This window comes from Andrographis paniculata, unplaced genomic scaffold, assembly GCF_009805555.1.
Source record: "Andrographis paniculata isolate CXL003 unplaced genomic scaffold, ASM980555v1 Contig60END, whole genome shotgun sequence".
NCBI lineage: Eukaryota > Viridiplantae > Streptophyta > Magnoliopsida > Lamiales > Acanthaceae > Andrographis > Andrographis paniculata.
Window position 1 is genome coordinate 3,890,045 of NW_026137596.1, and position 63,650 is coordinate 3,953,694.

The window sequence follows — 63,650 nt, forward strand, 5'->3', positions numbered from 1 at the left end:
CATATATATTATACCATACCCGATCCGTCATTAGTTATTTCAAGCACGAATCGAAAATTAATTTCCTAAAACCTTGAAGTTAATGAATTTTTTAGACTAACAAAATTGATCAGTAAGGCACTTATGTATATCAATCATCTCATTGTTAACTTAGATAGCAATTCCGTATTTCAGCGTCATAGAGAATCTCATATCGACTAGAATACAATATCCGGCCTCAATGGAAAAATAAAATGGAGCACCTAACAACGCATCTTCACAAACCAAAAACTACGAGATCACCCCCTTCATTCTGGGGTGACGGATTTATTTCAAAAGTACTCTAAGTTCAACTTATTGGACAATATGGATAAGTTTTTAGAACTGCTACTAAATTAAACCTTGTACCTAATAGTCTTCAAATTCTAACAAAGAAAAGTTCCTACCAAAACATCAAAGAATACATTTGTCGAAGCAAAACTACAATTAGATATGTTTATTTGTATTTGGTTTTGTTTTTGGTGATTTAATTCTTATTATTTTTGTACGGAAAGATTGATATCAGATATCATGTTTTAAATATTTTTATTGAAGATATTATGTTTTAAATATTTTTATTGAATAAATATTTTTTTTTATTCGCTATGCGATTCTTATGACTTTTGTAATATATATGGTGTTTTACAATGCAAAATATCACATCCATTCTATTATAAAACACACAAAAAAAAAAATTAAAGTAAAATCCAAAAATCTGTAACCAAGTAAGCAAACACTTAGATACATTATGTTTTTTTTTTTTTTTTTGAAGAAGAAGAAGAAGAAGAAGAAATTTGAAAATATCCAATACAAAAATATTGTTAAAATAATTTTGTGCTCGATCATTTGTGCATGTCCTACATGTCGAAAATAGCATCGCATTAAATGACAATAGCTATGATCATCATAAAATAAAAAGAAGAATTTATTTTCCTTTATGAAATATATTTTTCCTTTCTGAAAAAGTAACATCTGCAAAATAAAGCTCTTTAATTGTTTGCGTCCAAATAAATTCAAATCGAAAATAAACCAATTCTAATTGTTTAGAACTTCTTTGAGATTCTTTCCCACAAAAATAAGAAAATAATAATAATATTAAGTTCATCATCAAAGGATAGATGCAAATAAAAAATAAAACCCTAATTAGGTTAGATTAATAGCATCATCATTTAAATTTTCAGTTAGAGTGAATCCATCCATTCATTTCATATTGCATTAATTAATGGAGTCAAAAGAGGGTTTAATTTGGTGTACCCAGTTTGTTAAGAAATAGTAAATATAGTAGTTTTGTTAAATAAAATCTAAAAATTAATCACACATTAAATAATGAAAACCTGTTTAAAATATATATTATGTTAAATTTTTATTTTTCTATTTAAAATATCATATAAAAAAACCAATGGGTTTGTTCGATAGCTGTTTGAAATTTATTTGAAATTGAATGTTGAATTTGAATTTTTGTTTAAATAGTATTTTGATGTGATTTTTACGAAAATAAATTATATATTTTTATTGAAATTGTTTGAGATAAATAGTATTGATTTGAATTTAAAATTGTTAAAGAACAAATCTATTATTTTACTAAACTAAAAAAATTAAATTCAATGACTATCTAAGTTGTAGCTATGTTCTCTTGAAATTTGGGTTATATATTTTTACTATCCAGTTTCTTACTTTACCCAATAAAAATTTATTACTTTTCTTTATAAAATATTTTATTGAAATTACTATTCTGATCAAATTAAACTTTAAATTCGAATAGAGTACAATTTTTTCAGTTTGAAGTGTGTTTTTAAGTGAAACGATGGTTGATATCATATTCAATATAAAAATCTAAGTATGTCTTTGTAAGAAACGATGAATTGTACAGTAAAAAAAATTAAAAACAAATCAGAAATCTCTCAATTTTTTCAAATTATAAAAACACACGCACACACAACATCGAACAACTTGTTAGAATATAAAATTTAAATTCTCTATTTCAATTATAAGAATACGTATATATTTATAGTGATATACAAATCGTCTAAATAAGACGAATCCTACGAATATCTTAAATAAGATAACTACCATAAATATAATATATTATTTCTAAACATATTTTAACACTCCTCTTCAAACTCAAGGTATGATGGAACAAACTTGAGTTTGTCAGAAGTGACCGAAAAAATATATAGCCGAGATCTTCCACGTACAAATTTGAATTCGCCAAGATTGACTGAAAGTGGAGTAGCCGTCCCACTGGATCAGAGTCAGAAGCAGAACTCTCAATACCGTTAGAGTTGGAAACAGGACTCGCTCGCTTACAACGGAACTAGAGGCGAAAACATGACTCGCTCACTCTATAGAGCTAGAGTCGGAAACAGGACTCGCTCGCTCACAACAGAGCTAGAGTCAGAAACAGGACTCCCTCGCTCTCAATAGAGTTGGAGTCGAGAACAAGACTCTCAAAGGCGTTAGAGTTGAAAGTAGACTCTGTTAGTGAAGTAGTAGAGACGAAGACGACATGAAAATGATATCATGATTGTTGATAGAAGCAAATATATTAATAAAATATGAAAAATATATACAAGATATAACGGGTTATGGAGGGACTCGGAAAGAATTTGGCTCTGATACTATGTCAGAATATGAAACTGAAATTCTTTATTTCAATCATAAGAATATGTACATATTTATAGCGATATACAAATCTTCTAGATAAGAATCCTACAAATCTCTTGAATAAGATAACTATCATAAATATAATATATTGATTCTAAATATATTTTGACACAACTATTTCACTTTAAAAAAAATTAAAATTCCAACTTCCAAACCTATAAAAGAAAAGAAAACACCAAAAGAACATAGTGTTTGTTTTTTTATTTTGAACCGAAGGGACATTTGGTATAAATAATGAAATTGCAGATAATTAATAGTAGAAGATTTTTCTAAAGAATTATAATTAATTTTTTTGTTTGGTAAAACAAATAATTCAATTGAAGAAAAAAAGATAAAAAAATACAGTTATCCGGATGGATAGATCCAGAATAAATGATTAATCGAGTAAGAGAAAATTTTAACAAGTGAAAATTTATGAAGAAATATTTTAGTGACTTTTTTATTTATTTAATCAATTAAATACAATGTTTTGTAAAATCAGATTTTAGTGATATTTTAAAAATTATAAAAATTAAATACTTAATAATAGATTAAATATTGTAATATTGAAATAGTGTATTTTTCAAAAAACAATTAAAAATAAAATAAATACACTACATCAATATTTTTCTCAATTTCTCTTGATATAAGGAAAAATAATAGTAATAGAAAACATTTATTTCTCAACTTTCATTTATCTAATTCAAACAAATAAGGAAAGTGAAAATATTTTTATTTCTCTACTCTTAATTATTTTTAACAAATACACCTTAAATCTACACAATTCAGCACTCACTATTTCCAATAAAAAAATACTGTCTCTGTTCCGCAAATAAAATAAGAGTAAATTTTTTGGGCTGGGGAGTATAATATTTTTTTTTTTCAAAATGAAATATTGTATCAAAATATCTAACTCAAAATTAAACACAACTATTGCTTATAGACCCAAATATTGCTAAAAGAAACAAAGGGGGAAAAAGAAGAAGAAGCACCACTCAAACACGGATGAAACAGCAACAAATTAAGAACTTGGAGAGCCATTAATGATCGAAATCCAACACTATAAATAAAGCCCCAAGGACACCCATTTTCCATACAAATACAATAAACTCATCGATCCAAACATAATATATATATCATTTAATTCGTACAATATAATAAAAATGGAGCTATCCATGTTTACCAAAATTGCTATCCTTTGTACAATTTTGGTATTTTCTTACACCTCCACACAGCCTCCAATGGTGGCTACTGCCCAGAACATCCCGAGACTGCCACAAGTAGTTACCTGTGTCGTTCAAGATTGCATTGTAGGAGGAGGAAGCAGCGGAGGAGGAAATGGTGGAGGAAATGGCAGCAACAATGGCGCAATGCTTCATCTTGTCGAAAACAGTTGTCTCTACAATGCCACAGGGCGTTTGTTGGAAGCCTACTACAACAACTCCTGTTAATGATGGACTCGTCGCGCTTAATTATTTTATTATATACACAAATCTAGTAGATATATATATTTTAAAAAAATATATTTTGTGTTTGAATAAGAGTTTGATCAATTATATGATATATATATGTATTTGTGTGATTTTATGTTTGTGTGTGCGTGCGCGTATTAATAATAAGGTAGCGGTGCATGGTTGAGGGTAGCTGCGGCTGTCGCTGCTGTTTGTATTACGGCCTTCTCCGAGCTCGCCCTTGTGGTGATTAATAATAATTATGATGAGTTGTGTGTACTGCGAGAGTTTTAGTACTATTTATTGAAATAATGTTTTAGGTTTTTGAACTCGTGACTATTCATTTGTTGTGTTATTTGCATTTTTAAACTTTTAACACAAATATATATATTGTGTTAATTCTATGTAAAATTTATCGAAATTTTCGGGCATGAGTTTATCCCACAAGGGAGTTCAAGGATATGTGGATAATCAGGATGTAAAAAATCAAATAGAAATTTGTTTCCGTTTGTTAAGTTGATAAAAAGTGTCAGACAAACTCAAACACTGTTCGTGATTTCATCTATATGTCTATCAAGACATGATGATAGAATTGTTATACGAATCGAATTAATTTAAATAGCTCAGTCATTTTTATTTTTTTTTCCGGAGAATAACAAGTAGGAAGCCTATGCACAAATGTAACACAAAAATATAGACATATTAGAATAACAATGAATAATATACAAATTGATTTTCAAAGAATATTCACCTAAATTATCAACATGATATGAAAATCACTTATAGGACCAAAATTATATTCTTCTATAAATCATATTTTCAAGAACTCTTAGCATATATATATATATATATAACATACGATTCTTAGCCGGAGTAGAGTGAGCAATCGTTCAGAATCTTTGACTGAGAGAGACCCATATTTTCAAATGTTACCATATTAATAAATTTTAAGTTTTAGTTTATATTTTTTTTCTTTATAATTATTCAATTTAATTTTAATTTTATATTATATTTTAAACTTTAATTATATATTTTTGCTATCTCTTCTTCATAAACACACTGCACCTCATCTTTCCAAATTCAGTCTTTGCCTACACCTTTCTCTTTCACACCATGTCGCGTCCACCCACCGAGACAAACTTGTCTCCCCCTCTTTCTTCTCTCTCTTTTTCCCTCCGTGAGTCCTTATTTTTCAAACTTTGAGATATTGTTGGAACTATTAAACTAGAAGTTCAGGATCTGTCGTATTGAAATAATTGAGATAAAAATAAAGAAAATTATATATAATCTTATTCTTCAGCATAGTCGGATTCAAATCTATAATTCAAATGAGGGTTTTGTGTTCTTTAAGTCTATGATGACGCAACCCCTCCTGAAAAAAACCGCTAGGGTTTCTGCGGTTACTCTCATGATGACATATAAAAAATAATGATTGTTGCGTCATTATAATCCTACTTATATCTCTTATTATTAATAAAGAAAAATAATGATTGTTGCGTCATTATAATCTTACTTATATCTCTTATTATTAATTGGCTTCATCACCCAATTAATAAATTATCGAGTTTCTGAACATAGAAGACCCGCACTTACTAAATATATTTAAGCCCAATAAATTAATAAATTAATCTGACTGATAGCTTAAATAATTACATTTAACCCATAATTGGATTTTTAATCCTAACAGATACTACTGTGTTTGCTCAAATCCCAAAAAGATACAAGACAACCCTTTTATATATATATATATATGTATATATAAGCTCAGAAATTGAACTACATATTAATTATTATATTTAAATTCTACTTTAATATTTCAATATTGAATTTCAAAATTTTCAAGACCTTTAGAACAATGATATTAGAATAATGTTTCGATATCAACTGAACAAATATTAAATACAAAGGAGATGTACTTTAACTCTCTCTCTCTCTCTCGATATATATAATAGGGTAAACTATTTTTTTTTAGTCCCGTAATTGGACCCCCTTATCATTTTAGTCCCGTAAGTGGAGCCTGTCGCAAACTAGTCCCATAAGTGAAAAATTTTCGCTGTTTTAGTCTTTCGGTGCCGGAGACACCCGCGTGGCTCGCCGGAGATGACGTGTCCGCCAGGTCAGCGACACCTGGCGCTGACTTGGCGGATGTGGATTTTTTTTTTTTTTTAAATTTTTTTAAAACTTATTTTTAATTTTATTTATATATTTTTAATTTTTTAAATTTGATTTAATTTAAAAAAATAAAAAAAATTGAAAAAAATAAATAAATCCACGTGTCCGCCAGGTGTCGCTGACCTGGCGGGGCACCTGGCGGACACGTCACCTCCGGCGAGCCACGCGGGCGTCTCCGGCGCCGGAGGACTAAAACAGCGAAAATTTTTCACTTATGGGACTAGTTTGCGATATGCTCCACTCACGAGACTAAAATGATAAGGGGTCCAGTTACGGGACTAAAAAATAGTTTACCCTATATAATATTACCATGAACATTCTCTCTTATATATTTTAAGGGTGTCCGTGTATGTAATGAAGACAAGAAAGTAGTTAATTTAACAATATATTTTTTATATTAGTCAATAAATTTTGTATATATCCTAATATTATATATTAAAGTAGGATGGCTAATTAAATTTAGTTCTTATCTTTGGATGTTATGTAAACTTTGGCTTCCCAATTATACCATAGATCTATATATATATATATATATATATATCTGCCCTTTAAGAAAGGGTTAGGACAATCCTTCAAAAATACCAATCTTATATCATAAATTAAGCCTACGTGAACACCCCCTCGGATCAGGTGCTGAAAATAATATTTGAGCACTTGCTTAATAGGTATAAATTAATTATATATAATTATTTTAATTTTATTAATTATGTGTATTAATTAAGTTTAATTAGTTTTTAAGCATTCAACACTTGATTCATATTGATGTGAACATACACAATTTTTTGAATTTTGACATTATCATCAACAATAATTTTTTTTAAAAAAAAAACTTTAGGCGACTACAATTCGTACTTTTTAAATAATAATAACAATAATAAAATTTAAAGATATTCAATTTAAATTTTAAAAGATTGAGATATTCGATTTAAAATTTTAAAAAAAATTTAAAATTTTAGATATTGAATCATCCATAAACTCTAAAGATCCATTAATTTTATTGTATTTTTACATAAAATTACAGAAGTCTATATACATTGTCGGTTGAAATAATATATTTCTGTAATTTCCAAATAAACACAACATTTACATATTGAATTCGAATGGCCTTTGGCAGAAGGTAAAGGACGATGATATGATGATGTTGTAATAGTGAAGACAAGCAACATGGTACGGTAAGAGGAAGCCTCCAACAAAAAATGACCACCATCATATCCCACTAACTTTCCAAAATTAAATTAAATTACCAAATATCTCAGTGCATTTTTTTGTTTGTTATATATATATATAATCAAAATTTAAGTATTATTTATTTCATATAGTTTTTAACTAATAATAATAATAATAATAATAATAATAATAATAATAATAATAATAATAATAATACATTTGGATTTTCTTTTTTAAATATTTTGAAACATGTCATATAATAATTAGCTAAGACTAAAAAAAAAATTTTCTTAAACTAAAGATAAAATGAATTGAAATAATCTTTAATAATGTATTTTGAGTTTGAATTGTTTTTTATACCATGACGGTGATATAAAAAATACTCCCTTTCGTCCCGCGAGAGATGAACTCTTTTGATTAGAGACACCGTATTTTAGATAATATATAAAAGAATTAATATTTTATTTATGTTGAAATTTTCAATTTGTTGAAATTTAATATAGCACAGTCCCTCTGTCCATTAGTATGATTTTTATTTGATTTTTTATGCGAATTATGATAAATTAGTATTTTATAGATATATAGTGTAACAAAGTAGTGTAATGTTTATTTTATAATTAAGATTAAAATAAAAATAATATGAAAAATATAATGTAAAAGCATTTTGATATTCAATTGAAAGTTACTTTTTACTTAAAAAAACAAAAAAAAAATGATTTAAACATAAATAAATAAAAAGTCTAGTAATGAGGACGCTATATATTATATTATTAATAATATTAATTAGAAAGTTAAAAAAAATAATAATAATAATAATTGGTGAACACACCTTTAGATTGGTTTTTGAATAATTTTATTGTATTAAATCTTCAATAAAGTTGGCACGCATATTCTATTAATAAAATATTTTCTATACATTTCATGGTTAATACTATAAAAAAATAATATATACATATATATCCGCACAATATATGATATATATTTTATTTATTAGCAAAATTAATAATTTAATATAAAATATTACTTTTATAAAATACACTTCTCCCAATTTGATATTAAAAAAAAAAAAAAACATATCCAATTAAAAATACAAAACAAACATACTCATAATATACACCCTACTAGAAAAATAATGATAACAGCATAAATTTGTGGAATTTTTTAATTCTGGATAATTAAAAGTCACAAACAATAATTTTTTTTGACAAATTTATATCACAATTTTTTGTTATAATTTCTATATGTAATATTTACAGAAAAAATAATAAATAACATTTCCTAACTATTTGAAGAAGTGGTTTACGCAACGAAAATATCCAAGATACTAGTATTTCGTATTTTTTTGTTATTTTGTTACAAATATTATCATGTAATTTTTTCGTGACTAATTTAAGTTGCAATACAAATAATAAAAATATTTGTAACATTTCAAAATATCACAAATATTGTCATATTATAAAATTTTTGTGACATTTTAAAGTTATGACATACAAAACAGAAACATTCACAATTTTTTTATTACAATTCCCAATTATTTAAAGTAACAATAACATTTTCAATATTTTTATTTTTTTACTTATATTGCAATTGAATAATTTGTGTAAAAATTTATGATTATTTAAAATTATGACATAAATATTAAAATATTCGCAACATCGTAGTTATGCATGTATTTACAGAAGAAGAAAAAACAATTTTGTGCCTATTTAGTTCAACTTTCCTAGTATTAAAATCTCACTTAGTAAAGTGACAATAATTTATTATAGAATCACTTAAATGTAATTATAAATTCTAAAAAGTACAATATACAATGTGTACATAATAATATCAATAACAATGAAATTTGAAAGAGTCATTAAAAAAAATAAAAAAATTCAATTTGTAAAGTTTGCAATAATTTATTATAGGATCGCTTAAATGTAATTAGAAATTCTAAAAATTACAATAAACAATGTGCAACATATATACATAATAATAATAATAATAATAAAAATAAAATCTCAATTAGTCATAAAAAAAAAAGTCTAAAGTTGCAATAATTTATTATAGGATTGCTTAAATGTAATTAGAAATTCTAAAATTTACAATATACAATGTACAACATATATACATAATAATAATAATAATAATAATAATAATAATAATAATAATAATAATAATCCGAAAAACTTAGCTATAAATAAAGGGTTAGAGAAACCATTTAGATGTCAATATTCAATAAGCTATAGTTCCATATCAACATGGCTAAACATTTCGTCGTAATTTTTCTCGTGCTCTTGGTTTGTTGTAAGTCCTCGATCGATCGGATATGTATATATTTATGACGTAATTTTAAATACTTGTATTTATAATTTTTTATTTTTATTTATATTTATTTCAGGGGAGACAACGGCGGTATTTGGCAAGACTTGTGATGTATTGAATAACGATATAAAAGGACCTTGTGAGGAGCTTCCGTGCATCCGTTCTTGCCACGGTAAAAATGCAATAACTGGATATTGTAAGATTAGGGACTCCCAATGCTTTTGCATTATAGACTGCAACAACACTGCCCAGCTTGTTTAATTATTATTTACATATTTATGCATTTTCAATTGTATTACAAATAATTCAATTATCTGAAATTAGTACATTGTCTTCGTTGTTGTTGCTCTTTTCTTTTAATTGCAATCACTTTATAATATATATATAATAGTAAAAATAAATGGAAAATTTATAGTAATGTATAATAACTAGAGAGAAAATTAAAATAAAATATATGTAAATATAAATATAAAATAAACAAATCAAATATCTAAAATCAAATGTAGCTTGATTTAAAAAAATAATAATAATACTCATAAATTATCTTGCTCTTTCGGTTTGGAACTTATAAATTTTAAATTTAATGAATAAATATAATGATGTTAAAAAAAAAATTAATGCAAAAACAATTAAAAGAAATACAAATTAATAATTCAAATCAAAATCACCACTCCCGCAAACAAAAAACGGATCTAAACACAGTTTGGGGCAACAGCCTATCAAAGATAAGTAAATTGTTTTTTTAGTTCCAGAATCCCTTTGTCATTTTAGTCTCGTAAGTGAACCTTTCACAAACTAGTCACATAAGTGAAAATTTTTCACTATTTTAGTCCTCCGGCGCCGGAGACGCCCGCGTGGCTCGCCGGAGGTTACGTATCCGCCAGGTCAGCGACACCTGGCGGACACGTAGATTTTGTTTTTTTTTTCTTTTTTTATTAAAATTTATTTAAAATTTAATTTAATTTTATTTGTCTTTTTTTTTATTTTTTTATTTGGTCCAATTGAAAAAAAATTAAAAAAGAAATAAAAATCCACGTGTCCGTCAAATGTCGCTAACTTGGTGGGACACATGGTTTCCGGCGAGCCATGCGGGCGTCTCCGAAGCCGGAGGACTAAAACAACGAAAAATTTTCATTTATGGGACTAGTTTGCGACAGACCTCATTTATGGGATTAAAATGATAAAGAAGTCTAGTTACGAGATTAAAAAAATATTTTACCCTTATTTATTTACAATTAACTCGAAACTAATTTTATAAAAAATGAGAAGTTTTAAATATAAATATAAATATTTGTTTATTAAAATCAAAATAATAATTAATAGATTTATATTAATAATAATAATAATTAAGAGATATAAATAAATAGATTTTGAATGAGTTTTAATATAATAAATTAAAATTGTAATTAATTGATTTATATTTGTTAAGTATGTTTATGATAATAAATTACAAAAAATAAAAGATGATCAGCAAAAATAATAATTTTCATTATTTTATTTAAATTCATTTCAAAATAAAATTATTTTATTATTTTAATATTATAAATACAATATATTATACAAATATTATTATTTTTATATTATATAATAATAAAAAATGTTTTTGTTTTTTTTGTGTTGATTTATATTTACATACAATATAATACTAATAACATTAAAAAATTTATGTATAAAAAACAAATAGCTTGTCTTTTTCACAGAAAAAATATTTTAATTCAAAATTTAAAATTCAATTATAATACACCCAACAAACACACTTAAATTAATTAATTTAGTGCCATCAAATCGGTTATATTTGTCTTTTGTTTTATTATATTTAATTAAAAAATATTTTTATATTTATATAATATACTCCGCAAGTGCTATTATATTTGTATTATAAAAAATTAATAGAGATATTTTTATTATTTTTTTTAATTTGTATAACGTATTAATATAATAATTAATATTAAAAGATTAATATGCGGGAAAGGATTAAACACTCCTATTCGATATATATTATTTTTATTTAAAAAGTGAAAACACAACCGAGCATTGAGCACGTGTTACTGCAACAAGAGTCCGATGATAGCAAACACTTGGGCACTAAAACGACGTCGAATCAGCTAACGAGAATCTCCCAACCCTCATTTGATTGGTCATCTTCTCGGGTACATGCAAACTAACATACACTACATCACACCCCATAACTCAATCCCAGCCGTAGATCTCAAACCATCCAGAAAAAGAACCTACACGTTAGCAAGCACGTGACGTTAGTCTCCAAACGACGTCGTCTCAGATAGCGAGCACGAGACCGGGTACGGACTTCCCGACCCGGTTCGGGAGGCTGCTCTCCCAAACCGAGGGGAAATGGACCGGCGGAACCGCGCAATCTGATTGGTCTGTCACACCGATCCGGGTCACCGTCAGGGAAGTGTTGAAGTACTCCCGGACCTCGGTAATCACGCCGCCGGCGGTGACGGTCCAGGCGTGGACCCAGGCGATGTCGCCGGACTGGTTGAAGCCCTCGGCGAGGACGGTGGCGCCGAAGGCGGAGATGCGGTGGGGGACGAATCGGAAATCTGATTCATGCTCGCCGCCGGTGAGGAGTCGCATCAGAAACTGGTGCGACGGCGGGCCGTGGAACCGCCACTCGAGGTCGGCGGCGAGAAGCTTCTGGATGGTCTCGGCGTCGCGGCGGTTGAGGGCGTCGTAGAGGGCGGTTACCACCGCCATGCTTCTAGAATTTTCTAGAATTTGCTGAGTTAGCGCCAGCGGAAGGATTGATATGGAAGCTTTGCTTGCAGTTGCAGTTTAGAGACGTACAGTAAGGAAGAAAAACGCTTCGCCGCTATATATAGGAAAATTGGTTAAGGGTATTATGGGAATTTCAGTAATGAATAAAGGGCAAAATGGAGAATGTGTTGGTAGTGAAGAGCCAATTGGAAATTAACCCCAACTTTTAGTTCTATGTTGACCCCTTTATTTTTTTATTATACTTGCTTAGTTATATTTCAACAATTTATTAATTTATTAGAAATGAGAACGTAACCTATATATATATATATATATATATATATATGGACATGCAATGATAATTGCGCTTGACATTTTACAATAAAATAATATGATTTTTTTTTTCTTTTTTTACTTTTGAACAAAAATACAAAAAAAATAATATATTTGTAACAGAATTCCGTCTCTAAAGTTCACGTAGCTAACGTAATTCCGTTCCTAATTCCGTCTCTAATGTCATTAGTAACGAAAAAAGTAAATTTAGAGACAAAAAAGTTTTGTTACAAAAATAATTTTTTCTTATAGTGTATGAATATACACTATTTAACTTAATTTTGACATATGGACCATTGTGCTTTATTTTTTTCAACAGGAAGTCTTTTATTTAAATATTCTGAAGTTACAGAAAGTTTGTCACTGTAATCCTGGTGCAGTTTGCAATATAGGTTTGACATTATTCAACCGTAGTCAAAATCGTGCAGATTCATTGAAGATCACTCTAAACCCTAAACCCTAAATCAGTCCATCCCATTTCATGCATAGGAAAATTAATGAGGAAATTGTTATATCCAAAATGCATATGGATTATACATCCAAAAAGAAAGAAAGTGGATGGTTCTGAGTGAATTTGTGTATTTGTTTTAGAGAAAAGATTATTGAGTGAAGCTTTCACCACCTATTCATTTCTATTTTTCATATTCTAAAAGAGTATTTTACACTAAATTCTACCGGTGAGGTCGACGGTGATCGGAGTTAATAGAGTTCCAACCGGAGATAATGATCAGACTCTAAGCTACTCTGATGTATGGTGTTTGTGAGGTTGCGGCAATGTGAACCTTGTTGAAGTTTTGTCCTATGTTATCCATAATAGGAGTGTGGGTAGAAGGAGTTGTGATTGTTAGAATCTCTCATGGATTGGTATCTCTAAATGTGTATTAGTTGATAATTGAACCTGGTCAACAAATATCTTATCTCATGTGTTGTTTTGAGTTCTGCATAGTTATTTGTTGTTAAGACGTCGTTTAAATTGTAAACCAACTACGTTTTGGAAGTTGGCCATTTGAAGTGTTCGAAGGTGTTTTGTTCGATAAATCACTTTCCAACAAATATTATTTTCTTTTTGTTATTTAAATTTATACCCATTAAAAAAAAATTATTATTTTTTAAGTAAAATTTAATACTCTATAAGTGGAATGAGTCCAGTCCAATTCCAACCCTGCCACATGCAATATTTGTCCAAATTAAAATAAATTCACGATTGCACTTAATTGATGATATTATTAATCAATTACAATCATTTAAAATTTAATTAATATACACATATTTATATTATTATACATAAAGTATAAGTATATAAATCATTAACAAATATTCAATGTTCTATGAAAATGAATAAAGTATGTGTAAAAATAATTGTTAAATATTTTACATGGTGGAACAATTTTCAATCATACGATATTCTTAAATTGCAATAAGAATTGAAGAAACTATTATTATTATTTCAACTCATTATATATTAAGTTTCCAAATGAATTCCTCTAACAGTAAAAACCAACCAACCAACCATGCTTAATTATATTAACAGTAAATAATTAATCAATCAATCAATCAATTACTATATAAATCAACAAGAACGTAAACAAAAGCAAATAATATTATTAGGGTTAAATTTTCAGTTAGGTTTAATTTCATCATGCATCTTCACATTCTCATAATACCCTTCTTGTGTAAATAATATATATATATCCCAATAATACCCTCTTCAAAATATTAATCATACACTTTACGCGAAGTTTTACTTTATCGGGCTTAGTTTACCGGATATTAAATGAAAGTTTACACAGTCCGCACATTCGAGCAGTGACTGTAAATTCCTACGTCATTAGAAAGAATAGAAGAAGAAAAGAAAATGGATCTACTACTTTTGATCAAGAAGTCTCCGGAAGAACGTAATAACCGCCGCTTCGACCAAGAAAATGGATCTACTACTTTAGAGTTTGAATATTCATCCCCAAAATATGTCTACTTTCGGCGCTAGCCTGGACTGTGAGGGCTGATGGAGTGATCACCAAGGTCCGAATAATCTGCCAATTTGCATTACTGTCAAGGAAGTATTTACATAGTCTCGGACCTCCGTCATAACCTGAATCAAATTTTTATTTTAAATTTGTTTCTCAAAACATATCCCTTTTGGCATCAATGCCCATAGCCATTGATAGCTCAACAAGTCCTGTAATGAATAAGAACTTTATATATACAGATCCATTTTCACTTTTGATGAATGGACTGAGGTCGAAATATCAAATTTGTGTGAGATCTAGGGTCGAGATTTATTTATTTTTACATAAACCAAACGTTTATTCTTTTATCTTTTAAATATATATATATATATATATATTAATACTTATATAACAATGGTAAACATGTTGAATAGGTTTATAATCCTAATTTATCGAATTATTTTTTAATCAAACAGTAAATATCGAAAACAATGACAAATTATAATATAAATTAATTATTACGACATTGACACATTTTATCCTAAGTAATTGTTTGCCCAATTTTTCTGTTTTCTTTTCTATTTTATTCTGATGTAATTAACAAAATATTTACAAAGAAACAAAAATAAAAATTGATACATATGAAAACTTAATTTTTAGAAGAATTCTCTTTAATTCATAACTTTGAAATAAAAATATATAAAAGATACTTATATATTTTATAAATTTTAAATTTATAAATTTATAATATATATCTATTACTTAAAAGTAATTAAGATTTTTAAAATATATATATTATAATTAAGTATTTGAATTTTATATCAATTTATTAGCACACTTTATAGAAAAAATTGATGGATAATTAGATTTGATATTAACCATTTAAGTTTATTTTAAAGAAATATTTATAATATTTTAAAAATGTGTAGAATATATATATTTATTCACATTAGAACTTTGATTACTTCTCTCTAATCTTCTATATATTTATATTTATTTAGTATTTAATTATTGAGATTTGTTTAAAATATATTATTTTTTAATATATATATATTTAAATAATAATACTAATAGTTTGGCTTTCTTATTACGAGGAAAATAACTTGTAAGTTTAAGTTATAGTTCACTAATTTTTTTAAATAGAGAATATAATATTTTAATATAAAAATTGAATAGAAAAAAGAAAACTAGGGTTTTGTAATGAATTAGATTTTTTTTAAAAAAAAAAAGAAAAAAGTAAGAGGCAATTAAGTTTAAAAAAGCGTAACACATTGATTATAAATTGTTAAAGTAGAAAGAATAAAATTATAAGTTATTAAATAATATAAAAAGCCTAACATAACTTTAGGTGATAATTATAATTAAAAAAAAAATGCAAACTAACATAAGTATTCCAAAAGGAGGAAATAAGTAGATTATTAGTGTCAATGTATTTTTTCAACAAACAAAAGTAAAATTCAGAAATAGGAAATTATTTTCGAATTTGATATATTTAGTGTCTGAGATTAGAAATCTCTAAACATATGATACAGAAAATAAACTGGAAAGTAAAATACTGGAAATTTAAATGATGATCCCCGAATCTCTTGACTTTGATGTCACTTGACGATAATTGAAGATACCCTGTCAGTTGCAAATACCAATCCTTAAATACCCTTCAGAAACGGTACTTGGAACCGTCGCCCGAACGGTTACAATATTTCTCTTAACCGTTCGCTACCTCCTCTTCAGCTGACACGTGTTTTCAGCCGACCAAGCTAGTGTTCTCACTTGCTTTCCGCAGTGCATCCGACTTCCACAACAACCGACCTGTTGGTCCGATCACAGACCTCCCGACTTGTTAGTCCAGCCGCAAACCTCCCGACTGGCGGACTATCCGACTTGCCTATCCGACCACCAACCAATCGACCTGTTGGTCCGACCGCATACCTCCCGACTTGTTGGTCCAGCCGCAAACCTCCCGACTTGCGGACTATCCGACTTACAGACCGTCCGACTTGCACACCATCCAACCTGCAGACCGTCTGACCTGTGGACTTTTCGACCTGTGGACTCTCCGACCTGCGGACCTTCCGATCTGCGAACCATCCGACCTTCGGACCTTCCGACCTGCGGACCATCCGACTTGCTGACTTTCCGACCCGCGGACCTTCCGACCTGCGGACCTTTCGAGCCGCTATTTCCTCAGAAATACGTCTATCTCACCCGATTTTCTCGAAACACTACCTGATCGATCTAACATACCCAATCATAGGCACATCTCCCTTTCTAGCTTGGGCTTTTTTAAGCTAATTATAATTTTCATACGTAACAATTGGTGTTTTTAAAATATATATACATCAATACCATATCTAATATTTTTTATTCAAGAGATTATGATTAAAATAAAATTTTAATAATCATTAATAAAAAGATTAAACAAAAATATATAATGATATAATCATAATTTTATTAAACGCTCACAGAGATCCCGACCGACACTAAATATTGGCTAATAAGTTCATCGCACTCAAAACTTCGTCGATTACACTTAGATGTAATATTTGGGAACTCATGATATATATGCAACGAATTAATTATACATATAAAACAACATAGTCGTAGGTTCCTGAACGCTCACCAAAACCTCCACCATAAACAAATACTCTTTCTATCCGGCTCTAGGGGTCTCATTCATCTTGCGTCATTGTAATTAATATTAAAAATATCTTTATATTTGTATATTATTTGGTACAAATATTCCTCTATTAGTATTATAAGGCACTAATGGAAGTATTTTTGTTTCTTAATTTATACTACGTTAAGATATAATAATTAATATTCAAATATCAACACGCAAAAAGTAAATATAAAAGAAAATGGCAACAATGCAATATTGGATCCTAATTAATTGCAATTATGTACATAATCACTTAATTACCTTAGGCCTGTGGCACTTAGATTCCGCCCTAAATCCTAATTATTTTTGTAATCAATTAATTGCAAATATTTATTATTTTGAAATACTTATCTCCTATATTTATTGATTCACTCAATTTTTATTTTTTTTTCATAATTTTATTAATATTCTTTAGATATTCATACGCATTTGATAATTAGTTGATAATTAGCTAATTTGATTAGTTGTTAACTGATTGAGTAGTCATTAGTAATTAGCTTATTTGGTCAGATGATTTGACTAGCAGGTTCTATCAGTTATTTGTGTTAAAGTATTTAGTAAACCAACTGATATTAGTTGTTTATATATAAAATAACAAATAAAAATATTTGAATATTTTATTTGTAGAATAAATATTATGCTAAATATTATTTAAATAATTATTTTACTATAATTATATATTGAAATATATATATATATATAATGAGATGTTTAAAATAACTTTTTTCCTATATAATGTCACGTTTTTGTAAAAATATGCTAATTTATTTCAATGAATTTGTTTAATTGTATTTTTAATGCTTGTTTACCTTATCCTATTTGTTTTATAATAGTAATTAATTTTTCTCTCCAAAAATACAAAAACAACCGGTGTATTTATGACCTGTCGCGCAGTCAATCAAATATTTCATCTAATCCGTGATCACAATTTAATGTAATACAGGGGAAGTGATCGTCTCCACAGGGATTGTGTGATTCACTATTCTAATGCAGTAAATAAAGGAGATTTTTCTTTTATTATCTAATTAAAATAAAATAACAAAGCAATTAAATTAAAGGGGAACTGACTATCAATGAGATGTCTGGCTTAAGGGATGATGCAGTTATGACACTTGTGTTTTATCATAAATTCAATAAAGTTAATTCTTATTAAAGTATCAATAAATTGGTTATAGTTATCAACAAGCTTTAACAACCAATTTTTTCTTAGAGTGTAGGTAATTAAGGTACGACCGTTAACTACCTTTAATTAAGCAAATAAACCTAGGTGCGCCCCTAAGAATATTGCCTAACCGCATTCCAATCTAGAAAAACCCAATTCAAAACAATTACTACCTAAGATGAGCAATTAGATTTGATTGTCTAACCCCCGGGAATGAACTATTCAACCCGGTTGTCACCTATTCAAGTGCGAATACAATTACGGATATCCTACCTGAATTGACTTTAGATTATCAGACTAATTTAAATGTCGATACCAAAATATTCAATCAATCTAACAATCACAAACGTTATTCTCAGAATTAGACAAATATTGATAATAAAAAAGAACTTTTACAAAGAAAATAAAAAATCTCCAAAACAAAAGAACCAAAACATTATCGCCCCTCAAACCAGAAAAGTATCTAACAAAGAATAAAAGAGAAAGATGAAGTCATAGTGGGAGGGGGAAATCTTCTCTGTGGATTTGCTCATGTGCGTTTCTGCCATAGCCGTTCTCTCTTCCGTGTGTTCCCCCCTTTTATTTAATTTTTTTGCCCTAATTATTTTGTAGATGGGCTTTTAGGCCTTTAATTAATTTATCATACGAAGAGGGTGTAGTTAGTCATGGTCATGACTAACTAGGTTGTGCAGATCTGAATTTTTCTTCCCTTTTTCTGCCAATTATGCCAAATTTGATATTTGCCCTCTACACACAGCAAATAAACAATTCGCATATAAATTAGATAGAATCCAATCAAAATCACTCAAAGCATATGATATGAATATAAAACGCATGCAATTTCTAACTATCAATTTATCCGTAAGTTTTTGATTTTGAGTTTGAGTTTTGGTTTTAAGCAGTAAAATTTTGAATTGAAATAGTTGTTTGATGTGATATAAATATGTACTGATATGATATTTTGAATGTAAAATTTAATTTAATATAATATAATAAATAAAAATTAGATATTTGATTTGATATTTTTGAAAGAAAAAAAAATTAATAGTAAAATCGAAAATCAAATCCCGTAAATAGGACAAGACAATCTTAGATAAATTCTATTGCGAAATCTCCGTGATACCCTTCCCTCTCAATATAAAGAAATGTTTCTTCCCACATGTAACTGTTCCATTATCCTCGATCAAAGCTCAAAGAACAAAAAGATCACACCTTCCTCAAAAGAGCTGGCGCCAATTCTTGAAGATTCTAGAACCAAGGGGGCGGTTGCCGCCCTCTACGATGCCCTCAACCGCCGCGACGCCGACGCCATCCAGAAGCTTCTCGCCGCCGACCTCGAGTGGTGGTTCCACGGTCCGCCGGCGCACCAGTTTCTGATGCGAATCCTCACCGGCGGCGAGCAGGAATCAGATTTCCGATTCGTCCCCCACAGCATCTCCGCCTTCGGCACCACCGTCGTCGCCGAGGGCTTTAACCAGTCCGGCGACATCGCCTGGGTCCACGCCTGGACTTTGACAGCCGACGGTGTGATCATCGAGGTCCGGGAGTACTTCAACAGTTCCCTGACTGTCACGCGGATCGGCGTGACAGACCAATCAGATAGCTCGGCTGCGGCGCCGGCGCCGGTACATTTCTCCTCCGTTTGGGAGAGCAGCCTTTCTAATCGGGTCGGGAAGTCCGTACCCGGCCACGTGCTCGCTATCTGAAACGATGCCGTTTGGACGCTACGGTCACGTGCCTCTAACGGTAACGGCAAATTGAATTGCTAAACTGACGGTGTGCGTTTGTTCTTCTGTGAGATATCACGTTGTTGTTATATCTACGGTTGAGATTGATTTTGGAGGGTGTAATCAGGTGCGTGTGAGTTTCGGTGTGGGCGAGAGGATCCCCAATGAGATGATAAAGAATAAAAAGAAAAAGGCAATTCCACCGGATTTTACGAAATTGAACAAAATTCTTCGTACTTTAAAAATTGTGTCAAATTTACTTTTGATTTCATAAATTCCGCGTGTAACCCTCTCGAGCGTTTTTATTTAATGTTATTTGACTTGTATGCCACCAAAATACAAATAATTTTTATAATCTTTATTTCTAAATCTTTAAAATTACCGATATACTCATTATTATTATTATTTAATCTTAAGATATAGTAAATATAGTTAAAAAATAGTTATTTTTAGAGAAAAAATCATTATTGATCACAATCAAATCAATTTTTTTATTTCATTTTTGGTCTATTTAAAAATAATTATCAAAATTAGTCCCACACAAAAAATAAATTATCGTTTTTAATCCCGCAGTATGGGATGAACTTGTGACCATTAGTTCATGAGTTCAAACTCTAACGATAAGTTTTGTTTACCACACATAATTCGCTTAGTAGATTATTGATTGCTAATTCAGTTATGATTTAAAAATAAATTTAGATTTTATTTTAATAATTTTACAAAACATACGATAATAAAATCAATATAGACATAATTTCAATGAAAACAAAATTTTACATAATACAAACAAATAACTAACTATTTATACATATTTAACAAAATTAGTCTATAAAATTTAAATATATATATATATGAGAGTTTAGAAAATAGAGAAATAGAAAATTATATATTTAAAAAATTAAAAAAAAAATTGTGTTGAAAAAAATAAAAGTATAAAATCAATTGATATTCCATGAGATAACTAAATAGACCCAAAGTATACAAATATTTAATAATATAAAATTAAAAATTAAAAAAAGAAAAAGCAAAACAAAAAACAAAAATAGGAGAAAATATATTCTATTGTTATTTTAAATTGAAATCAATATTATTCATGTACGATTTTTATTAAAATACAATATTTTTTTTATAAAATATTATTTTTTAAAAATATATATTATTAAATGAACTAAACCAATATGCAATAATTTGTTTATGAAATACGGCTCTTCCCTATATATAAATTTAAGTATTTTTTTTCTTTTTTCATCTTTAATCATAGGTTATTAAAGAATGAAATAAAATCGAAATTTGGTATATGCGGCCTAATTATGACACTAAATTAGAAAGGTGTTAGGCTTGATTATATATATATATATATATGCGCGCATTATTCATATGACCAACTTAACGGAAATTGCAAAAAATATCTTATATATATATACACCTTATTGTCACTTTTATTTTATATTTATCATTTCGTCGCGCTTAGCCTCGCGTGACCATGCGCGGTGTGAATATATTTTGCAAACATGTAGAATAAATTGTCAGAAAATAAATATAAGATAAAAGTGATAATGAAAAAATATATTTTTTGCAATTTTCTCGACAAACTTATTTAAGAGAGATGGTGTTTTTGTTAGGCTTAATTTTAATGTAGTTCGATGTATGTATATATATTAATTTTTTAATTAAATAAATGATTTGGCAGGCATCACCCTAATTATACATCATATTTTGGGAACTTAATTAATTTAATGATGTAATAATATATACATATATATTTGTGAGTTCAGGATTAGCTCTATTTAAAATGTAACTATATATATAAATATTTTAAAGTGTGTAATAATAAGGTTTTTTTTTTTTACAATAAAAAAATATACAAACTGGTATACTTTTTTATTGGAAAAAAAACAAAAATATTTTTATTTTATGATAATAAAAAAAAATTGTATAAATTTGGATGACATAAATAATAATACTTTTTCTCTAATCATTAATTCAAAAACCACAAGTGTTAGCTGAGTTTATTTAGATATTTTTTAAACTTTTGATACTATTTACCAATACTAGAGGTGTCTCTTTATTTTAAATAAGAAATTATATTATTTATTCTGCACAATTTTTAATAATATATATTATTTTCTTTCACAAAAATTCCATAAAAAATACTATTGAAAAAAAAAAACCAAAACAAACAAACTCTACTTTTTCATTAAATAGAAAAATAACGTGAAATATCGTATTTATTTAACAAAATATCACATCAAATATTAATTTTTTTATTATTCTAAAAAAAAAAATAAACTCTAAAAATTCCAAAACTTATATCTAAATGAAGCCTTTGTTTTTAAGTTCTTTAACAAAATAGAATTGAAACTTGGGACCCAACCCTCAAGCGAAAGATGTCTCACTGCTTGACTGAGATATTAAAGTTAACTGCAAAGGGTTAAGTGTAGAATAGGTGAAAAAATTAGAGCAATTGTGTGTGTGCGCGCCAAATAAATTGACAAGCCAATAGTTATAAGAAATCCTAGACTATAAATTTAAATTTTTAATCAAGAACTTGAATTAAATTTTCTTTGTTGTAGCCAACACTACTTAATTAATACCATTCAAAATACTAATAAAATCAAAGGATATTTGAAGAGGCAATTAGTCGACCCGTAAATATAATTATCATGGCTAAAATAGTCGGAAATCGTAGCACTGTCTAATGTTCAAAATAATTACTTTGAGTGGTAGGGAGGCTTTATAACTAACTAATTACATCAACAACTTCAATGAAGTTGGGAGAGCTAATTTCAATATTCAAATAACCCTTTTTTTCACTAAATAATGGTAATAGTTACAGTGTTGATTATTTCCTAATTAATACAGTATTTATTAATTTTAAAAAAAATAATATTAATTGTAAAAAATAGAAAATGGTTTTAAAAAAGAAATATATAGAATATTTGAAGAATATTTTTTTTGGAGTAAAAAATAGAGTTACGGATTAAAATAAAAATATTATAACAACTGTATTTTTTGAATTAAAACAACATAAATAGAATTTCTAGTTAAAGATGGCCTAAATAAATAAATAATATGTTCAATGACTTAAGGTCTAAAAGTTTTAGTACATTATTTTTAATTTAGAAAATATTTGTAATTTTCTTTATTTTTACACACTATTTCTATAAATTTATCATTCCAAATACTATTTATAAAGATATTCTAAACTAAAGAAAAAAACAGCCAAAATAGTTTTTAAAATAATTAAAATTATATTAACCCAGTATGCACTTTCGGTAACGATTGCAGGTTTCCATATTAATCAAAAAAATAATAATAATAATAAAATTATATTACTAAAAAAAATAATGTCAAAACAAAAACTAACAATTAATAGGGATGGCATCCATAGAGAGAGCTTTTTATTCAGCCTACATTTGTTGGGCTGATGTGCTTTTTGTGTTGATCAATTTGTTTTGCTATACAAGGCCTTTGATTTTTCCATTATTGGACTTTGGGCTCAAATATATTATGTTTGAATTGATTTCTTTTACTTTTTGTTCTTTTTTATTTTTTGTCCACGTATTTTTCTAAAAATATTAATACATTATACACATTTATTATTTTTATATTCTCTATACAATTTTTTATATCTCACGTAAAAAAAAATTATTTTCCAACAATCTCACAAAACAAACACACCTGTCACTTTAATACTCCATGTGTCTGTTTCTAAAGTCACATTTATCTTTTGCACCATTGTACTTAATATTAAAAATATATTTATATTTATATATATATATATTTTTTTAAAAAAAATGTCATTCTCTTAATATTATAAGACACTAATAAAAGTATTTTTATAATTTTTTTTAATTTTTACTACGTTTTTTATACAATAATTAATATTCAAATATTAACACGCAAAAAGTAAATTGGACCCTTAGAATCGGACGGACGGAGATAGTATTTTTTTTTTTTTTTGTCCTGATTATTTATGCCACAATATTCGAAGTTAAAAAAAATAGTTTAATATAAAAATAAGACATATAAAGAAGTAAAGTAGATTATAGGAAATCTATTAAAATTTTAATAATAAAATAGTGAAATAAATAGAAAAAATAATAACAAATTAATTATTATTTGTTAAAAATAAAATTTAAAATTATGAATTAAAAAAATTATTTAATATAAATAAATTATATATAAATTTAAATCTAATAGACAATAAAAAAAATTATTCCGAACACAAGAAGAATTTCTTATATCTTATATTGGATTTTTAGAAGATTTTTTATACATTACGAATATATTACTTGCAAGGTAGTAGTTATTCACAAATCAACAAAAATATAGTTTAATTTAGCTAAAAGATTTTGAAAATTTTAAAATTTAAAATAGTTTTGATATAATAATAAATATTTAATGTAATATATATCTTTTATAAAAAATTAGAAGGGTATTTGTAATATTACATATAAATAGTATTATGACTAAAAAAGAAAATAAATATTCCATCCGTTCCAACTCAAAGTACTATTTTTTATTATTTTCGTCCGTTTCACTCTAAAGTATTCATTTGTTATTTTTATTTTAGTAAAAGTGATTAATCATACACCAATACTAAAATACTCTTAACTTTTACATAAATTACAAACATACCATTGCTAAATATAATTACTTTTTTCATCCAATCAAAAAAACAAAAATATCAAAACATTTTACATACTTCCACTAATTAATAAAATATTATTATTATTTTAAAATCTACTACAAACAAACACCAAAAACGTTAATATCCCTAGCTAAACGACAAAATTGGAAATATTTTCCCACTAGCCCTTTTAAAACCCTAATCTCTACCCAAAAGAACCCCAATTTTGTCAATCCCTCCTCCTCAAGAAATCCCAATCCCCTTTAAAGATTTATAAATCCCATTTCTTTATGGGCAAATCCATATCGTCTCCTCCCAAGCTCCATCAATTCGCACGCTTCGTAGCCTCCGCCGACACTCGCCGCCGCCGCCCCCTCCAATTGAACTCCCTACCCACCGCCGTTTCTTCCCCTGACTCGACTCTGTCCAAATTCGACTCTCACGAGCTAAGGATACGGATGGAGACCGGGGAGAACTCGGAGCGCCGGCAAAGGATGCCGCTGGCGGAGGTCGTCGAGGATTGCGTCAAGCGGTGGTTCCAGGACACCCTGAAGGAGGCTAAGAATGGCGATACTTCTATGCAGGTCCTCGTCGCCCAGATGTATTACAGCGGTTATGGCGTCGCCAGAGACGCGCAGAAGGTGAGTCTGGCTTGATTGTTTTGGCTTTGGTGATATTTTTTACTCAATATTTTTTAGGATGATAGATTTGGTGTGTAGATTGTTGGTTAAATTTGTTTGTTTATGTTTAAGTGTAATTTGTTGAGATTTGAAATTGTTACTTTCTTCAAATTGGGGTTATGTAAAGTAATAAGTTCTAGAGATTTCTTTGGTACAAACTGAATCTCCTTATCATAATTATTATTTGTTGATTTTATTGTTGTGTCTTTGTGGGGCTATTAGGTTTGCAATTGTGGTTACATAGAGTTGAAAGTTGCGTGTTTGTGTGATGAATGGCTAGTTTGATTCAATTAGCTTCATATTTATTTATATATTTTTTATTTTTTGATAACTTGGGAACTCCTTGTATTGGCTCTTTGGGTAAAGCTCCGGGTTAAACTAAACTTAATAGTTTGCAAACTAGATACAATAAGCCAAGTCACATTATGCGCCATTTGGGTAAAGCTCCGGTCGAACGTAATAGTTTGTAAACTAGATACAATAAGTCAAGTCTTATTAGGTATAAGGTTTGATTTCATGATCCCACTGTCACGTCTATCCCATTAGCTTCATATATATTTTTTCTTAATAACGTAGAAACCCGCAGCTCCGTGTAAACTCAATCTAATAGTTTCATATCTTTTATTTCTTCTATGCACAACACAAGAAACTTTGTGGGGTTGTAATTTGTAAGTTTAAGTGGAAGACAAAGCAAAGGCAAATTTCGGACTCGGGCAGCCGTGAAATCTCAGTTTCTTGCTATCTTGTTTTGCTTCTTGTGTTATTCTACAAATGAAGAAAAACCCAATTGGCATTCCGGGATCGTGCTAGAGATTGGAAATCAATGGGTTTTGGTTTGGAGCCATAGTTTGGTGTATTTAAACTCACAAGGTTTGTTCTTGTAGGGAAGAGCTTGGATTAGCCGAGCCTCAAGGCATCGGTCATCAGCATGGAAAGTCGGCGATAAACATCCCGGTATATACCTGCCTATGTTCTACCTGCAATGTATCGATCAATATGTTTTTATTTTTCGCTCGATTTCACAATTTTCAATATGTTTTTATGTTTTGCTCGATTTCACAATTTTCTGCTTTAGGTTATAATGCCAGTGATTCCGATTCCGAGGATGCGAAGGAAGATGCTGGATAGACCTTTATAAAGGTAACATAAGCCATTCCAATATCTTTGTATTTGAAATGCTTACTATACCCCGAAAAGATTTGATCTTTGAGTTCCCGGTTGGTTAATCGACGAAATCGTTTATTTGCTTGCAGGATTAATGAAATTATGTTAAAATTGATGGTAAGGATGCAATCCATGGGGGTTTATGTTATAGCCCATTTTCTTCGAGTATTCGCTCAAGATATTTTGTTTGTTGTTTGTATTTGTCTATGTACTATTAACATTTTGAATTTTCTTTCCTGTATACAGTTTATTTGACATTTTGATGTACAATAAACCATAAATTTCTCAGATTTAATTTAGATAATTCATTGAATTCTCGAGTTGACCTGAGCTTTGTTTAGACAAAGGTTTTTTGGAATTTTTGAAAAATAAAATAAGTAAAAAATTAGTAATTAATGTGTGTGCTCGCTCATTCCAAATATTCTAATTGGTATTTGATTGGATATTTTTTCGAAGAATGAATAATACCATTATAATTGAAAGCGCGACTTTATATCTAAAGTTTAATTGAATGCACAGAAATCGTGAAAACATCACTGTAGGAAGTCGACAATGCTAAAGTCGCTATTTACAGAGCGGAAACGGTACCAAAAGCGTGTTAAGCTCCGTGCGATTCCTGACCCGGTCTAGCGCGGCTGCTGGATCGGCCTCGGACTCGGTCGAGTCTTCACGTTCACGAATTTGGGCGGTTTCTCGGAGTACTTTGGCAGATCCGCCGCTCGCGGCGGCCTTCTCCACCTTAACGACGCCAGCGCCACCAGATCCATGCGCGGTTCCTTTCCTGCGGAGTGAATTGACTATGCGAGTTATAACAGTAATTGGATCGGAGGTGTATTTGAAGGATTCGCTTACTTTTGGAAACTGCGATTTCGCTGAGAACCTCGTCGTCGTCTACGTGAGCATCGAGAAATTGGTCGGTTTGGGGATCGGAGAAGCACTCCTGCAGCCAGTAGTCGCGGAACCACGGTGAGGACTGGACGAGGTCCCACCACTGGTCGGAGAAGTCTTCCACCGCGCGGTAAAACAACGGCACGAACATCGGCGCGTTAGGGTTCAGTACGGACGTCACCATTTTCAATTGCAAATCCACCTTCACAGATTCATAGATCAACAACAGCTACACATATACATACATACATATACATATATATATATATATAGAGAGAGAGAGAGAGAGAGAGAAGTGTGATTTACCTTGATGAAGGAATCTCGAAGGAAAGAAAGGGGCCGAAGTGAGAGTGAGGACTGAGGAAGAAGAAGGAGGCTATTTATCATTCATTCATTGAGTCTAATTTAAATAATACTCCGTATATAAATAAATAAAGGTCGGTTTGGACTGAACTGCTGCACGTGATGGGGCACGTGCTTTATTCAAGATAATAGGGGGGCGTGAGAGACAGACAGGGGGCGGGCGTGTACTGCTTCCAAAATAGCCTTATCCAATGCTGTCACGTGACACACGTCATCGTTCTCATCCTCTTTATATCAATTGACCGTGGGCAATAATTAATTATTATGTTTAATTATATTAATTAAAATGCACAATTATTTATATTTAACGACTCTTTAATTGGGGACTGGGCTGGCCCAAAATACTGCACGCACCGATGATGGGTTACATTTTATATTTAGTTATAAATAAAAACTAAAATAAAATAAGGATGTGTTTGATTGGGATCCGGCCCAATCTATAAATTTTATTTTATATTGCACGAATAAATTATTTTTACATTTTTTCGAAAATTATATTAATACATATTTAGATTTTATAAAACTAGTTAAATTAAAATTTTTAGTATTCAAACTCAAAATTCTAACCAAACGCCCCAACATCTTTTATTCTTAATAATAAACTGGCTCACTTACCCTACCCTGTACAAGATATAATACATTGAAGATAGGGTAACTGAACCCTTGATAAACCTATTATATTTATATATTCCATCGGCCTAAACTCAATGTATCTGTTTATTATTTATTTATTTTTTTATTTTAGTAGATTAAAGATGATTTTGACATATTTGTCATTGAAAATACAAAAAAAATTATATTTTTATAAAAATTAAAAATATTTTAGTATTTTAGTATTGGTGTCTCGAACTATACATAGATTTTTGTAAAATCTTATAAAAGATTGTAGAAGTCCTACAATATTTTAAAGGTCCATTATTTATATATATATATATATATTTGTAATATTTATGGTTAATTTTATTTTATATAATGATAATTTAATTTATTTTCTGAAATCATAATTTTTTTAAAGATTAAATCTAATTTAATTATTTAAATAATTAAAGCTTGTTTTTATTTTTTTGTTAAAAAATGCTTAGCTGTCCTTTCTTTTTTTTTTTTTTTTTGAATTAGTTTTTATTTAGTTGTTTTTCTATTTACTACTCCTTCCATCTTTCTTTTTCCATATGTCCTATTAATTTTGTCATTTTGTTTTTTTTTAAAGAATTTATACATTTTAAACTCATTTTAATTATTTAAATTTTAATTTGACTAATTAATTATTTTAATTATAATCTAAAATTATTTTTATTGTATAATAATTATTTTCACTATTAAATTTTTAATTATTTATTAATTATACTTCTTCTAAATTATGGTGTGTAATGTAAAAAGGACATATGAGGTTTTGTTAGCTTTTCTATTTAAGTTGGTTTTTTGTTATTTTTTAATTAGTTTTTTATTGCCTTTTTAACAAGTGCGAGGTGTGTTTTGAGAAAATTTGTTTGAATTTAGTATTCAAATAATAATTGGTGACATATTTTTGTAAAAAATATTTTTTTAAAAAAAATATAAAATTCAAATAATAAAGTGGGGATAAATTTGACAGAAAAATACACACCTAGAATAAGTTAGGTTGTGTTATTTTGTGGTTTTAACACATGTTTTATTATTCAATTTTTTTTTTAAAAAAAATATCACATCAAACAATTACCATTATTATTATTTTTCTATAAATTTATTTTACATTCAAAACATCACCTCAACTTCTATTTATATCAAGTAAAATAACTATTCAAATTAAACTTTACTAAAACCCACTAACAAATTGTTTTAAAATATGGACTTTTTAACCTATTCAGCTTCATAAAAGTTAGTCATTCATATTAATCATGTGATATAAATACACATGGTATAATAGAATATAGATAAAAATTGATACTATAATATTTTGAATTAAAATTGAATATTAATATAAAAAAATATATATATATAAAATCTCCAAACAAACATAAGCTGTGAATAAAAGACATGTCTCATACATCAACACACTCACCAAAAATAGCTGTCCCAATAATAATAATAATAATAATAATAATTTCTTCAGCACGTAGGAAAAATTATATGTACATAAATGTCAATATAGATATCACAAAATATAAATATGATAAAACCAAGTCCCAAAAAAACAGCTTTTGGCATCGCAAATGGCTGCCCACATTTGTCGGCGGGAATCCCATCGCTCCATCCGTTGCCGGAGAATCAACTTTCACCCTACATTACAGATGAGGACACCGATCCTCAAACTTTTCCCCTTCTCCATCCGTTCATCGGGGAGGATTCCAATTCGTCGATTCCATGGACGACAGCTCGGAATCTTACAGAAATATACGCCGGGAGATCCCCGGGAATGTCACCAACGATTTCTGCTACGTCGACATCGCACTGCACTCCACCGGAATTTGGGGACAGACCGGCGCCAGAAACATCCTCCACTTCGCCTTGCCGCGCCTGCAGCTTCAAATCGCCATCATTTTCATTCTCACCCAATCGATTCATTTTATGCTCCGCCGCTTTCACTTGCCCCGCCTTGTTTCCGAGATCCTGGTGCGTTTCTATCATCTTTGTTCTTTCTTTCGATGCATATAATTGGGGATGGAAATTTGTTCTTGTTCCTTTGCCTGTTAGGTGTTCGATAAAATGCTTGAATGAACCATCCAAGTAAGATTCTTCAAGTTTATTGAAATAATTCTATTTTCGTCTCCAATTAGGGTTTCATGGATTTATTAACCTTTTTCGTTGATATGAAAGTCTATGATCGATGCCTAAAGCAGTCCAAATTAATATCACATGATTTTGAAGCTCTTGATGCTTTTTGTTGTTCGACATTTTGATTTATACTTGAAAAGCAATCTTATTGATCTCAAACCTTTTTCTATACATGAATTGTTTAGACATTGTTGTTGCTGGTGTTTATAATTCAACTGGACTTATTGAAATCTTTAGATTATCGAAAATTAACCTCGGCGAATTCCCCTGTACTCTGCCTCTGAATGTTGTGAATGTTAAGGATGCTATCAGGCGTCGTTGCTGTATATAATCGACTATGTATATGTGTGAAATTTGAGGAACTTACTCGGCATTTGTTTCGACCAGGCTGGAATAATCCTCGGACCGACTATCCTAGGACAGATCGACGGTATTCAAGATGCATTGTTTCCTAAAGAAGGGGATGTCTACTTAGACTTGCTGTCGAAAATCGGGTACATCTTCTTCATATTTCTTTGTGGCGTCAAGATGGATCCGAGAACAGTTCTGCGAACCGGCGTCAAGGCCTGGACGATAGGCGTTCTTGGGGTAACGCTTCCAATCACCGGCGGCATGATTATGAGTGTTGTGAATCAGAAACACATTCACAGGTACCGGTGGCCGGCGTTTAAAAGTATTGTCGGGATTGAGAATTTGTTCCCGTTTCCCGTGATCGCTTCCATGCTCGTCGACTTGAAAATTATGAACTCGGAGCTGGGAAGGCTGGCGCTGGCGTGCGCCCTGATCAGCGACTTCGTCAGCAACCTTACCTTCAGCGTCATTACGTTAGGGAGAGTCGGGCAGATGGGATTCGCGAGCGTTATCATGATTCACTCGACATTCTTAACGATCTGTCTAATCTTGTTTATCCTTTTCGTGGGGCGGCCGATTTGCTTGTGGATCGTTCAGAAGACCCCCGAAGGAAAGCCCGTCAGCAGAATACACGTCATTCTTGTCGCTACTTTGGTCCTAGTCGTCGTCTTGTTTACGGACAATGTGGGACTTAATTATCAGTACGGTCCGTTTCTATTCGGCTTAGCTGTTCCGGATGGGCCGCCTTTGGGGTCGACTCTTGTCGACAGGCTGGAGACTCTCGTGTCGGGACTGCTGGCACCGCTCTTGGTAACCTACTGCGGGATGAACGTGAATTTAATCGAGCTTTATGATCTTAGATTTATCGGCGTTGTGTGGCTCGTCATTTCCCTTTGCTTGTTGATGAAATTGGCGGCATTTTTTGTGCCGGCGTTGTTCTGTGGCGTGCCCGTGAAAGATGCTGGAGCGCTCGCGTTCATCATGACCGCTCAAGGCGTCGTTCAGATGTCGTTTTATTACTACAACGCCGTAAATCAGGTGTCGTACGATTTCTTCGATCGGATTTTTCTACTTAGTGCAGCATTTGATATGATGTTTTGCAGACGTTCGACACCGAAACTTTCTCGATGCTGACGATGTCCGTCCTGACCCAAGCCGCCGCGTCGAATCTCATCGTGAAGCGTCTCTACGACAGCTCGAGAATGTACACCGGCTACCAGAAGCGCGACATTCAGCACACCTCCCTCAACTCGGAGCTGCGCGTGCTCGTCTCCTCCCATCGCGTCGACGACGTTCTCGCCGCGAAGAAGCTTCTAGAAGTTTCCTTCCCGAGTAAAGAAAGCCCCCTCGCCGTCTATGCCATCCATCTCGTCGAGCTCGCTGGCCGCGCTCACCCCCAGTTGATCGACCACCAGCTCGGCCAGAAATCGTCCGGCGGGACACGGACCCAGAAAATGATCGAGATCTTCGCCGCGTTCGAGCAGCAGTTCGCGGGGTTCGTCGCCGTCCAGCAGTTCACGGCGATGTCTCTGACAAAGTTCATGCACCATGACATCTGCACGCTCGCGTTCAACAAGCTCGCATCGCTGATAATCCTCCCGTTCCACCGGAAATGGAACCACCAGGGGAAGATGATCCTCGACTGCAGCAGCCTCCGCGCGATCAACTGTGACGCCCTGGAGATGGCTCCATGCTCCGTTGCCATCCTCGTCGACCGCCACAAGGTGCGTCGCAACCCGTCCCCGACGTACAATGTCGGGGTCGCATTCTTCGGCGGGAACGACGACCGCGAGGCGCTGGCCTACGCAAAGCGGATGGCACAGTCGCCGGACGTGCATCTGACCGTTGTCCGGTTCGTGCCTTGGGATATCTACGCTGGGGACAACCAGTGGGACGCAGTACTCGACGCCGAGATACTTAAGGACATGCGGATGCAGGGGGCGCATCAGGACAACATGGTGTACAAGGAGGAGCGGGTTAAGGACGGGGCCGAGACTGCGCTGTTGATACACGCCATGGAGGAGGCGTTCGACCTCATAATGGTCGGGCGGCGGCACCGGGAGGATACGCCGCAGCTGTTGGGGCTGAGCGAGTGGAACGACCTGCGGGAGATGGGTCCCGTCGGCGACATGCTGGCGGCGCCGGACCTTGCCATGCCGGTGTCGGTTTTGGTGGTGCAACACCAGAATGTGAAGGGGATTTGAAGTTTAGATTAGGGTAGGTTTGGTGTATAGAAATTGAGAGAGAGAAATAAAATTTTTTTGGCTTTATTTGTTTCATTTTTTTTTCTATTCATTTAGAAATGGAGAAAAATACAAATTTTTATTTACTATTTATATTTTATAAGTTTCAAAGTAAGGTCCAAAAGCTCGATGCTTGCACAAAAAAAAATTTGTGTTTGGACCTTCAAATATAGATTCGAAAATTTTTGGGTTGTGTTTAACCCAGGATGCTACTGAACCGGGCTGTACCTGGTCTAACTCAATTTTTAAATTAATATTTAAATTTTAATAAATTTGTATATATATAATATATATATATAAAAAAAAAGGACCGACATAGCATATCATGATTTCAAACCGGATTGTATTCGGGCCTACCTTTGTAGTCCCAATTTGCAATCAGACGGCCCGAATTGCCACGACCTGTAAATTTCTATGAAAATAAATATAAGAATCATATTCAAATTAAAAAAACTAAAGTTAAAACTAAAATAAAAAAATATTCACCAACTAAACAAATCATTTGTGTGTGTATATATTTCCATCGTATTATTATATATATATATATTTCAAATAAATGTTTTGAATCATACAAGGAATTTGATTGAATTTAGAATACGACAATCGAATTTGAATCTCCATTCAAGGCAAATTGAGGAGAAGAATCTCTCTAAATTCCAACTTCCGGGTCTCAGTATAAAAAGTGCGGTGTTTATTAGGCCAATAGGTGAGCCAAATGCAGCCCTTGATCTCCCACTCCATCGCCCGCCCGACGGCGCGTCGGTCCACGCGCCAGGTGACGCGCTCGCCGTACTCGTCTCCGGCGAAGATGACGCCGCCCTGGCGGGTGAAGGGGCGGGCGGCGCTGGAGTAGCGGTTCTTGAACCAGGCCTTGGGGTGGAGGAGGGCGAGCTTGGACGGCTTGGAGGAGAACACCTCGCGGCCGTCGCCGGAGTCGTGGAGGAACCAGTGGAGATTGGCGGTGTTGGCGTGGACCGACTGCTCGAACTTCCATGGCTTCAGAGTCGTCGTCACCGACTCGCCGGCGGAGATGTGGAGCCCGATCGCCGTCGGCGGCTCGAACGACGCCTCGATGCCCTTCTCGACGCCGAGGTCCCGGCGGGGGTTCTGCGTGGACTTGCTGACCGACACGCTCAGCACGCTCGTCTGCACCGACGGGCTTATCTGGAGGGAGATCCGCGACGGGAAGTGCTTTTCCGACGCCCCGGCGCCGCGCTCCCGGAGCTGCCGGTCCGTCAGCAGCTTGAACACGTCGCACCTGTGTATAATCATTTTCTTTCATTTTATCTTTATTTGTCATATTACTCCTTCGGCTTTCGATAGTTTGGGCTTATTATGTAAATGATCAAAATTAGGTAAAAGTATAATTAATAGATAATTAAGAAATATTAGTGAAAATAATTATAAATTAAAATTAAAATAAATAAATAATTTAATTAAAATTAAGAAAATTATAAAATTTAAAATAATCTTATTAGTATTATGTGATATAAACATAACGACATTTGTGTAATATATTGTAAGTTGTAAGGATATTTTTAATGTTAGTATAAAATCCAGTTACCGAAAAAAGAAATGAATACTGTATTATTGGACGGATCAAAATAGAAAAATAGATAGATTGTTAAGGGAGAGATGAAGTATATTTTGATGTGAAATTTAAGGAATAATAGTAGTATTTTAGTAGCAGTATATGATTAAAATGATGTAAGAATAATTTTGCTTTTATTTATTTTTTTTTTTGTGTAAAAATAATAATGTAATTATAAAATATGGATATTTGTAAAAATAAAAATAAAATACCCTCTCTATCGGCACCGATATATCAATTTACTTTTTGCAAGTAGATTTTAGTATATTAATATTAATATGTAGTATAATTTACATATATAAAAACTATTATACCATTATATTTTAATATATTATTATTTAATGATATTTGTGTGATATTATATGAAAAATGATGGTATTTTTATACTTAAGTGGAAGTACATTTACTAAAATAAAAACGGGTACATTTGTGACCAACTAACTAAAATTGCCAAATGAATAGATTGGTGAAGAATGAAGAGAGTATCACTTTTATAATTGAATAATCCAAAATAGAAATATGTATTATGCGTGAAAGTATTTTAAAACAATCATTCACTTCTTTCTTTTTTCAATTCATTTTTTAGTGTATATTGTGATTAATATTTTGAAATTTTATACTACCTCCGTCCCGCAAAAAGAGTAACATTTATTTTTTGCACGTAAATATTTGAAAATTAGTATTATATTGATTTATAGTAGAAAAGACAAAAATGCCCTTATTAGATTGTGTGATAAAAAAGTAATGATATTTGTGTAATATATTAGAAATCCTAAGGGTATTAATTATGTTAAGTAGATAGTAAATTACTAAATTAGGAAATGATATATATTTTTTTTGGATGAACAAAAATGAAAAATAGTATCCTTCCAATGGGACATGAGGAGTATTATTATTTGTCTAAAAATCTTATGTTTTAATTAATCATACTAGAAGAATTTTAAACTTTAATATTCTTTTCGTTCGAATCTAATTTATCAATTTTATTATTTTTATATATTCTCTCAAAAGTATTAATTTTTTATTATAATAAAAGTAATTAATATATAAAAATAAAAGTAATTGTAACTTTGGTAAAAATATTTATTTTTCTTTATATTTATAAAGACAAAAATATTAATATTATTATACATACTTTCACTAATTAATAAAATTTTATCCTCCGTATTTTGTGTGACGGAATGATTATAAATTATAAAGTCTAAATTAAGTATGCATATACTATGGGTGTGTTTGTTTGAAGGATTTTGGTGGATTTCCACTATTCATTCAATTTTTTTTCCCCAAAAAATCAAATCAAACACCTATTTTTTATTTTTTATATTATATTAAAAATCAATTTTACATTCAAAACATCACATCAAACCCTATTTATATCACATCATACAACTATTCAAATTCAAAATTTTTACTATTCAAATCCCAACTCAAAATCCAAACCCCCAGACAAACACACCCTATAAATATTACTTTCTCCCTTGACAATTTTTGCACTCACTCTTTTTGTATTTTACAAAAAAAATTAAGCAAGACTGAGCAATTACATTATTTAAATTCATTTTTCTTCAATAGAGTGCTTATAAACTTATTTGTCAATTTTCAACATTAAGTATATTAATGAATAGACAATTATACTTTTAAAATTCGATTTTTTTTTTCCTATAGCAGTATAATAGATAACTAAATGAACAATTACATTTTTGATATTTTATTGGACCGCCAAAGTATATAAGAGATTTTGATATTTTTGTCTATTAATTTTATGTGTAAATTAATTATATATGTAATACTTGTTCGGTCCCACTTATCATGTCTATCTTTCTATTTTCGTCAGTTTCACTTATTTGTTACTTTCATTTTTTGAAAAAAATTTATACATTTTAATCTTATTTTAACTTATTTTAATTTTAATTATATTAATTAATTATTTAATATTAAATTATAATTATTTTTATTCTGTATAGTAAAGCAGACATAATATCAAAGGAGGAAATAATATATTTATAATTTAAGTAAAATTTAATAGTATTTTAATATTAGTGTTAATTAGGTTTATTATAATAATAAAAATAATAATACTTATGAGTGAGACCGATAAAAATGGTAAAAAAAAAATAAAATACTTTGAATTCAAACCGAAAGAATATTATCTTATGTATAAACTATCGAAATTATTATAATAACATGTAAAATATAGTTTTGTTTACGCAACATACTTTCACTTATTTGACAATAATTTATTTTTTAAAAAACATCACATCAAATACATTTTTTTTCTCACAATACATTAAATCAAATACTAACTTTTTATTTTTTTTTCAAAATATCCAAAAACCTCAATCTAAACAAAGCAGATTTTATTTTGAAATAATTTTGAAAAGTATAACAAAAAAACAAAAAAAAATTGATTTAAAACATATGAAAATGACAAAATAGATAAAATTAATTTCTTACAAGTGAAAAACATACCTTATGTTATCAGTATTGACCAAAACTTCGATCCACTTGTCCTGAACATCCACAACATAGTTGAGCTGTATCACCCCTTCCACCTGATGATACCTCAGCGAGAACAGCAGCCGCTCGTCCGCCGTCGCCGCTGCTGCCGCCCCGCAGCTCGCCTTCTCCACCTCCATCGCCATCACCGGACAGTATACCTGGACCTTCCAAAGCCCCGCCGTCGAGACCGAGTACGAAAACATCGGCATCCGCACCTCCTCTGCCGCCACCTCTGCCATCCAATTCGTGATCGCCAAATTCATCGACCTTTTGAAAAATTTTGGGGAAAAATAATTATATACTATTGATCATCAAAATAAGGGGTCTATATACATAGCTAATATAAAATTGACTCGATATACTCAAACCTAACTAATTTAATATATGGATAAGATCAAATCTAAATACTCCCTCCATCCGTCCCATATCTACTTATCCATTTGTTTTTTTCATGGAATTTCAGAAATATTAATATTACATTATAATGTAGTAGAAATAAGTTTTGTATGATATAAAGGTAATGACATTGTGTAATATATTGTAAATTAAAATAGTATTTGTAATGTTAAGTAGATAGTACAATTACTAAAAAAATAAAATTAATACTTTGTTATGGGACGGATCAAAATAGAAAAATGGATAGATTGTTGAGGGACGGAAGAGTATTATATTAGAATGTAGCAGAAATAAAGGTAAAAAAACTACTTGACCTTATTAGCATTGTATGATGTAAAGGTAACGATATTTGTGTAATATATTGTAAATTGAAAAGAGTATTTGTAATGTTAAGTAGATATAACAATTACTAAAAAATATATATATATACTTTATCGTACGACAAATCAACGTAGAAAAATTGATAGATTGTTAAGGGACGGGATGAAGTATTATATCAAACTAACCTTATTAATATGTAAATATAATGACATTTGTATAATATATTATAAATTGAAAATAGTATTTATAATGTTAAGTAGATAGTACAATTACTTTTAAAAAATAAAAAATAAATACTTTATTATTGGACGGACCAAAATGAATGAAAATTGATAGATTATAAAGAGATTGACCGAGTATAAATTTACGACCGAATATGTAAAATATCTCAACAGACCTCATCCATTGCTCCTCGACGTTCGACCCCAAAACCCTCATCATCGTCCTCGACGCCCGCCTCGACTTCGGGCCGCCGTACTGCTCCACCAGGGCGGCGAGACAGCCGCCGCGGATGTCGTCGGGGGCCTCATAGACGCAGACGGCGAGGGCCAGGTTGAGGAAGGAGAAATTCAGGATGTCGGCGGCGGCGGCGGCGGCGCCGGAGAGATCGGCGGCGACTTTGAGGGAGTGGGTGTTGTTGGGGCCGTATTTGAGGACGTCTTCGATGAAATTGGAGAGGAGGGTCGGGAGGAGATTGTTGGTGTCGGAAGCGTCGAGGAGTTTGAGGGAATTAGGGTTTGGGAAGAGCTTTTTGGAGGTCCAGAGGGCGACGGGGAGGTGAGAGTAATTGGAAGAGATGGAGATGGAGAGGGAGAAGAAGGAGTTGTTGGAGTTGTTGATGGAGAGGGTGAGATGATCAGATGGACGGCTGAGATTGACGGACATGGTCTGCCATTGATGGAACGGTGGGAGGTTGTAGAGCCAGGAGAAGATGTCTGGGAAGTTATTAGGCTTTGAGGAAGACGAAGGAGATGATACCATGGCCATGGCCATTTTATTTTATTTTATTTATATTTTTATTTGGTGGTGTATGTTGTTATTTGTATATATGTGTATATATAGATAGATGTGTGTCAAAGACTTGTGTTTAGATTGAGGTTATTTTTTGAGAACTTTTATAGAATTTTGAAAAAGAAAATTAAAAAGTTACTATTTCCTTTGTCATTATTTGCGTGCTCATTTAATCCGATATGAACTTTAAGAAATATAAGTAAAAATATTTATTTTTTATTTTTTAGGGTAAAAATAATTAGAAAAAAATAATATTTTTTACTAAAAATATAAAATGAGAATAACTTTACATGACAATTAAAAAACGAAAACTAATAATAAATTTGGATGAAATATGAGTATTTGATTTGATGTTTGTAAAAAAAAAATATATTTGCTGTGATATTTTTCTTTAAAAATGAATAATGACAAATGAGTGCAAGTCAATTATGTAAATTGAGTCTGTTTGTTTGGTTCTGATTTAAAATATAGTCTTTATTTAAAATTTTTTTAAAATAATATTTTGATTTAATATTTTGTAAAAAAAAAAACAATTTATTTGTTTAATCTTATAAAAGATGAATAACATTGATTTTAATTTTAAATTAAGAGGGAATAAACCAAAAATATGTAAATTAATTAAGCTAATAAGAATTTATATATGTGTGAAAGAGAAAAGGAATGGTGTAAAAAAGCTGTTTGGCCACATTTGTGATTCTCTAGCATTCTTTTAGATTTTATTGTACTACGGTATAATATTTTTGAATTTAAAAGATAATAAAGTTATATTTAGATTTGATTTTTAAATAATTTAAAAATAATATATATTTTTTATTTTTTTAAATAAGATATAGAAAATTTTATAAGTAATATAAAAATAATAAATACGTATAAAGTATTCAACTTTTTTAGAAAAATGTACTTAAAAAAAAACACTAAAAAGCACACCCAAATACTAAGTATTTATAAAATATTTATCGAATAAAATAATAGTTTAGACAGACTTTTGAAGTTTTAAAATTAAAAAAATGATAAATAATAAAACAGTTTAGTATTTAATATTTTTTTATTAGAAAAGATTATATACTTCTTTTTTTTTATAACAAAAGTACAATATATATTTTAAAAAATACTATACAAAAAGCCCCAAATTTATCTATGTAAACAAAACCTAGATATACATAAAACCTAAATATTTATCTAATGTGATATTTTCTAAAAATATAATACAAATAAATAGTGTCTGAAGGTGATTTCTTTATGGGAATGTAGCCTAAATATTTGATATGATATTTTTTGTTTTTTACTAATATATATATATATATAACATGGATTTACACATGTTTTATAAATGGGTTTGGTAATTATGGGTTTTTAATAGTAAAAAGTTCAATAAAAATTATGTATTTGATATAATATAATTAAGTTTTGAATGAAGAAATTATTTTTTATTTAATATTTTGAATCAAAAAATAAGTTTGGGAAGTGACATATTTTAAAGTGAAATGTTAGTATGCATACTACAAAAACAATTTTGAAAAATATGCAATAGAGTCACATTTTTACTCACTTGTATTTTTTTTTCATTTTTATTTTGATATTTTTTTGGTTAAATTTTAGAGATAAAATGCTAAATTAAATTGGAAAAAAAACAGGTAAATCTATTATAGATTAAATAGTATCAAAATTGAAAAATATTTGATGTGTTGTACTACTCCCTCCCCTCCGTCCCATAACAAAATATCTATTTTTTCATTTTAGTCCGTCCCAGAGCAAAGTATCAATTTCTTTTTTTAGTAACTGTACTATCTACCTAACATTACAAATACCCTTACAACTTACAATATATTACACAAATACCACTACTTTTATATCACACGTACTAATAAGGTTATTTTAGTCATTTCTACTTTATTCTTACTATATCTCAATATAATACTAATATTTCTAAAACTACGTGCAAAAAGCAAATGGATATTTAGTTTCGGGACGGAAGGAGTATTATTTTTGTATGAAAAATAATTTAAAATATATGTATATATAATCGATAAACTTGAATTTTATAGTTTATTTTGTGTGTATTATACACAAGAGTCTTGTGTTTAGTTAGTAATCACAATCAATGATGTATTTATTAATAATGATCATACCATTTTATCGTAGAAGTCGTTCGGGTTTGTTTGTTTGTTTTTTCTTTTTTTCTTTCTTATTGTGTATATACATGTTTGCTACGAGCTCATTAGAATACATAAATTATTTTATCAATCGCAACTAATTGAGGTAAATCCGACGTCGTACCTCCTCGGTAGATTGTTCTTAATTTTTTCTTTTTTCAGTGTGTTGAGTCTATATATAAAATATACTATATTCCACATTAATGTCACACTTTTCATTCTTGTTCGTTTCATAGATTATGTCGCTTTTTTTTTATAAAAGAATTATTCAACACATTTAAATTTTATAATTTATAATTTATTTAATTTTTATTAGATTAATTAGTTATCTTAATTTTAATTTATAAATATTTATATTATATTATAAATAATTGTACTAATACATTTTTAATTATTTATTAATCATGCATCTCCTAAATTCTCGTGTCTTACAGTAACAATGATATAATACCGAGACGGAGTGAGTATGATTTTGGTAAGCGAATTTTAAAAAAAATTAAAAGATTATAAAACTTTATATATGTATTCATTTTTATTTTTCTTGATAACGCGGGAACCTCGGCTATTACCTGAAAGTGCGCACTCGGTAAACCCCTAGTCGAACCTAATAGCTTGGAGGCGCCGGAGTCTGAATCCGTGACCGTGAGTCCATCCCCACATCACCGGTCATCGTTTTTGGAACTATGCTTTCATTTTTTTGATTGTATGTAACTATATGATATGCTTATATATAAGATGTTGATTTATTAAGAGATGTATTCAGCAATAAAATTGTTAGCTAAGTAATTATATTCAATACAGTGTTGACAAGACAACATATATACGGGCAACACATAAGTATAACTCTATATCACAATATATATTAATATAATATATCAATTGAGAATATATGTCATAGTCTACAAACTATATATAAAAAAATAAAAGGTAAATTGATTTTTTAGTTCTATAATTGGATATTTTTATCATTTTAGGCCCCGTAACTAGAGCTTGTCAGATTATTTAATGTGTTGATTAGAAATAATCACTATAGTACTTATTAGCCCTAATCAATACTCAAATATATCTCTATATTCATAATGTTCATTTATTCATATATCAATTATGATTAAGCAAGATTTAAATACAAGTTATGAACTTCATATTTTATGTATAAAATATTGTTTCAGATCAAACAAAAAGAAGATATAAGAAAAATATTACACTTAGTATATATAAATTGTCAACACTATATATATATATCGATCGGTTCAATTAGAGTATTGGCTGAGAATTCATCAACACTATGTGTATTGTCCCAATTTGTACATAAAAATGCTATCGATAGCATATGAAAACATAACAAACTTTACATAAGGTATAAGTATTGGTATATGTTTGTCAGTTCTATTTTATGTATGTACGGTAATTTTATATATAATGTATTGTGTGATATATATTAATTGTACTATCAGAATGTGTTGATTAACAAAATTTGTAGTCATCCTCAAGTCTAAATTAATGTTTAAACTTATAAGATTATTCCAACATATCCAATAGATGGTATTAAAATAGTTCTTCATATTAAATTCAAGACAATTTTGTCATTTAAATTTTAGCATGCTATTTAACATGGATCTTTGTTAAAATTATATATATATATATATTATTAAATTAGCATATATTGTGAAAGTAAACATTTTTTTTTGGTAAAAACTAAAACATACTCTCTCGCTCCCTTAACAATCTATCTATTTTTTTATTTTGGTCTGCCCTATAACAAAGTATTCATTTTTTTTTTAGTAATTATACTATCTACATAATATTACAACTATTCTTCTAATTTACAATATATTACACAAATATCATTACTTTTATATCACAAAATACTAATAAGGTTAGTTTAGTCTTTTTACTTTTATTTCTACTACGTCCCAATATAATACTAATATTTCTAAAATTTCGTGCAAAAAGTAAATAAATAGATAAATATGAAAAGGAGGGAGTATATATTTATATAGGTATATATATTGAAAGTCGGTTCCAACATTTGAGAATGTAACTTGAATGCACAAGCAAATTAAAATTGATGCAACAACTAATCAGGTGGGGGCACTTCTTTAGTTTATTCTCCTTTTCTATCAAGCAATTATATATATTTGAAAATTTTGTTGAAGAATTTTCAAGCAAATAGAAAGGAAATTTTTTTTTTTTAGATAAATACAATGAAATACTTGTTATTATCGACAATCAGTTATGGTGTTGATTAGGGATAATCGATATATGAACAATTATATATATATATATATATTCTTTTTTTATACGAGCAATTATTTCTTAGTGCATTGTTGGAATTAAATCATATATGTTCATATGCTTTATTAATATGCATCTTGTGTGCTGAGATCAATAGTAACATGTATTTTGTGGACTATTATTATATGCTATTAGTTCATATCATTCATTTGTGTTAGGTTAACAAGTATTTTGTATTGAGATCAGTCGTAATTTATGTTGTTTTGAACTATTATTATATTTATTAGTTCATACATTATGTGCTAATTATGGGTAATGTAAAAATAATAATAATAATAATAAAGAAAAATAAAAGGGATTGTTAGAGTATATTTTATCGTGTTTTTCTCATTTATTTTTACTGTGTATTTACAGTAATTTTTTTTCCTCTCCAAAGATTACATCATATATTTAATTTTAATACAATATGTTTATATATAATTTATTTTTCATACAAAAGATTACATTAAAATCGATTTATATCATATTAAACAAATTTTAATTCAAAATTATTGTTATGTATTTTCAAAACACAACCAATCAAATTTAGTCTCCTATTTTTATTTTTATTTTTTGCATAGATAGGAAGCATTCCATTTACCATATTTATTTGTTCGAACGAACAAATGAACAAGATCATGTTTTGAAAATTGTATTTAACACTATATTGTCGAATAACATTCAATCAACTTATGAGATAATCCACACATTTATTTCTTTTCCGTAGAAAAACAAAGGCCGACTCAATGATAATATATGTCTTTGTTTATAAGTATGAATTCGAGTCTAACTCAATTAGCAACGATGTTTCTTACACGCTGAACAATTTTGACTACATTATCTTCGAGCTCTTTTAGTAAACTCGAATTATATTTTGGTCACCACTTGAGTTTGGGGGTGTTAGAGATATTTTGGATATTTAATTCATAGTTTAGATTATATTTTTACTATTCGATATTATTTGATTATATTCATTAAATTAGATTATTATTATTTGATTCTATTTATCATGCCTGTTTATAGACTTCTAATTTTTTATATTATTAATATAATATATACATTTATGGAAATTCTGTAAAATATAACAATTAAAAAATAAAAACTCAATCAATTACAAACACACACATATGATATACATACAAAGGTAAATCCATGTAGCTACTTTTTATGGGTTTAGCTTAAAAGTTTGAGCACATAAAAATATAAGATAAAAAACAAAAACATTACTACAAATGTTTCAATTTATAATCTCATGTAGCAATTCGTATTTCATTACCATTATATCTTAAGTTAGCAAAATTCATTTTCATAATTTCTTTAATCAATGTTGTAATAACTAAAAATTCCTTCTTTTTTTTTCTTTTCTTTTTTTTTTTTTTCTTTTTTTTTTTTAATCTTCGAGTTGATTTTCCACGTGCGCCAACACACATATATATATATATATCATGGATAAGAATACAATAAAATTTGAATTAAAATTAAGTATTGAATACGATATCTTGAATAAAAGATTAAATTTTCAAATATAGTTTCTAAATAAATAAAAAAAAAAAGTAATTAATATGATAAAAAAATTTAATAACAAAATGTTAGGATTTGTTTTGACTTTATTTTTATGCATATTTTTTATTTAAATAGTAATTTGATATGATATTTTATAAAAAATATTTTATTAATATTAAAAATGATAAGAGTTCCACATGAAAAAAATGGAAACCATAAAAAATTTATTCAAAATAAAATAAAAACATTATTATGCCTTGCATTGCACAAAGATATAATTAAAAAAAAAACACGCAAACAAACAAACCCAAGAAATTTCCATTTTATATATTTTTTTTACTATTCAAATCTCTCGATTCTTCGTAAAAAGAAATAGCTTATTTTTTTAAAAAAAAAAATTATCTAACTTTTTATTATTTGGACTACAAGTTCTTAAAAAGAAAATCTCTTTCTCTTATAAATCATCGCATCAAAAATTATATTAATAAAAAAACTCAAATTCCAAACCCAATTCAAACTATAAAGAAATATAAACATCAAATTTAAAAAAATTCAAAACAAAACACAAAAAGAACACATTCCTATCAAAAGTTCATATGCATGCATGTGTTCTTGTGGTAGTTATTAATTCAATTAAATTAAAATAAAAGGATGGCATAAATATATATATATATATATGTAATAATAATTAAATTCAAATGATTGCAATTAGAGTTAATTGCGTGCAAGATTCAAGAGGATGATGATGATGATGATGATTTATAGAGGGAGGTTACATAATTAATTGGAAAAAAATTAGGTTATGATCTTTTGTGAGTTTTAACTCACATTTTTACTATTCAAATTTTCTTTTTCTCCGAAAATATCAATTTAAACAATTTTTTTTTTTATATTATACTACAAATTCATTTTACATTCAAAACATCACATCAATAACTATTTAAATTTAACTTTTTACTGATTATAAATTCAAACCCAAAATCCAAACTTACTAACAAACACACCCTTAATTTCAATGCTTACTGGGAGTTGTATGTAATTGAAAATCTATTGGGAAATGAAATTTTCTTCATTAGGGAAAATCCAATCCAATGTTCAATGCAAAAAGTTTGTTACTTAAACAAGAAATGTCATTTCATTTTTTTTTTTAAATATATTAATATTAATATTATTATTGTTTAGTGTGCAAGCAAAAAAAATTGCTATATGTTAGCAGCAGGCATAGGTAGATTTGCTGAACTCATTTGACATTTGTATGTCCCAAAATTACCAAATTCAAGTCGTCATTTAGATGCATTCTTTTTAGGTCATTTTGTAACTAAATAGGTCTTGTTGATAAAAATAAATAAATAAATAAATAAAAGATAAATTATGATATTATAAAATATATAAAATTATTATAATTTTAAAATGTTAAAATGGGGTGAACTAAAAATTCATTATAACTTCCCAAATTTCAAATAAATTATATTATCTCAAACAAAATAGATTAATTTAAATAAATCCTCTATAACATATTTATATTATGTTATAATTCAACATAAAATATTTTATAATAAACATATACTGTATTATAAAAATATATAGGAGTATGTCGTATGCATTTATGAAGAGGTGACAATATCAGGCCAACACAGTTTTTTTGTGTCGGACCGAACTGGTCTGATTTATTTTGGATCAAGACAAGCCTATCCTGGTTTATATCAGGCCTAAAAATTTAGACCTGGCACGGCTCTGGTCAAAACCGTGCCGGGCGGGCTAGCCCGATTTAATTTTTTTATTTTTAAATTAAAACTTTTAAAAATTATAATACAAATCTATTATGATAAATATAGAAATTGAATCTATAACTTATAATAATAATATAAAACCTCAATATCATATAGAAATTGAATCTATAACTTATAATAATAATATAAAACCTCAATCATTGGACTATACTTCAATTTTTAACATATGTTTATTTATTAATATATTTATAAAATTATTTATTTCTAATATATTCAAATTATAAAATGGGGCCGGGCCAGGCACGGCGCGGTTTATTATCGTGTTGGATCAGACACGATCCGATTTATTTTCGGGTCTATTTTTTTAAGCCCAAACATAATTTTTTCTTGTCGGATTTGAATCAGATTTTCGGGCCGTGCATATTTTGATTGAATCGACATTTATGTGATATGTTGACCTGATCAAATTAGCATATTGATTTGATTATATCAGCACCTAATCGACGCGCGTCCAATGATTTCAGTCCAATTATGTCAACACCAAACAAGAATTTAGGATATTTATCTTCAAAGGTTTAGATTTTCGTCTAAATATTACATCAAAGAGTTGTAAGACAAGCATTATATTACAACATCAAGAATATCTATTTTAAGACGAACCTTAAATATTTAATTTTTACTATTTTTAAAATTTTATAAAATTATATCTAATTAACCCAAGTTTTTTTTTTTTTTTTTTTTTTGCATCAAATTTATATTTAAATCATAGAAAAATTTGGTAAGAGCGGGATATAAAAATAAATGATCAATCTGAAAAGTTGTGCATTATATTTGTTTTGTTGATGATTAAATCCAGTATTAGAAAATAATAACGCCGAGTAAAAATTTACAAGAGTTTCGATTTAATAGAATATGTTATTGTCGAATATAATACAAGTGTTTTCTGGATAGATTCGGAACATCGTACGTATTCACCATAGTAAAGGTGTCTAATTTCGGATATTGTAACGTATACATAAAAATGTGCAAATTGAGTTACTCCAAATTATTCCAAACTTTAATATCTGTTTTTTTATCTGCCAAACTTTAGAACAATAAGGCTTTTTTTTTTTTTTTGGGTGTGTTCATGTCAACTAATCAACGGTCAAAATCATCAAAGTGATCAAGAAGAATCACATTCTTTCCCATATAATTTAAATATGCATTTTCCAATCTTTGTTGGCTGTGTATTATTTAGTTGATGTATAAATGAAATTAGGGTTTGTTTGGCTGAAGTTGAAATTGATTTGAAATGAAGTTTTGATTTGAGGATTTTTAATTAATATATACTAATTTTTTTCGCACAAAACATCATATTTAAATAAAAATTCAGATTTAATATCTTATTTTCAATTATTTTCAAACTACATCAAACTATCAATTTTTTATTTAAATAGTATTTTGATATAATATTTTATTAAAAAAAATATATTAATATATTTTTATTAGAAGCCAAGGAATGAATAATTAAATGAATGGAGAATTGAGTGTAAAATTTTCAATATGTTTGTTACACAATACCATTATATTATTCTTTCTTTCTTTCTTTTTTTTTTTTTTTTTTTTTTAAATTTCTTTTTATCTTCTTATTGTTCATGATAAAATACATTTCTATTTTTATTAAATATCACATTCAACTACTTTTTAAGCATAAATCAAACATATTTTTCATTCCAAATACTATTATTTTTACTATTTATATCATATTCAACATCTATTTTTTTTTCAAATTTATATCATCCCAAAATAATCCAAAATCTTCAAATACTTTGCAAGTGCGTCTAAAATAAACTCATAAGGTGTGTTTGTTTGAAGGAATTTAGAAAAATTATGCTAAATTCACACAAAATTTTTTTCCCAAAAACATCAAATCAAATATTTATTTTTTATTTTTTTATATTATACTAAAAATCAATTTTACATTTATTTGTTTGGGGGTTTGGATTTTGGATTGGGATTTGAATAGTAAAAATTTTGAATTTGGATAGTTGTATGATGTGATATAAATAGGATTTGATGTGATGTTTTGAATGTAAAATTGATTTTTAGTATAATATAAAAAATGAAAAATAGGTGTTTGATTTGATATTTTTGGGGGAAAAAAATTGGATGAATAGTGGAAATCCTTCAAAATCCTTCAAACAAACACACCCTTATCACATTAATATTTATTTATATTACATCATAAAAATATTCAAATTCAAATTTTTTACCATTTAAATCTTAATTCAAAATCCAAACTCCTAAACAAACACACCCTTATCACATTAATATTTATTTATATTACATCATAAAAATATTCAAATTCAAATTTTTTACCATTTAAATCTTAAAATATGTTAACTAGTATATTTAAATGTTCTTCTACAGAGGTGGTGAATTTTTTCTTTCAAAATAGCTTTTTAAATAATTAATGGAAAAAATATAATTTCTAATACAATTAAAATTTAAAAAATAATAATAATAAATTAGAAATGGTCCCATATCATATTTTATTGATGGAGTAAAAATAAAAGTGAAGCAACTAATACTAATAATATTGGGTAAGATAACTAATAATACTACTGACCGAATCAATGCCTGGCGATGCAATCTATGTCGCCGGTTCAATTGTAACTCCTTACTCCTCAATGTCACGTGTAAATGCCTGTGTTTACACGTACAATTTTTTATCTGATTTTATTGTTCTAATTTTATTTTTTTAAAAAAATATTAAATCAAACATTTATTTTTTATTTATTATATTACATTAAATTTAAATTTTACATTAAAAACATCATATTAATACATATTTATATCACATCAATAAACTATTTCAATTCAAAATTTTACTACTCCCTCCCTCCCATAAAGAAGTATTCATTTACTTTTTGCACGTAGTTTTAAAAATATTAATATTATATTGAGATATAATAAAAATAAAATAGAAATGACTAAAATAACATTATTAGTACATGTGATATAAAAGTAATGACATCTGTATAATATATTGTAAGTTGTAAGGATATTTGTAACGTTAGGTAGATAATACAGTTATGGGACGGACTAAAATGAAAAATAGATACTTTGTTATGGGACGAAGGGAGTATTATTCAAAACCAAAACAAATTTCTCCATCTTCCACCATTCCCTTTATTTTTTCTCTAATCATACTCCCAAGAGTCTAATAGTATTCTCTCTATATTTTATAATTTTTAAATAACATTAAATATTTTTAAAATATTTTAAATATTATTAATAAATTAAATTAATTTTTATTATTATTATTTGATCTTAAAAAATAATAAATATTTTAAATTAAATAAATTAAAATTTTAATATTATTAAATAATATTTATGCAAAATAGAAAAAAATATATAATATTATTTAATTAAATATACTAAATACAATATAAAAAATAATATTAATTATAATATTAAAATATAAATACAAAAAATGTTAATTGCAAAATATAAATATAAATAATATTAATTGCAAAATTGCTGTTTTTACAAGGTGGATTAGAGATGATCTTAAATTCATTACAAAAACTCCACAGTTTACCATTATATCATTATTTTTATATTAAAAAATAAAGACAAATATTCGTTTACTACTTTCAATCACTCACTGTCTTTAAAATACTTGTGAAAAAAATAATATAAATCTTATATTACCTCCGTCCAACTTTAAGGATTTTTGCAAATACTTTCATTAAAGTCTTATAACACTAGTAGAAATCCCCTAATATTTGTTTAAAAAATTATACAAATATAAAAATATTTTTAACGTGAGCGGAAGGAGTGAGTATATATTAAAGGAGAATATTATATTATATATAATTATAAATTTTAAAATACTTTTAACATACACTCAAGCCTCATATAAAACAAGCACAAAAAACATGAAGAAATAAAACAAGCATTCAAAAGAAGATCATGCATGCATTGTATATTAGCAAAGGCATCAAGCCACAAGGGCCTACAACCATTTTCATGGAGTTCAGGCCAACAAGAGAAAAAAAGAAGACGAACATACCTAAGGATACAGTCCCATCAGTTTGCCATTCATTTCATAACAATGGCAGAGAAGAAGCATCTCCTACCGGCACCGGCGAGCCCAGCATTTCGCCACCCTAAGCCCTCTTCATAGCACTCGACCTGCCATCGTTGTAAAGTATGGCAATAATTAGCACAACATTCTTTGTTTAAGGTTTAGAGAGTCGTGAAATCACTTACTCTATTCAATATTACTTTATCCATCACGCCCCCGAGGACATATATCTTCCCCCCATGCACAAAAGACCCAAAATATCCCCTCGCGAAATGCATGGGTTCATCCATAGCCCAAGACCCGGTGCGCGGATCGAACACCTCAGTTGTAGACACCATCTCGGTTCCGTTGTGGCCGCCCATAGCATATCTACAATGATAACAGTCCGAGATAATAGACAAGATTTTATATCCAGACAATGTGAGTGACATCGCACTTTTTAAACCTCATCGAACATAGCTAACCATGTTTCTGATATTAGAATGTGTAGTGTCTGAATATATCCTAACATTAACTAATATATAATCTAGTACTAAAAAGAATATAGACATGTTAAAAGCAAAATATTTGATTCATTGTAACTAGTGTAGATTCTCTATTTCCTTTCCTTAGATATAACTTACAGACGATTATAAATATTGTACTTTGATTGTAAATGAAAAATGGAAAATATGATGCAATTTATTTATTTTTCACCGAAGAAGATGGGAGTGAATGCAAACATGTTTTGATACCATGTCAAAGAAAAAAAAAATTCCATCGTAAATTTTATTTTTCATTTACAATCAAAATACAATACTTATAATCACTATATGTACATCTAAGTAAGGAAAAAAATAAAGAATCTTTTTTAGAGAATAAATCAAATATTTTGTTTTAACATATATATATATTCTATTTAATACTACGATTCTATTTAATACTAGACGGTTACTGAACTCAATTGAACTTACATTTTTTCATTGAATGTGACCAAAGAATGGCATCCTCTCTTTGAGTTCATGCTTGCAACTGCAGTCCAAGCTTTTTCTCTAGGATCAAATCGTTCGACAGACCTGGATCAGATTGAAACATAGAGATTGTAGGAATCCTTAAGTATGAGATTGATGACATGAGTAAAACAAATTAACGAAGCATTCAAAGATGGCGTGTTCAACCTTAAGTAGACTCTCCCATCATAGCCACCAGCAACATAGATTGCACCGTTAATAGTAGTAGCAGCCGGTGCAAAACGCTACAACAAAAAAATAAAATGAAAACTAATCGTCCCAAGACAATACAAATGTACAAGAGTGCTAATGATAGATGATTGAATCTTCACCTAAGGATTGCAGATAAGCACTGTGTTGCCATTCATACCTTAAATTAAACTAAGTAGAAGTTTGAAAGCCATACCTTTTCGAGCATAGGCTCAGTGAAGATCCACCTATCATTGTTTATGTCAAATACTTCCACCTCGGAGTAGCATTCGGATCCACTTCCGCCACCAATGGCGTAAATTTTCTCACCCAAGGATGCACCTGCTAAACTTCCTTTTGGTTTATTTAAAGAAGGCCTCTGGAACCATTGATTATATGTAGGTTTGTACAATTCAACTGCCATCAAGAAGATTCATTAATTCAACTCAAGAGATTTTCGAAACAGAATTAAGTCAAAGGGTACGTCGCTCATGAAATATACCTGTGTCAAACCATTCTTTATTATGAGTACCAGTACCAGTACCACCAAAGACATAGAGTTCACCATTGAGCTGAGCTATGCCGTTGTATGTCCGCGTAAAAGTCATTGGACAAAGTTGAATAATATGGTCCAGAGATGGTGAGTATGAACTCAACTCTGGAAGCCACGAACATCCATCATAACCTCCAACTATGAAAACATTATCGTCTGACGGAAGACTAGCTGATTTGGAGTTCTTTATATCCATGTGATCGCTTGCATGAGTTGGGATAGTTCCCGTACAAAGGCCCTGACAGTTCAAGTGGAGACACTCACAATCAAAGGAAACTTCAAGATTATACTGATCAAGTTTTTAGGTGGGAGAACAGAACAACTGAATAGAAATAAATAAATAATATGAGATTACTAAACCCTGAAAATCAACCTTGTATGCTTGCTCAAGGAATTCGATTTTCTGCTTCTGCTGCAACTGAGTCACCTTCAATTCCTCAACTTCGTGCATTAACTTCATAGAACACGACAACGAATGAATGAGAAAGAGAAAACCAATGAAAAATAATCCAGAATATAAATAACTACATAATTGATCAGATATCTTTAGCAACCTTAATGATGATGGACTCATGAGTAGAAGATTTTAAATCTGCTTCAACTTCCGAAGACGTAGCAATAGTATCTATTTTAGGAAGATCCTCATTCTTTTCCATGGGTTCCGAAGTATTGTCAGATATTACATCTTCTTTGTTGCAATTCAAAGCATCAGTATCCACCTTAACCAGCTCAGACTCTGTGTCTATCGACACTCCAGCCTCTACACCTAAGTAAGGTAAGCTCTCTGATTGTGGCATGTTTGTGTAGTCGGACCATGAGTCTTGGGTGTGAACTTCCACACAAGGATCCTTAGATTCATGTTTCTCGAGATCCTGCCACGATTCTTGGAGAGATGAATCGGCCTTTCCAATAACTACACCCGAAGGTTCAGGTAGTAACCAGTTTGTGTCTTGACCAGAAGACGGATACTGCCACTCGACATCTATATTACCTGAGGCAGATGAATGTGCAGCCACAAGAGAATCCTTCCTTTCATGTTTTCCAAGTTCATCCCATGATTCTTGGAGAGATGAATCGGTCTTTGCAATAACTAAACCCAGAGGTTCTGGAAGGTACCAGTTTGTGTCGTGACCTGAAGAGGGATACTCCCACTTGACGTCAATATTACCTGAGGCAGATGAATATGCAGTCTGCTTCAGATCTGGCCATCCAGAAGATTCTGGTGGGTCTAGTTCCTCAGTGTCGTCCTCAGTCTCGTGGCTAGACAAAATGCCAAATTTATTGTTCTTCTTGGCTGCAGCTACATTGGTCATCTTGACGGTTTTCGGTTGTTGAGGCTTCGGTTCTGGCACTGATGACGATATGAATAATTGGATCAGTTTTGTAGTCTGTGTTTTGTCGAGCTCAAAGCAAAACAGCCTATCAGTATAATAATTTCTTGCTATGATTGGCTTAAATTCTTCCTCGTACAAAGGCCGACATTGCCTCTGAAAACTAATCCGGACCTGATGTACAACAGAATGTCCAAGTCAACGCAACCACACGTGAAATCACCGAACTAAGATCAAACAGTAATTACGAAACACGTGGCTGTAATTTATTATCAACACCATTACGTGCGTGAGCATAAAAGAACATCCATTTGATATAAAAATCAACATCGGGATCTTACCTGCGCAGGAAATGGAGTAGTCTCAGTGCCTTCGTTTGTAATCCACGCAAATGGATTAATATTTAGCTGCCCATGGGAAGCTGCCTCAAAAATTCCATGAAGCTTTCGACTGCTGTAATTGAAAAGAAATAATGCAAGACCAGGGGTGACATTCCTCACATACGAAATATGTGGTGCCGGCAATCCTGCTCAAGAATTTAGAAAAAAAGAATGTTAGAGCTGATACAATAACCAAAACCTTAAAGCATAAACATGCATGCCAAAGTGGAAAACACACCAAAGATTTTGTTCTCCACACATTCATCGTATGTATAATTCTTGCACCCAAATATAACTCCACCAAGCTCATTCTTAGATAAATTCCTAGAATTTGCACCAGTGTAGAGCGTCCTGGTGCCTCCAGATTTTTGCTTGTTTGGAAGAGCTCGTGAGTTATTCTTTCCTGCCCCCATAGCTCAGCTATGAACATAGAAAGAAAATTTGTCAAAAATTCAGCATAGCAACTGGGAGAAGTCACTTTCATATGCAGCGGAAAGGTTAAACGATACAATTTATAGCCAATTGCATATCGACCAGAAAAGGCAAACACCATACTCAATAAGTTCAATTGATCACTGTAACACGGTAGAAATGGAAATAAAATGTTTGCAGCTACAGATATCAGAAATTCTAGAAAGCAGACGAGAACATAAAAAAAGGTAAAAGCTTATCGTTCTCCATTCCAACCAGAAATGTGGTTTCCGTTCTCTACTCCTCTTCACGATTCAAGGAACCAAAACTTCACCTGCATCAAACGCAACAGAACAAAATAATCAAAAACCTACTCTCCACAAAACAAGCAAAAACACCAAAATATACACAACAAGGGGAACAATTCTGCATTCACACACAAAATAACCAGTTTCATTGACGAACCAACGCTAACCGAGGCAAGGGAACACCAACACTCAAAAAACCATTAGAACTCCAAAAAATCACCCACCTCTGCTCGAGTCCGTTCAAACGCACAATTCTCAGTAGAAGCTGTCAATTTCTACACATTACGAGGAAAAGATCCGCCGAATGAGAACAAAACGAACTATCGCCATTAAGTGTTGCGGAGATATCAACGCGACGCCAAATGTACAGAGCCTTTGGCAGCATTTGCCAGCCCATAAATATAACCATGGGTTTGTAGTTTTGCGCTGCGGGAAACCGTAATTCAGAACGCTAACGTACGCCGACTGAAGAAGTGCAGTAATGGCGGTAGAAATGACTAGAATATCGAAGGTGCGTTTGATTTGCAGAAGATATTATTTTTGAAATTTTTTGAATTAAATTTTTTTTTTTTTTTTTTTTACAGTAATATTTTAAAAATATTACATTAATCTAAGTACAACCTTAAGTTCCGAAGGCATTTTAGATTGTGAACATGATAATGTGAATACATATTTGTTTTTATATTATCATTATTAGTAATATTATTAAGTATTTCCTATTTTTACTCTCTTATTCGAATTATTCTCCTTAATATACTTTAGGGGTGTGTTCGTTGTAGGATTTTATCAAAATTCTACTGTTCATCCAAAATTTCTCCCCCAAAAATATCAAATCAAAACACCTATTTTTTATTTTTTATATTATATTAAAAATCAATCAATTTTACATTCAAAACATCACATCAACACCTATTTATATCACATCATACAACTATTCAAATTCAAAATTTTTACTATTCAAATTCCGACTCAAAATCCAATCCCCAAACAAATACACCCTAGATAAATTCTCAGTGTAACCTGCAAACTAGCATGGCAAAACAAGTCACATTAATTAGGTTGAAACATGTGTAACAGACAAAATCTAATATATATGTATTTTTCAAAATTATTCAATATCAATGCCCCACAATTATCGAGCGACATCTTTTATTTATTTATTTATTATTATTATTGTATTATTATTACCTTTAGAAATGAAGTAACAAATATCGATTTTAATTGCTTTATATAAATATTACTTACTATGAAAGTGAAATATATTTAGAAATTCAATTAATATATATTTTCATCTAAGCTTTTATAACAATATTTTATTTTTAAATCACTTGAGAGGATAGTTGAGACAGAACTTTCAATATTACCTTTTCAATCGACGTGTGATATTTTCCATGTGATGTTTCGAAGCAAAATCGCAATTTTTAGGAAAGTGGTTTGGAGGATCCATTGGCATGGTTTTCTAGAAATTTAAGTAGGTCTCAATCCAAATCGATGTGAATTTTTGTGTAGAAGCAAACACAAGACCATGATGAATAGCCCGAAGGTTGTTGAAATATTGGATTTGAAGGGATGTAAAGCCGGTTATGAAAGGCAAATATAACACAACCAAGATAATTTCTCATTACTCTACACATGCCGGATTGTAACAAATTTTTCATTCCGGATACCAACAACATTTATTTTATACCAATCAACCTTGAGTTTCTTTCAATTGATTCTCATTGGAATGTTTGGACTAATCACAATGGAGTTGATGTTCATTCTTGTAGAAGTGTTGAAATTCTTATTCCAAGTGCGCTTTCCATAGTAGTGAAAAGTATGTAAATGATTAATGATTATCCAAATAATCATGCACCAACGTAAATTAAGTATGCATATGTTTTGTGTCATGAACCGAATTGATCAACTACACAATATACGGAATAAACTAACTAGACGGAACTAACTAATAAACAACTCAACGAAACTAATTAAGCAAGAAAAATGGAATGAAATAACTAAGGGAAACTAATAAAGCAAGAAAAAGACAATTGAAAGAGAATCAAACCTAAGCCGATACAATCGCAAGCACGACCCGATACCCTTTTAGCATCGAACTATCCTCTACGAACACACCATCTCGATTGACAATTTGAAGAACTCTTTCACCTTCTCCAAATGCTACGAACTTGAGGTTTTATACTCAAACGCGAATTTTGGAACTATTGAAGCATGAAGTGGAATTGTATTCCATAAAATATTAGACTAAAAGAGAAGTACTGCTATCAAACATAACTTTCATAAAAGAGAATGATCATAAATGATCAAATATTCATTGAAATATAATTTTGCTTGGTATGTCTTACAAAACACCCAAGACATCTATTTATAGGAGTGGTGAAAGAGACAATTGATACATTTTCCAATGTGGGATAGATTATATGAAGAATCCTCTAATGAGAAATAACTAGCCTAGTGGGCCCCCATGCATGTGAGAGGCATGTGAGATTCCTTAATATATATATGTGGTCACAATGGATGGGCCCCATTAGAGCAGGGACAATGGCCTTTGCCTCCATCCAGCCCTTCAGTCCAACGTGTAGCCCAGGGTCGTATGTCAAAGCCCATTTGGAAGTGAGATTAAAATAAAACCATAGTGGCTCACCAAAAATCACTCTCCAAATAAAATTTTCTCAATTATTTATTATTTACATATATTTACGCAAATACATCCCCTCGCACAGCCCTAACACACCGCATCGTCCTCTCCAGCAAGAACCCTAGTGCTAACGCCAGCGACTCCGTCGGAAACACTCCCATCTCCAAGACACCGGTGAGTAGTTGTTCCGTGATACTCCTTGCTATGAGTACTCTTTCTGAATCTCATCTCCCTTAAAATTATTTTCAAAGCAATCTGTTCTGAGATGATGGGAAAATGCTTCACGATCGGAGTCCACAATTGACGACGGGATAAATCTAGATGATGTAGTTAAGTGATGTTCGCATCTACGGGGAGATGATGAAGCGAGGGAAAGAAAAATAGGGAGAAGGGAGAAGAGGAAAATGGGATAAGAAGAGGAGAATAGGAGAACAAAACAACGAAATCGAGAAACGCACCTCCTCGACATTCCCTCGCCTGCACCGGGTGGCCGCGACTTCAGCTCGAGATTTTAATTTTGAAGAGTGGGTCGTTGTAGGTTATTTATTTCGATTTTTGAAAAATTCTTCACGAGATCATAGGCGAGGGCGGTGAAAATAGGGCCATTGTCCCTACTCTTAATGCATATGCAATCTAAGGTTTATGTAAATTATATATTAGATTTTCTATTTTTAACATACTTCTTGGTTTGTATAAATTTTATGTTAGTTGTCTGATTAAGACGTTGCAAGCTCCAACATCGGTATCCCTCGACAAATCTTTGGCCATTGCAACATAGGCTTCAATCGCTCCCCAACTTTCAATCTTCATCATCAAACATTTTAATTTGTCAACGCATGGTGTCTCTTCGGTTCTCGAAGCTCGTCCGACAAGAAGTTTTAGAATTATGAATCTTGGCGTTCGGACATCCATGTCACTTTGTATCATTTTGCTCCGTCCAAATTAATCGAAAGATCATAAAAGTTAAAACTATGTGAATATGAAAGACGTTGGGTTCTGAAAAGGAAAGATTCCAAAAAATAACAAATATGTACAATAATTTTGTGATATAAGGGGGTGGAAAAGGTTAAAAGAATATCTAGGAGCTTCTTTGGATTGCTCACCTATCATAAAAATGATCTACTCATATTCTACCCTGCACAATATTGACATTTTGAAACCACATTGATGCCCATTTTTTGGATGGATGTCTTAATTGGGATTCAATGAAAGAATAAGCCAGAGCAGAACCGACATAGTATGAATAATTAAAAGAGACCAAAGACTACGAAAAAAATGACTAATATGGGATAAGATACGGAAGGAATCTCACACCGATATTTAAATATACATAGTATAACATATTTAATTATGTACATCATATTTTATAATTTATATCATCATCTACATTGTAAAGATTACCCTAATTAAAACGTGGTAGAATTTTGCACTGTTGATGATGCGTACAAGGGTTACTACGAGTACACTCATAGCATATAATTTGTCATTTAGAAAAAAAAAAAAAAAATTGTAGGAAAGAATAAAAGATAATTTACAATATATTCAATACAATACATAAAGTATTGTTGCAAGCAAATGTGCAAGTTATGAAGTAAGTGTAACATGAATAAGGCTATTCACAACTAGGATGACATCAACAATATTGAATATGGTACTATTATTGTAGCTGAAAGTTGTGTTTGTTTGGATGTTTGAATGTTGATTTAGATTTTTGAAGATTTTTAAGGTAAAAGTGTTTATAACTCCCATGTGGTTTCAAAATTCAGCGTAAAATCTCCCTATACTTTAAAAATTGCATTGTACCCCCTTATACTTTAAAAAACGTTGCATGAAACTCCACCACCATGAAACTTTCCTCGTGTGATAAGAAGATGATTTCATATCTACATGTTTTGCATGGCAGATGGGTTTTATGCAAAATTTTTGAAAATATAAGTGAGCATCATACAATTTTTTAAAGTAAAATGGGAATTTATGCTGAGTTTCGAAACCACAAAGTGGTTTCATGCAATATTTTTTAAAGTATAAGGGAGCGTCATGCAATTTTTAAAGTAGACTGAAAATTCACGCTGAGTTTCGAAACCACAAGGGAGTTATGGGCAATTTTGCTGATTTTTAAATTATGTTTGGAGGTTTGATTTTGCAATGATTATGTTGGAAAAATTATTATTTTATTGAAAAAATAATATATTAATGTGATAGTTTGAATTAATGGTATTTAAATATTATTAAAGAAAATATGAGTAATAATTAAATGTGCTGTTTGATTTGATATAAATTAAATTAAAATTTGATCTATTAAAATAAAGGAAATTGAAGCCGATACAACTCTACAACGAACGCGAGTACAATTATTAGCACAAGTTTTCAATTATTCTCTACATCTATGTTGACAAAGCCTGAGACCGAAGTGATATGAGGAAATAATGATGTGGGGTAAGGTTGCGATTTTATGATTCAAATTAGCACAGTATTTCCACGGTGCTAATCTTTCAAAATCGTTGAAACAAATAGGATCGAACTTTAGCTTCCAGGGCTGACTCAAAAAAACTTCCAGATTAATCTCGCGAATGATGGATATATGAATGAAAATACAGTGAAATCAACATTATATTGTAAAAGAAGGCAAAAAAAAAAAGAGCAAGTAACAACGGGAGAAATTCAATAAGAACGAGAGAGAAACAAGAAATAAAATAAATTTCATGAAAGTAAAGGAAGTAAAGTACAAAAATAAAACATAAAAAACAATGAGAGAAGGAAAAAAAAAGGAAAGGGTAGAGGAAGAGATAATTTTGAAGTATTCTTGGTCATTTTCATTTTCGCAAGTGTTATTCTCTTTTAATATATCAGATATCTCATTTAATTCTTCTAATAAAGATATTTTATTACTTTATTAAGTATCTTGTAATTTCTTCTTTAATAAGTGTCTTCTAATTTCTTCTTGAAAGGTTGTATAGTTGTTTAAATAAGTTTTTTTTTTTTAAATTCATGTAATTTCTTTTTCAGCATAACTTATCGAAAAGATTTTCTATCATTACGATACATTAAGTAGACTTTTAAGTTTCATAAATTTCTATAAAATTTTCATTCTAACTATTTCTTTTAAACTTCCTCCAATTTTTTTGGTTTTTTTTTTTTTTTCAATTCTTCTTTGTATTCATGAGCAATCACATGGCTCAACTCCTCTAGTGATACCCATTCTCTCATTGACTCTATTTAGACCATTTTTCTTTAGCCAACATCATCAAGTAAAGCTTTAATACCTTCTTTTGGGCCTTCACGACTAAACCCAAGATGTAAATGCTTATTTTTCTATCTTGAAAAAGGAATAATCACCAAATGGCCTTCAATCGTGAGAATGATAATTTTCAAGAAGTAGTCTTCCATCAAATTGATGTTTTTTACTTCTTTTGGTTATCTTCTTTCAAAGTATCGGGTTTTTTCTCTCCAAAATTTTGTACCATAACTCTAAATTCTTTCAAGGTCTCAAGTCTTCTCTTTACTTCCTTGGGCTTAGTTTTTCATCAACCCGGACTTTCATCTATCTGGTTTTTTATTTGTTTGAATATTTGTGAAATAATAGAAATTATATTATAACAAAAAAAAAAAGAGTTCCAATGTCATATATATAGGCATATATGTGAGCCCTAAAAGACTATATAAAAAATATGCTATCATTCCCCCCTCAAACTCAAGGTGGTAAAGTAGAAACCAACTTGAGTTTCCTAAAAAATATGGAGAACCGGCCCGGGAAGAAGGACTTGGTGAAGATATGTGCAGTCTGATCCTCGGAAGAGACAGGAGATAGATGAACAGTACCTGCACGAACAAGCTGACGAACAAAGTAGCAATCAATCTCAATATGCTTGGTGCGCTTGTGAAAGACATCATTATGAGAGATCTGGACTGCGCTCATGTTGTCACAATGGAGGGAAGTGGAAGACTACTGAGGAACCCGAGATCATAAAGAAGCCAACGAAGCCAAAGGAGCTCTGAAGTCTAATTTGCAAGAGCACGACACTCAAACTCTGCACTAAAGTGAGAAACGATAGTCTATTTTTTGCTACGCCAAGAAACAAGGGAACTCCCCAAGAACAAGTAATAACATGTGATGGAGTGACCATATGTCGGATTACTTGTCCAATCAGCATCAGAGAAACCAGCAAGAACCAACGGAGAGCCAACAGAAAAGTGAAGACCATGTAGGAGTGTTCCATTGAAATAACGAAGGATGTGCAACACAACAACATAGTGAACTGTCTGGAGATTAGTCATGAACTGACTAACAACATGGATTGCATGAGCTATGTCAAGGCGAATGACTGTCAAGTAGATCAGGGATCCCACCAACTGCTGATAACGGGAGAGATCCTCTAATGGAGTGCGTAAAAAAAAGCAAGTCGGCAGTTTCTCTCGAGATGAGTGGATGCAATCTAACTATCAGTCAGACCTGAATGAGATATGAGATCAGAGGCATATTTCGCATGAGATAGATATATGCCATCTGATGCGTCAAAAATCTCAAGTCGGAGAAAGTAGCAGAGCTGACCAAGACTCTTCATGTTGAAGTGTCGATAGAGGTAGGTTTTGTAGATCGGATATACCAGAGGTGTCATCACCGGTAATAACCATGTCATCCACACACAATAAGAGAATGATGATCCCCACAGGAGAACAAAGAATAAAGAGAGCGGATTCTTTAGAAGATGCAGAAAAGCCATACTTAAAAAGCGCAACACTAAACTTGGCGAACCAAGCTCGAGGCGCCTGCTTCAGTTCATAAAGGGCACAACGCAGCTTACATACCTTCCCTAAAAAATCGGAACCATGTGGAGGAGTCATGTACACTTCCTCAGACAAATCTCCATAAAGAAATGCATTCTTCATATCCAACTGTAATAACTACCAATATCGAACAACAAAAACAATAAAGAGACAATGGACAGATGTCAAGCGAGCAACGGAAGAAAATGTCCTCATAATCAATACCATAATCCTACGAGAAACCCCTGGCTACAAGGCAAGCTCTGTAGGGCTCAATAGAACCATCGGAGTGAGTTTTGATCTTGTACATCCATTTGCAGCTAATAGCTTTCTTGCCAAGAGGGAGATAAACGATATCCCACGTGTCAATCTTCTCATTAGCCTGCAATTCCTCAAACATAGCATCGCGCCATAAGGGATCAAAGTTCTCCTCACGAAAGGTCCTGGTTCATTGTGAGATGAAATTTCAGAAAAACAATAATAATCAAATATACAAAATGAAGGGCGACTTACACAGGTGGGTCTCCAATCAGTGGTGGCAGAAATTGAAACATCCGGAGGATCGGACACGGGCTCAGGAGGCGCAGGTGGGGAAGGATTAGCATCAGACAGACCAACAAGAATGAGCAGGGATTCGAGACCTGTAGGATGAGGAGAGGAATTCAGAACAAAGAACGGGAACTCTGACTCAAAGAGAATAAAAAATTTAGACTCAGAAGAAAGGAACTTATTCTCCCAAAAGGTAACATCCCGAGAGATATGTAGACGATTCGACACAAGATCCCAACACAGACAAGTGTGTGGTTCTAATTTATTTCGTTCATGATGAGGAATATGAACAAAGCTGACACAACCAAAAGGATGAAGATGAGAGTAATCAGATACCTAGCGGAAGAGCCTCTCAAAAGATGTGATATCCTGAAGGAAAGAATAGGGTAAACAACTAATATTATAAACAGTAGTAAGAGCAGCCTCACCCCAAAATCGATCTCGACAACTAACAGATAACAACATGGCTCGAACTGTATCTAAAATATGACGATACTAGCTCTCTGCCCTACCATTTTACTGAAATGTGTAGACATGAACGCTGGACAAGAGTACCCTAGATGGACATAAAACTGAGAAAGACAGAATCATTGTATTCAAGAGCATTGTCAGTGC

The 63,650-nt window shown here is 30.4% G+C and overlaps 7 protein-coding genes across 9 annotated transcripts; 3 read left to right on the top strand and 4 right to left on the bottom strand.

Moving 5' to 3' along the window:
- Positions 1–11,724: 11,724 nt before the first annotated feature.
- On the bottom strand, positions 11,725–12,555 carry LOC127259940 (wound-induced protein 1-like). Its single transcript, XM_051287558.1, has one exon. It carries the CDS (start codon positions 12,471–12,473, stop codon positions 12,033–12,035), a length of 441 nt encoding a protein of 146 aa, XP_051143515.1. The 5' UTR covers positions 12,474–12,555; the 3' UTR covers positions 11,725–12,032.
- Positions 12,556–19,757: 7,202 nt separating this feature from the next.
- LOC127259985 (senescence associated gene 20-like) lies at positions 19,758–20,576 on the top strand. The gene has a single exon (XM_051287606.1). The coding sequence runs from the start codon at positions 19,950–19,952 to the stop codon at positions 20,277–20,279; it is 330 nt and encodes a 109-aa protein (XP_051143563.1). The 5' UTR covers positions 19,758–19,949; the 3' UTR covers positions 20,280–20,576.
- Positions 20,577–25,149: 4,573 nt separating this feature from the next.
- On the top strand, positions 25,150–27,090 carry LOC127259960 (uncharacterized). The gene is made up of 4 exons (XM_051287579.1): positions 25,150–25,574; positions 26,498–26,567; positions 26,689–26,753; positions 26,867–27,090. Exons 1-3 carry the CDS (start codon positions 25,224–25,226, stop codon positions 26,739–26,741), a joined length of 474 nt encoding a protein of 157 aa, XP_051143536.1. The 5' UTR covers positions 25,150–25,223; the 3' UTR covers positions 26,742–26,753; positions 26,867–27,090.
- A 157-nt stretch (positions 27,091–27,247) lies between these two features.
- LOC127259958 (protein EARLY RESPONSIVE TO DEHYDRATION 15-like) lies at positions 27,248–28,102 on the bottom strand. Its single transcript, XM_051287578.1, has 3 exons — positions 27,972–28,102; positions 27,630–27,867; positions 27,248–27,558 (listed from the first exon to the last, which is right to left on the bottom strand). The coding sequence occupies exons 1-3, from the start codon at positions 28,050–28,052 to the stop codon at positions 27,404–27,406; spliced, it is 474 nt and encodes a 157-aa protein (XP_051143535.1). The 5' UTR covers positions 28,053–28,102; the 3' UTR covers positions 27,248–27,403.
- Positions 28,103–30,133: 2,031 nt separating this feature from the next.
- Positions 30,134–33,409, top strand: LOC127260151 (cation/H(+) antiporter 4-like). Of its 2 annotated transcripts, none has more exons than XM_051287840.1 (3): positions 30,134–30,617; positions 31,167–32,168; positions 32,234–33,409. In XM_051287840.1, the coding sequence occupies exons 1-3, from the start codon at positions 30,369–30,371 to the stop codon at positions 33,332–33,334; spliced, it is 2,352 nt and encodes a 783-aa protein (XP_051143797.1). In that variant the 5' UTR covers positions 30,134–30,368; the 3' UTR covers positions 33,335–33,409. The 2 variants fall into 2 exon arrangements, with proteins under 2 accessions (XP_051143797.1, XP_051143798.1); XM_051287841.1 differs by lacking the exon at positions 30,134–30,617 and adding an exon at positions 30,619–30,731.
- A 585-nt stretch (positions 33,410–33,994) lies between these two features.
- On the bottom strand, positions 33,995–39,199 carry LOC127259951 (uncharacterized). Its single transcript, XM_051287571.1, has 3 exons — positions 38,578–39,199; positions 37,434–37,730; positions 33,995–34,631 (listed from the first exon to the last, which is right to left on the bottom strand). Exons 1-3 carry the CDS (start codon positions 39,171–39,173, stop codon positions 33,995–33,997), a joined length of 1,530 nt encoding a protein of 509 aa, XP_051143528.1. The 5' UTR covers positions 39,174–39,199.
- Positions 39,200–50,790: 11,591 nt separating this feature from the next.
- Positions 50,791–55,433, bottom strand: LOC127259897 (uncharacterized). Of its 2 annotated transcripts, none has more exons than XM_051287516.1 (12): positions 55,309–55,433; positions 55,053–55,110; positions 54,604–54,785; positions 54,327–54,511; positions 53,209–54,159; positions 53,028–53,108; positions 52,604–52,892; positions 52,319–52,518; positions 52,081–52,157; positions 51,877–51,978; positions 51,109–51,292; positions 50,791–51,030 (listed from the first exon to the last, which is right to left on the bottom strand). In XM_051287516.1, the coding sequence occupies exons 3-12, from the start codon at positions 54,776–54,778 to the stop codon at positions 50,938–50,940; spliced, it is 2,337 nt and encodes a 778-aa protein (XP_051143473.1). In that variant the 5' UTR covers positions 54,779–54,785; positions 55,053–55,110; positions 55,309–55,433; the 3' UTR covers positions 50,791–50,937. The 2 variants fall into 2 exon arrangements, with proteins under 2 accessions (XP_051143473.1, XP_051143472.1); XM_051287515.1 differs by lacking the exon at positions 55,309–55,433 and adding an exon at positions 55,242–55,302.
- Positions 55,434–63,650: the final 8,217 nt, after the last annotated feature.

Excerpts from the sequence above, each read along its gene's own strand:
- LOC127259985 (XM_051287606.1), top strand. The coding sequence starts at position 19,950 with ATGCGAATCCTCACCGGCGGCGAGCAGGAATCAGATTTCCGATTCGTC.
- LOC127259940 (XM_051287558.1), bottom strand. The coding sequence starts at position 12,473 with ATGGCGGTGGTAACCGCCCTCTACGACGCCCTCAACCGCCGCGACGCC.
- LOC127259960 (XM_051287579.1), top strand. The coding sequence starts at position 25,224 with ATGGGCAAATCCATATCGTCTCCTCCCAAGCTCCATCAATTCGCACGC. Across the intron at positions 25,575-26,497 it reads TCGCCAGAGACGCGCAGAAG|GGAAGAGCTTGGATTAGCCG; the intron begins GTGAGTCTGGCT and ends TTGTTCTTGTAG. Across the intron at positions 26,568-26,688 it reads AGTCGGCGATAAACATCCCG|GTTATAATGCCAGTGATTCC; the intron begins GTATATACCTGC and ends TTTCTGCTTTAG.
- LOC127260151 (XM_051287840.1), top strand. The coding sequence starts at position 30,369 with ATGGACGACAGCTCGGAATCTTACAGAAATATACGCCGGGAGATCCCC. Across the intron at positions 30,618-31,166 it reads GCCTTGTTTCCGAGATCCTG|GCTGGAATAATCCTCGGACC; the intron begins GTGCGTTTCTAT and ends TGTTTCGACCAG. Across the intron at positions 32,169-32,233 it reads ACTACAACGCCGTAAATCAG|ACGTTCGACACCGAAACTTT; the intron begins GTGTCGTACGAT and ends GATGTTTTGCAG.
- LOC127259951 (XM_051287571.1), bottom strand. The coding sequence starts at position 39,173 with ATGGCCATGGCCATGGTATCATCTCCTTCGTCTTCCTCAAAGCCTAAT. Across the intron at positions 37,731-38,577 it reads GTCGAGGAGCAATGGATGAG|GTCGATGAATTTGGCGATCA; the intron begins GTCTGTTGAGAT and ends ATTTTTCAAAAG. Across the intron at positions 34,632-37,433 it reads GTCAATACTGATAACATAAG|GTGCGACGTGTTCAAGCTGC; the intron begins GTATGTTTTTCA and ends GATTATACACAG.
- LOC127259897 (XM_051287516.1), bottom strand. The coding sequence starts at position 54,778 with ATGGGGGCAGGAAAGAATAACTCACGAGCTCTTCCAAACAAGCAAAAA. Across the intron at positions 53,109-53,208 it reads ATGAGTCCATCATCATTAAG|TTAATGCACGAAGTTGAGGA; the intron begins GTTGCTAAAGAT and ends TGTTCTATGAAG. Across the intron at positions 51,031-51,108 it reads ATAAAGTAATATTGAATAGA|GTCGAGTGCTATGAAGAGGG; the intron begins GTAAGTGATTTC and ends CAACGATGGCAG.
- LOC127259958 (XM_051287578.1), bottom strand. The coding sequence starts at position 28,052 with ATGATAAATAGCCTCCTTCTTCTTCCTCAGTCCTCACTCTCACTTCGG. Across the intron at positions 27,868-27,971 it reads TTCGAGATTCCTTCATCAAG|GTGGATTTGCAATTGAAAAT; the intron begins GTAAATCACACT and ends GAATCTGTGAAG. Across the intron at positions 27,559-27,629 it reads CGAAATCGCAGTTTCCAAAA|GAAAGGAACCGCGCATGGAT; the intron begins GTAAGCGAATCC and ends TTCACTCCGCAG.